The 72,089-nt window shown below is 36.5% G+C and overlaps 2 protein-coding genes and 1 long non-coding RNA gene across 3 annotated transcripts; 1 reads left to right on the top strand and 2 right to left on the bottom strand.

Annotated features, from left to right (window-relative positions):
• Positions 1–43,457: 43,457 nt before the first annotated feature.
• Positions 43,458–50,393, top strand: LOC134795079 (hemicentin-1-like). The gene is made up of 6 exons (XM_063766914.1): positions 43,458–43,880; positions 44,781–45,007; positions 45,586–45,708; positions 47,356–47,445; positions 48,322–48,447; positions 49,275–50,393. Exons 1-6 carry the CDS (start codon positions 43,676–43,678, stop codon positions 49,440–49,442), a joined length of 939 nt encoding a protein of 312 aa, XP_063622984.1. The 5' UTR covers positions 43,458–43,675; the 3' UTR covers positions 49,443–50,393.
• Positions 50,394–50,722: 329 nt separating this feature from the next.
• Positions 50,723–51,381, bottom strand: LOC134795078 (uncharacterized). The gene is made up of 3 exons (XR_010144784.1): positions 51,347–51,381; positions 50,884–51,022; positions 50,723–50,750 (listed from the first exon to the last, which is right to left on the bottom strand). It is a non-coding gene; the product is annotated as an uncharacterized LOC134795078 (long non-coding RNA).
• A 280-nt stretch (positions 51,382–51,661) lies between these two features.
• On the bottom strand, positions 51,662–71,592 carry LOC134795174 (hemicentin-1-like). Its single transcript, XM_063767004.1, has 15 exons — positions 71,460–71,592; positions 70,236–70,367; positions 69,196–69,282; positions 68,791–68,919; positions 64,373–64,538; positions 58,516–58,697; positions 55,860–55,932; positions 55,542–55,702; positions 55,086–55,257; positions 54,626–54,916; positions 54,423–54,495; positions 53,855–54,063; positions 52,897–53,068; positions 52,595–52,689; positions 51,662–51,822 (listed from the first exon to the last, which is right to left on the bottom strand). The coding sequence occupies exons 2-15, from the start codon at positions 70,353–70,355 to the stop codon at positions 51,662–51,664; spliced, it is 2,091 nt and encodes a 696-aa protein (XP_063623074.1). The 5' UTR covers positions 70,356–70,367; positions 71,460–71,592.
• Positions 71,593–72,089: the final 497 nt, after the last annotated feature.

The raw sequence follows: 72,089 nt of genomic DNA, 5'->3' as shown, positions 1-72,089 counted from the left end.
GAAGTCTTAGTAATAGGGTCCCGTTTTACCCTTTGGGTACGGAACCCTAAAAATATATGTAAATAAATCTCAATTCCCGATATAAAATGGGAAGTAAATATTATGTAACGCTAAAAATAGGGTAAAATGCATTATAAAAGCAAATAAAATAAGTAATGGGTAAAGGTAACAATAATGCCGCCTGACGACCCGTTGATGTCTATTTGATGCGCGCCATTATTGCGGCCCGAGTTTCACACGCACCGTTTTGTGTTTGAACGAATTTTCCTACTTTGAATAGGTTGTTTCGTAAATATAACAATAATATCTGTTGACTCTGCGGTAGACAGTAAGTAAGATATATATTTATAAATATTTTGGAACAATATTATTACTTAAAGACTATTATTTTTAATTTGTGTAATGGAAAAATAGAAAATTTACTCCTCCAGAAGGACTTGAACCTGCGATCATTGGAACACCGGTCCAATCGCTTAAGAAAAATTGCCAAAATTAGTTTATTAAGTACCTACATATTTATAATTCATAAAAATATTTCTTAAGTGAAAAACAAAACATACTTTATGAAGATGTTTTTTAATTAATTCTAATACTTTATTTTTTAACAAGCTTTGATCGAAAAAAAAACCTTTCTATTTTGATTCATTATTTAACTAATATATTTTTATTTTATTACAAATATTAATTGTATTTATAAAAATATTTCATTTATTATTTCAAATAATACTTTTATTTACTTACGATCTTCATATACATATTATAATGTCAACTAAATATGTTAAAATTCCAAACTCCCAAATTAAGCTTAAAAAACACCTTTTTATTTTTACATAACTCATCCCAAATCATCCTCATACAAAACTCACCTTAATCACAAAAAAAAATATCACTGCACTGCACTTAAGATCCGCGCGGTCTCGCGGCGCGCTCACATGGGCCTCGACGCGCAACTCACGCGGCCAATCAGTGAAAGTGCTTATATAGCTTCGCTGAGATGTTTCGGGTGCTCGCTGATATAGATGAGCTAAGGATGAGTCCTTTGACTAACCCTAGCAACAATACTGTTCCTATTACCCCACACTACTTAATTTAGGTAAATTTGGGTCATACACATGTTATAGTACCTACCTATTCGCATAGCTCGTTGACATCGGAAAGTTGAGGGAACCTAAAGCTATTTTTACGCGCCTACAGGCGAGATACATTTTTTCAGTACCTGAGACTCAAATAATAAAAACGGGATATATAATGTACCAGAGTCGTTAACTTTTGTTGTATCCACAGATAAAATTAATGGGTCAAACACATTAGAAAATGACATTTTCTAATGTGTTTGACCCATTAATTTTATCACAATGCAATACACGTCTGACGGCCCGATTCGAAGTTTAAGATACTTACGTCAATTAATAGATCTAGAAATGATATAGATTAAAAGTGTCCGTGTCAAAAGAGACGTTTTTGTTTGAAGAAACGTCACATTTGACACTGACATATCTAATCCATATCCTTTCTATCTTAAAGTTCCAATCGGGCCGTGAAACAGTAAAAGTGCATAGTTTCGCTGAGATGTTTCGGTTGTTCGCTGATGTAGATGAGCTAAGGATGAGTTTTGGCAAAAAAACTACTTACCCCAGCTGACCCATTATTTTGTAACTTTTTTATATTAACGATATTTTGTTTCATTGGAATGAATACAAAGGATTTTCTTAGGATGAGTCCTGGCTAAAGAAAACTTCATCTTATCCCACCCTGCCTTATAATTTGTGTAAGAATGTCCTATAATATAATATATAGATATTTCTATCGAAAATCTATATTTTATAGGGTTAAAACACATCAGATTGCATAAATGCAAGTGAGATGCACTAAGACTGATATCAAATCATGATCATAGTCATAAAATTGGATTGGGCCTCCTGATAACGTGACAGCCAATAAGATGTTATCTTTGCCCAAAAAATTACGATGTACCATCTAAGAGATTCACAGAAATCATAACCATTCTTATCTGTGTATAAATCTATGTTACTAACAACAAGGTAGGTTTTATAACAGCTAGGTTTATTAACAGCTAGATAGGTTTTATAGGTATCCTAAAACGACTAAAACGAAGTAAGTAAATAAGTATGTTTTTACCAATATTGTACCTCCTATTGATGATAATATATTCTAACGAATTTTAGTATGTATGGAAATAAACATAGTAAGTAACATAGTCTAATAAAACATGGTCTTCCATTCCCAGAGTGACACGGGCCTACGTCACAACAACATGGCCGCTATATATAGCGCTATCGCATATTATCATATAGCGCTGTCGCATGATGACGTAGGCCCGTGTCAGTTAGGTGACCTAGAAAAGACGGGAATGGAGTACCAGGCGGAGTATATTATTATACCATGGTAAGTAATTTTATGCTGCAATAGTGCAGCAGTAAAGGATGACTCACGTTAGACCGGGCCGTGGCCGGGCCGGAGCTTCCGGAGCTTCCTATGGAAAGCACAACGTGGTCACCGATCAACCGCCTTAGAAAATGACATGTCGGACGCCTCGGCCCGGGTACGGCCCGGTCTAGCGTGAGTCAATAATGCTGGTGTAGTTTAAATCTGAAAGGTAAAGATTCTGCAAATTTTTTTACCTGGAGGTGAATTCGAACTCTGTCTATGTCGTGGCTAGATCAACAATTTTGATAATTTCATGAAATGCCATTTTAGAATTGAACACTTCATGTTAGGTTTGACTTTTTCATGATGTGGCCAACCGATCATTTTATGAAATGATTATTGCCACTAATATCTAAATGATGTCATTCGCGCGTGCTTTTCGCGCGTATATGTTCGTACATGTATTAAGTAGCGCGAGCGAGACACACGGGCGAATAACAAAGTGACATCATTTATTGACAAAATTTATTTTTCGCGATTTCGGGTTTGGTCCCATAGTAAAAGTTGCTCAGTATAATAAAATTCCAAAATAATCCTGGCAACGGGAATGCAGTTATTTTTTAGCCACCGTGTATATTGTTGAGAGAAGTTACAGCTGAAATTCGGGCTACAAAACCGTTGCATACACGGAAACTATTTCCCCAGTCTAACAATAACTGAAGATTTGTACATCGCACGATTGCAGATGAGAATAGGCACCCACTGCGTTTGATTTTGCTGCAATACATCCGAAAACACATTCAAATTTATACCTTGTTCAGTTACAATACAGTTCAGAATTATACAAGTTGGAGGAATAGACAGTAGACACTTGTTGATTAAGTAGAAGACAAAAGATTGCCGTATTTGCCGTCAAATGAGAGAATTGGTCATTTGTTTAGGTTCGCAGGTAGGATTTTAAATGTTACATGTTTTTTCATTATGAGATGGGACTTTTAATTAAAATATAGATTGGTTTTTGTGACAAATGGAAATGTAATATGAGTTGATATTTTTGCACAGTACTTAAAAGCCAACTAAAAAAAATGGTGTCTGTTTTTGCGCTCAGTGACTAAGTAGGTATTAATTTTGAAATCATCAAAATCAGTTGGTTGTTATCGTAGTGTTGTCAACATCAATAGTATTTTATACAATCGTGATATAATATATAATACTGAACTTTTCAGATGAGTACCGTGGTTAGGCCACGAAGCTTGCTGAGTGGCCTAAGTAAGGTACGAGATTGAAAGTTTGATTATATTACTATTAATTTGTAAATAATACTTTTTCTACTATTAAAACCTAAATAATTAAACAAAATTAGGTAAGTTTCTCAGTAGATAGATAAAAGGATAGTACAAAAGACATCAACGCATTTCTATACAATAAATAGTAGCGCGTTGATGTCTTTTATTTTATCCTTTGGCGACACGTGATTGTTCGAATATTGTTAGTTGACTAACGGCCCTATTCAAACAATGCTTCTAAGAAGTCACAGCGATACGATACCGATCTGTCAGTGTCAAAAGTGAAGATTTGTGTTTGAAAAAAATGACAGTTTTGACATTGACAGATCGATATCGTATCGCTGTGACTTCTTAACTCTCTCGGGCCTTAAATAGTAGATTGTACAACAAGGGCATAAAGTGGCCCATTTTCACCCGAGGCAATTTTTTGTACCAAAATAGTAGACGAGGGTAAAAATGGACATTTATGCCCTTGTTGTACACTCTGCTTTTCACTTCGATTGCGAGGAAAATATACCTACAAAAAATCAAATATTTTAGGTTATTTTAACGTATTTATTCAAGACTAAAGAAAATTGTTCTTGGGCCGGTCGGAGGCGCGGGGCACGCCGATCGGGAGAGCGCCGGTCGGGGGCGCGCCGGCAGGGCTGGCAGTTTGTATGGCAGAATTTGGACTTTATTGCTAAGTCAATAAGGGTCGTAATAGATGATTTTACTTTATGCTCTAGAGCATAAAATGCGATTTTATGTCGTCTACGCACGACATAAAGGTGCACTTTTTGAGCATGAGAAGTGAAAACACATTTTCACGGCAATTTACACCACGAAATTGTCGTAAAGCGAAAGAACATAATCTCGGAGTAATTAACAATGGAGCCGCCATTAACAGGCGTTCCCCTCTGTCGAAAATAGGCGGCCAATGGTCAACCACATGTCAACCATATGTATGGACTGACGTTTATCTGACATGACGTACCTATACATTTGATGTGCCCCTCCCCCGCCATAAATAGCAGACTATTTTGTACCGAAAATTTTAGACATGGCGTCTCCGTTGGTTATATCCTCTAAGAACATAATACATAACCAATTCCCGCCAACTAACTTTTTAACTTTTTTTTTTAAATTTTCAACATGTGATCAGAGTTTCAGACGCTTGGTTTTCTGCCAAGTCAAACATTTCGGAGCATTTTTGAACGATAATCGACTCCTATTTTATGTGATTTACTCAATTTTATGACAGAAAATACGGATTTCTAATAAATTGTAGCAAAAATAAAATAATATAACAAGTTTTGTCATCTACACAATTTTATTGCTCAGTAAAATTGTGCAATATGTATTAACTGTTTGGCTGTTGAGACCGATTACCTTAGTCTTAGAAGAAAATTTTACTTTTATGCTCTAGAGCATAAAATGCGATTTTATGTCGTCTACGCACGACATAAAGGTGCACTTTTTGAGCATGAGAAGTGAAAAAGAATTTCGTAAGAAGTCATTTCATTATAGTTGAGTTGGGAGCTCATAATGAAAAGTATAGGTAGGTAGTGTAAAGAAATCTTATTCAACCATTAAAGTGGACGAGTAGAAAATAGTACATTCCGATACAAGTGCGAAGACGAGTGGCGATAAATTGAAACATGACCGAAGGGAGTATTTTAAATGAACACGAGTTGCGAATCATTCTTTCGCACGTGTATTGTACAGTCACCGCACGGGAATGTTAAGCCATGTTGGGTTCTAGCTAAATTGGAAATTCCATAGCGCAAGTATTGAATAACCAATTTAGCAAGGACCCCAAATGGCATAACAATCGCGGAGTGTGATGGTACAAGGTTTTACTGTACATATGGCTCTTTAAATTGTCGACATACGCACTTATAGTGCTAGTTACCGCACTAGGGCGGTAAAGTAGCACCATTTGTACTGAAAGAGCAATTTTATGATGATAAAAATCCAACTACCCAAAAAATACTCAATCAATACCCAATTGCATACAATAGACAGGTGGAACTAACCGGCCACATAACAATCGTCAAACTTTAACAGAACGTGAGGCAATAGGGCATCGGACATTGTAGCGTTATGTAAACACGTGGGTGTAAACAAACTTACCGTTTCAATATTCGGACAGACAGCAGCAGAAGTTGCTAAGCGGGCGAGGTGTTCAAAATTACCTTAACACGCTTTTATTCTCTTAACAATAAAGTCGCGTCAAGATCATTTGAACACCTGGCCCGCTTAGCAACTTCTGCTGCTGACTGGACTTCGCATAAGGATTATAATTAAAATTAAAATGTGATTATTCAAACATTTTAAGACATATTTATAACCTAGCTTCTACCATTAAATATGTCTTATAATTTTTAAATGATAACTATATGTAGAAGAGAGGAAGCAAACGAGCAGACTAATCGCCTGATGGTAAGCAGTTACTGTAGCCTATGGACACCTTCAACACCAGAGGGGTTGCAAGTGCGTTCCGTGTTGCGTGTGAAGTAAAATTATATTCTTTTAATGTAAAGAAACTATTAATAAGGTAAGGTGGGATAAGACTAACATAGTTTGTTTTGCTCGGGGCAAGACCAACAGTATGAAGATTCTATTCAAGTGATAGTGTTATCCCGGTGATAGTCTTACCCCACCTTACCTTAAAACGTCTATTTTTCCTCATGTTTCTCTACTGTTAATTAATTAGGCACAACAAGTTGGGATGGAACGAGCAAGGTCAACATGTTTCAGGTTAATCCGCCTTGCACCACTTGAATTGTTCCTTTTAATACAATTTTTGGAATACAATCTTTGGAAGCATTGGTGCTAGCAGTAAGAGCGTGCGGCTTTCAATCAGGAGGTCGCAGGTTCAAATCCCAGCTAATACCAATGATTTTTTTAGAACTTATGCACGATATGTCATTTGATATTTACCAGTCGCTTTTCGGCGAAGGAAATCATCGTGAAGAAAGCCAACTAACCCCATTATGGCACTAACCTAACCACATTGCCTTATGGCGCAAATAGTATAAACATACTACATTTTAAAATGGACTATTATCTCTTTAAAACTCACGGGTAAATACATCCCGGTCATTTGATAGGCGTGCGTGGGGATACAGATCCAACACGTAGAGGCCCTTTGGAGAAGTTTGCTGTTATGTAATACACCTGCTAGAACCCATTCACGGGTACAAATAGATACCCGTAAATCGGTCCCAACAGGTGTAGGGGCTATTGTAAATATAATGGAGAAAAGTGCCGGTTATGGTGTTGAATCTTGGCTGGTCAAAAGATTGGGCTATTGCTGAGAGGACTATTATTCTCTTTATTTATTTTTCGTCTTAAGTTAGGTTATTTATAATATGAATATAAAAGTAAAATATAAAAACACTTACAAAACGATAAAAAATACATATAAACACATTATAAAAAACCTAACCTAGGGTGCCGCCAGCAGCGGGGCAAGGCCCAAGCTATCGGTGGTCAGGGCTGCAGAGAGAGGAACCGGCGGACTATCCGCGCCGTGTCCAAGATCATCGCCTTCTGCATCTGACCCTCGATCCAACCACCTAGCGAGAGTCTCTCAAGATGTTGGTCGAGACTCTTCGCTATTAGACCGTTCACCGACTATCGGGACAATGATCGTCGAATCAACATCCCACATGGCGGTAATCTCGTGAGCCAATTCTAGGTACTTACTGGACTTGTCCTTCTCGGCCTTCACGAGATTCTCATCATGGGGGATGGTGATGTCAACGAGCACGGCCCGACGTTGCGATCGATCTATTATCACAATGTCAGGCTTATTGGCTACAATAGAGGACTATTATTATTATTATATTCTCAATTAATCAGAACTGTTTGTAATAACTATCATGAGTATCATGTATTGTAGTAAATCACTAGGTACTACTACTAATTATTTATTAATGACGTATAAATTGGTTTTAAAAAAAAATAATTATGATTATGGCTTACTTTTCCCTCTGGATTGGAAGGTCAGATGGCAGTCGCTTTTGTACAAACTAGTGTATACGTTCTTGGGATTATTTCTCAAGCCCAGAATATGATAAAACTCGTGGGAGTCCAAGTGTCCAATCGAAGTTGACTAAGGAACAAACTTTCGACCGTTTGCGAAACGAAATGTTAATGCGAATCCGTCAACTAGTGGGTCAGACGTCAGTGACTCACTTCACCCATCAATGAGGACCACTTGACTACAATGTCCACTGTATTTCAATAAAGTTTTCGAAGCAGAAGGTTTTCACCAATGCTCGTACCAATAAGTTTTTCGGAACTTATGTACGAAATATCATTTGATATTTACCAGTCGCTTTTCGGTGAAGGAAAACATCGTGAAACTGGACTAATCCCAATAAAGCCTAGTATCCCCTCTGGGTTGGAAGGTCAGATTGCAGTCGCTTTCGTAAAAACTAGTGCCTACGTCAATTCTTGGGATTAGTTGTCAAGCGGACCCAAGGCTCTCATGAGCCGTGGCAAAATGCCGGAACAACGCGAGGAAAAAGAAGGAGAGAAGAAGAAGTTTTTCAAATGATCGGGATTTTTTTATGTATCTATGTTTTCCGATCAATTTTTTTACAAGCAGATAAATACGTCGGCTTGCGATACTATTTTTTTGGAAAATTTCACCGCTTCAAGTAAGATTCAAACTTGCGACCTTACGGAACACCGGCCTGATCGCTCTTAACCAATTAAGCTACTGAAGCTTACTAAAAATCAAAATACGGCCTTTGCAATTATCAGAATAAAAATTTCTTAACCAACCGTGCTAATTAGAGGCGACGGTTGGTAAGGGTATCGCAAGTTTTTTTAACCAAATTAGAAAAGACAGGACAAAATCCCGTAGTTGCACCAGTTGATGGCCACTTGCACCATTACTGACCCGGGGTTAACTGGTTAAACCTGGGGTTGCCATGGGTACCAGTATGATTTAACCAGTTAACCCCAGGTTAGTGGGATGGTGGCGCTTATAGTTTTACCAAACGTTTTACGTGTCCATATAAAACATATGAATTTGCACAATGTACAATTTTAACAGAAACTTATTATACCTTGATCTTTGCTATCACCAGTTAACTTTTTGGCATACTGTTGTGTAATGTCATAAAATTTATAGCAAATCAATATTTTGGTGTTAGAATAAATGAAACACACTTAATGTCGTTCAAATTGATCTTCAAAACTGCAGTAGCTATAATATTTTAGTAATTTGCAGATTCAAAACTGTTTCATGATGCAATATTTGCACTGACATTTAAAAAATATGAATTTTAGGATTGGGGAGGTCAAAATAACAATATAACGTCTAATTTTAGATTTTTACGTAGGTATCGTAGAATGTATTGTAGGTGCAGGACTTTAATAAATAATTTAATTTGGTTTGGTGACCAATGAAGACTAAACGAAGAGCGGAAAAACACGACTTAGAGCAATAAAAAAAAGAGAATAAAGAAAAATGGTTTATGGTTTAAGATATTTATTCTCATAAGAATATACATTATTCACTTAAAATGAGAATATAGATTTAACTTAATGCTATACAATAACTTGGTGTAGGTATTATTATGGTTTTGCATCTCAAGGAAACACAAGTACCTAAATTCGCATACCTAGTTATTTATGTGATATAGGATTAAGGTTGCTATTCGTAGCGCACCCGCGCCCGTGCGATGCAAAAACTATACAATATTAAGAGCCCATCAACGTGCACACTAGCGCCACTGGCTCATGGGCTCAACTAATAGCAAAAAGAATAGATAGTATAGAGGGGTCCTGTCATTGTAAATTTTGTAGTCACTGTAAATTTACTGCCATCTATTGACACACGACTAAAACTCAAAATGAAAACGTATAAAGTTATCAAAAAATGTATATATATGGATAAATGATTTTATTATTTTTATATCATTTTGATCCATGTTCATTCACTGATATCTATGTGTTAAAATTTTTAAATATGAAACGGTGTCGTCACGCCATCTAGCCGAGGATAGGCTAAAGGTGTGTGCGCCGGTGTACTGCCATCTCGCCGAAATATTTTTCGCCTAATTTCACTTCCCAACCAACTTATTGCAGTACTTTTAGTTGGCAAATCAATACTTAGCATATTATTATTTAGCATAATTTTTATTTGAACACAATTTTATTTAGCAGATATTCATTTAGAAAAATAGTTACTAAGCAAATGTTTTATTATACCTAACTATTTATTGTTAAATATAGTTGTGATCCAATAAAAAGTATGCGAAATTTCAATTTGGGCAACAAATTGAAATTTCGCATACTTTTTATTGGATCACAACTATATTTAGCATTTTTTTTATGACCCGTAAAACGAAACTGCTCCCAGAGACAGGTAGGTTATGGTTATTTTTTTTAACACCCTAAAAACGAAATTGCTCCCAGAGATAGGTACGTTATGGTTATTTTTTTTATGACCCGTAAAACGAAACTGCTCCCAGAGATAGGTAGGTTAGGGTTATTTTTTTTTGATGACCCTAAATACGAAACTGCTCCCAGAGATAGGTCGGTTAGGGTATTTTTTTTTGGTGACCCCAAAAACGAATCTGCTCCCAGAGATAGGTAGGTTAGGGTTTTTTTTTTTTTGATGACCCTAAAAACGAATCTGCTCCCAGAGATAGGTAGGTTTGGGTTATTTTTTTTTTGGTGATCCTAAAAACGAATCTGCTCCCAGAGATAGGTAGGTTAGGGTAATTTTTTTTATGACCCGTAAAACGAGACTGCTCCCAGAGATAGGTAGGTTAGGGTTATTTTTTTTTGGTGACCCTAAAAACGAATCTGCTCCCAGAGATAGGTAGGTTATTCACAATATTAGGCGAAAAATAATTTATGCCTATCAATACATTCGACATAACAATAAAAGACATTTTGAAACATGACCAACTAAATATTTTGCTATACGATAATATTGTAAATAATCATTTGCGACATGTTATATATGCGAAACATTGGTCTGCCATCTAATAGTTTTGCCAAATTATACTATGGGAAAAATAGTTTGGGTAGTGATAATTTGCCATACAATTTTCGGCCACATATTAGTAAACCGTGTGCGCCATCTATTCGAGAATGACTTTTGCTTCAAATCCGAGGCACGTTTTTTCCTTAGACTTTATTCGTCTTGCTAATAGGTACTAAGAGTGGGTAGCGTAACAACAACATGCATAACTCTGCGAGTGCAGTAACTAATAATTAATAATTGTAGGTATAGATTAAATATCATGCTTCTAATCTAAAAGTATTTTATAAGAAATTACAAGTTATTTTTTTTTTTATGTTAGATATGGTACGGTTATGTATTTGAAAATATTCGCTAAGCTTATAAGCTGTGTTTATTTACATACATATTTGCAACTATCGTATTAAACTACCTATTTAAGCGAAATATTTTCAACTACATACCGTTTAAGTTTATTTTTGAATATGATGAACGAAGGACTATTTTCAATTCCCGCCGTCAAAAATGCTATGCTTTCATGATGATCATGGTAATCACTGTAGACAACAAATTATGTACCTACTACAGACCTTTTTTGTAAAAAAAAACCCTGGACCCATAAATTCTAGGTCAATCAATTCATTGAAACTTTTTCCATAACCTTCATCATTTTGTGGCAGATATGCGGTAAACGAACCTATCCTATTAATAGGTCAATTCGAGTTTTAGTTATTCGATCTGTTTCCGATATGATACTGATCTGTCAGTGTCAAAACTGACGTGTTTTTGGTTGAAGAAATGTCACTTAACACTGACGGATCGGAAACAAATTGAATAACTAAAAGTCGAATTGGCCCGTAAGCAATTTGTACCGGTGATTGCTACCCAGTAATTATAATTAACTAGAAATAATAAATACCGTGCATAATTGAATTAATGTAAATGCTTATTCCCTTTTAATTGTCCAAATACAAATACATTTTAATTAACATTTTAAAAACCCTTGACACGGGGTTTGGCAATACAAATTTATAAAACGCAGTTTTTAATTAAACAAATATTCACGAATAACCGCAAAGCATTAATAATATAAATATATAAAGATGCATAATGACTTTACGTAAACTTGATCACTAAAAATATAACTTTAATTACCTAACTGACGTTAACTTTGATTTTAAATAATTTATTCACTTGGCCGACAAATAATTTATTCACTTGTCCGACAAATAATTTATTCACTTGTCCGACAATATATTGATATCAATAGCAGGCGCATTTGTGAGACGTACTGGCGTACTGTCAGAAAGTTTCCATTTCCAAAATGAAATTTTCTTTGTATAAGTTTCCTCTCCGATAACATTTCCAACTTTTTCGAAAGTTTCCTCTACTTGCACATCTATACTGAGAAGCGTCTGCATCGGATAGTAATATAGGTAACAATAATACTTATTTCGAAATAAGTATTTTACTTGTATTGTGAATATTTTTCTTGCGCATGTACTTATTTGTGAATATTTTTCTTGATTAATAAATGCATGATCAGTAAGACATTGAAACGCGGATGTAGTTTAACCTTAGTTTAGCACAAAACGCATCAAAAAGTCTCCTTTACATATTTATACCAATAAGCGTCATTTAAGCCTCATTATTTGTGATTTGATGATAGATCGTTCATTATCTATTAATGATTTAATGATCCCGACTGACATTTAAATAGCTACAGTTTTATTTAAATCGTGACATGTCAAATGTCATTTGAATCCTCATACAAAAATAGACTTAAGGCAAACGGGAACGTTCGCCACGCTGTCGAATGAAATTTACTTGGAAACCAAAGTTATTATGAAGTGTCGTCGCAACTTACTGAATCAATATTTACCTACTGAGCTTATATCCTTAATCAGGGTATCAATCAAAGACCAAAAACGTGATATTTTGATAAGTTTTTTATATAATCTTACGCGATCCAATATTTTATCACGAGTTTATCTAACGAGCAGTTAATCAGATATACACATAAAAAGTGTAAGTTAAAGATATATTAAACACGATGCAATGAGATCATTATCTGTATTGGGCGTCATGTGTCCGTCATGTGACTAAAAAAATATTGTTTTCAATAAAATCTTGTATGCCACGACTACTTTTAGTTACTTAGGACTAGTGACCCGCCCCGGCTTCGCACGGGTTAACAAATTATACACCTAAACCTTCCTCAAGAATCACTATAATGATAGGTGAAAACCTCATGAAAACCCGTTCATAAATACCTACATACATAATTACATACATACATAGAGAGTGATGACTACGATACCTACGCTTTAGAGCGTTAACGATTGGCACGTTGCATTCGCACTTTCGTACGAATTTACAAGTGCGACTGAGAGGCAACACGTCGAACGTGGCTCGCGGTAGACCCTCTGGTAGCAACAAATGCAAATCACCAACATGCTTCGATCCAAACAAACCAATGATATCCACAACAAGCTTCGTTACTTTTAAATAATAACTTACGTTGAATTTAATGAAATAACCGTCACGAATCGTACCTGGCTCAATCAATCTTTCGTTTATTTACTAATTACCCAAGTGATTACATACAATAAAAATTAAAACTTACGGAAACCTCTGTGATCTGTCACTTTTTTGGCCCAGTTTTTTGCACGTCCGGATTAGCGAGGTTCTACTGAACAAGATTCTTAATGAAGCGATTTAATATAAATCAAAGTCTCATACACTGTATACAAAGATGGTTTATAGTTGTATCGAGCACAATGAGCCCATTAAGGCATGCCACCCTTCATACATACACATATTGTAACGCATACTTAGCGGTGCACACGTAAACTATGGATACTGAGGGGCTACCGCGAACACCGAAATTCACAACTTGTGGGGATCTTTCTCTTTTACTCCAATGAAGGCGTAATTAGAGTGACAGAGAAATCTTTCTCTTTTTGGCCCGCAATTTACACGTAAACCACGGATACAGGGTGCGAGCGGAGACGTGACCAGAAGCACTGCAGCTTTTTCTGAATTATAAATCATAGTAGGTAAATTGAATATGAGGATATTTTAATTTTACACATTATAAATAAATTGTTACTAATATGCTAGTCACATACTAACTTCAAAGCTATGAAGGCTTTGAAAGTTAGTACGTTGAAGTGGCAATGGGCTGGCCACATATGTCGCAGAACCGGTAATCGCTGGAGTAAGCATGTTCTGGAGTGGAGACCGTGGAGACGCGTCTGGGCAAACGTAGCGTGGGACGCCTTCTGACCAGATGGCGGGATGACTTGCACAGGAGGGCCGGCAGCGACTGGATGCATAAAGTAGCAGACCGGGCAACGTGGCGTACCTTGGGAGAAGCCTATGTCCAGCAGTGGACTGAAACGGGCTGATGATGATGATACTAGTCACATAAATAAGTATCCTTACTATGATTCAAAACCGAGATTCGAGCTTTCGGTTCAAGTCAGATAGCCCATGCGAACTGTTGTAGGTAAAGCTCTTTGTCGTTGACGAAAACACATATTTAGCAATTTCTCCATTTACTTACATAAGTTTGAAATTATTTAAGAAATCAAAACTCTGAATGTATTATTTTCTAGGCACTTCTATTCTACATCTTCTTCTCACTTAGAGATATTTTTTAACTGAAATCGTAGTGTAAATTTCATTCTATAGGGTGACGGACGTACCTACGCGTTTGTCTAAGTCTAATTTTGTATGGGATTTTGAATAGCGCGCCTTGGGACGTTTTGGAAATTCAAAACTGGGTACTGGGGTAGGTACTGTTTAAAAAATATTTTGTTTATGTTTTTATGAGATAAAGTACCATGTTCACAGCTTTTGTACTCACACTGCAGTCGGTGGAATCCACCTTTGTTTTGCTCACAAAAGGACATTAGATGCGTATCGAAGGAATTCCATTTTTCCAAGCGCAACATGCTTCGGCGCTCGATTGGAACCACTTTTTACTGTCTTGTGAGTAACGAGTAACTAGGCTAGTAAACGTATGAATGTGTAAAAATTATGATCGTTCAAAATTATTTTCACACAATTTAAATATGTCGCTATTACATCTCAACATCCACAAATGCTGTAAAGGGTTCGAAAAGGTAGACACGCATTTTTAAATTTAATTTTTAATTTTGATGTGACATTGCTGTTTTATGTTTTTATATATCTATGGGTTTTATGCCTGAAATAAATATTTTGATTGATTGATTGATTGAAACATCTAGATTTATTTGAAATTAATTATTCACGATATAAAATCCATTCAAATACTTTCATTTCATAAATCATTTTCCGTGCCATCATGCGATACGACACACCTTTGACGAGCGGTGATAAAACAATTATTTATGACCATATTAAATTTATATGACTTAATATATATACATAATACGAATAAGGGGATCGTTTGAAATGCCGACACTCATTATACAACCACAATGATTCTATAACATGTCAATTATAATAACACCTACACAATATATAAATTTGTGAAAATAATTTGTCGTTGGTACATTTATTATCAGTGGAAATTTTGAATTGACTTAACTCGCATTTTTTCTAAAACCATATTTTTTGGTCTAATATTTTAGCACCTACAGAAATAACTGTCATTTAAAAAAAAAAATAACAATTTTATTTTTTTAACAAAAAAAGTCTAATTAAACATTTGACAATCAACAGTAAACTTTAAAATATACTTTTACACGATAGACTTATACATATACAGTCGACACTTATGACGACGACAGAGAAGTGAAAAATACTTTATAAAAAGTATTTAAATACAAAATACAAATTCTTCCTTAATATACTATTTAAAATGCAAAATACAAAATAGTTTTTGAATTTGTATTTCAAATACAAAATACAAAATAGGTATTTTCAAAATACTTTTTAAGAATACAAATACTTTGCGATAAAAGGTACTCTGAACAGTGAATACCTTGTCTTAATTAAAAAGTTTACTCGGAATTTCCGACTTGATAAGACTCTTTATTCTTTGAAAACAGTGTGTCAATCAGTCTTCTATCTAAAGTGCAAATTTCTAATTGTTTGCTCATATTAACCGGTAGGATGGATGGATGATGGTTTTTAACAGCCAATTTTTAAAAGCATTAATTTAGATTTGTAATCTTTTACAGCTAGTATAATGCCTCTCGTTAGTGTGATGAAATCGTCTCGTTTGTGTTTCACCAGGGCAGAAAAGTTTGTTCTCCTCTCCTCTGGTACCTTGAAACCCTCGCAACACTCAAGATTCCACTTTTTTAACCACTCGCTACGCTTGTGGTCATGTGCGACGTTACTAAACAGATCCAATGAGAGAGTTGCCAGGACGGTAACATCAGAAGAGATGTAACTCTCCTACCTACATTAGCTACTATAAAGTATTTTGTATTTTGAAAATAGAAAATAGGTCCCAAAAACTATTTCAAATAAAATACAAAATAGTTTTCTTCAAAAGGTATTTAAATACAAAATAGGTATTTTGCATTTTGTATTTGTATTTTAAATACAAGTATTTCAAATAAGTCACATCTCTGACAGTCAACAAATGATAGTGATGGCGAAAGTGGCTAAATACATCTTTGGACACATCTTTATTTCTATGGGAACAAAGGTGGGTTACGATATTTGGCCACTGAGGCCCTCACTATTTGATGCTCTGTACGTTTACAACATATAGAGTAATAATACATATAGGTAGTATAAGAACTCCAAGGATAAGAATATAACATTCCCAAGAACTTCAGCGCATCCTCAACTTGACATTTAATTTTATCACTTCATTATTTAAACTGCTATAATAATGTTATGTCAATACAACCTTCATTGACATTTTAACCCTTTACCGCCTCAGTTTACCGCATACGAAGCCGTATACGGCGGATATGATATTCAACTCTATTGACAGCTATATTAGAGTTCAAATTTAAACAAATATTTTTGAATATTTTCAATAAATGCAGTAAGGGGTTAAGTACTAAGGTACGCAGAACATATTTCAATCATACAATGTTACAGCAACACTTTGGTCACATGTGGGCCTTATCTCCTCGCAATAAGGATTACATATTGTCAGTTAACTGTGCAGAAGGTGCCATGACATTAAACCATAAGCTTACGTTTTTAAACGGAAATGATTTGTTCTTTAGCTATGTGATGAGAAGCTTGTTGAGTAAGTTATGCAGCTTATTCGACTATAAGTTCCAAAGGAAAATCAGCTTTGTTCCATGGGATTAGGTTTCAATTTCCAACTCTGATATTGCTAGCGGTATGGTGGACACGTATTACATGTTAACTTATGGCAGCCATATCTGCCTGTTGAGTGTTTTTATAATTTGAATTTTATTTCAAAAGCCATAACGTTACTTTTCGAAGCGAATAATGGAATCTTATAAGATTTGTATGAAGTAACTCGTCTAAATTGAGTAAGCGAAGTCATAGTTCATCATTATTTTGTAATCCGATGTTATAATTGTGTATTATACCCAACAATCTTAATTATAAATCTGTCTTTTGTTATGTCATGTGTGTTGTTATACTTTGTTTCGCGCATATGTAGATAAAGTTCTACATAAATACTTCTCCATCCATATTTAGCCATATTACCATTGAGGTATATAACATAATACCTCAGTGCATATTACCTATTTTGTAGGGAGACGGCCGCTATACGGCACCGGTATCCTAGGAAAACAGAGCTTTAGAGTAAACCAGGGTGCGGGCGCCGAAAGAAAATTCATCCCATACCACGAATGTAGAGGACGCTGGTTCGATTCCAGCCCTGGGCACTGTACGCCTTAGTGGCTTTTCCTTTCATATATGACATCTATTTCATTAAACATGTTTCATCTATTTCAGTAAACTCGTCTATTCGAGTTAATTTTTAGTTGAAATTTGGTACACATATGTAAATTAGTGACCCAAAGACGGACATGTAACGTAAAGAAATGAATTTTAAACATGGAAGCCACTTTTGGGAGGTAAATGAGAAAATAAAAAACAAAGTTTTTTAAACTATATCGTGTTATATGTCAAAAGAAAAAATTACCATCCCCCCCCCCCCTTTATCTCCGGAACTATTGGGTCAAAAATATTGAAAAAAATACAAAAAATTGTTCTTTACCTATAGATAACAGGAAAAACCTATTAGAAATGTGCAGTCAAGCGTGAGTCGGACTTAATGAACGGAACCCTTGGAACGTGAGTGCGACTCGCACTTGGCCGGTTTTAAATACTTAGACTGGGATAGGTACTTCTTAACTTAACACTAAATCAATCGATGTAGAATTAAAAACAGATAACCTAGATAAAACAGTAGCATAGTAAAGGCTACTAAAATGTAAACGTAGGTGTTATTCAAGAGTCGTCTCCGTATTTCGAAAGCAAGTCTGTTTTCGCTGGCATTGTTTAGAAACATCGCAGTTAACGTTTGGACGTTAATTGAAAACGCATTGGCTGTCCAAGATGTTATCTTTGCCATAGAGTAAAACAGAGTGTTCACTCTTAGAGTGATTCTCAAAATAGTGGCATCTTAACTTGTCATCGAGTTTTTGAATTGAATGTATCTTTATTTGCTCTTTTTCATATGAGACAAAATGTATCTAGATAAACTAAAACAATGTTTATCGAGGCCAAGTTATTATTTTTATTAAAATTTAATACTTATATTTATAAAAAATAAAGAGTAGCACTTTTCACTGTAACCTGTCTTGTCCAAAAGCATCGCTCTTCCAGTTTTAGTTCTTTAGATTTTATAAGCATCAATTTATGTAAATAAAATATCATGCTATAATAATAACATAAACAATACCTTCTAAAATGTACTTTGCACAGGCCTTATATATATATTTTTTTACAGCAATATTCACGCACGAAGTTTGTCCGAGGATATTTTCACTGTTAACCTGTACCAACCTGTACATGCGCGGTATTGCATCTGACTCATACACACAAAAAAATATTTAGATCATAACTATGGCGAAATATTAGGTAAGTATCAAGGTAACCACCGTAGGGTACCATCATGACCCATGTGTCGTAGTTTCGTAGAGACAAGACAAGTGGTTAAAGGCAGACATCTGGGGTTTTGTAACGGAATGTTAACTTTAACTTGTCTCGATTATTTTAAGAATTTGGCATGGGGCCTAATGTAATAATATCATTTTAATTCATCTAGCTAAAAGTGAGGACATTTGTATTATTATCCGTTCAAGGGGAAAAATAAAAATGAATGTATTTTTCACTGTAACCTGCTTAACTTTAACCTGTGTTCAATGTATAGGTTATTGTAAGTCTTCAAAATAACTTCTTCATTTTCCGTTCCCTTTTGAAAATTTGGGGTAGGTACTTGAAGTAGTAAAACATATTTTTCATTCTTAAAAGTAAAAAAAAATACAAAAAAAAATTTTCATTAACTTTAACCTATCGATGCCACTTTCTTGAGAATCATTCCTTTACGAGTACAATGCACGTAAACACGAACGAAACGGGACCGCGCCATTCTGTCGCCCAAATAATGTTTTGTTGTCATTTTATAAAAGAGGGCGATTCAGAATAAGCAAGACTGCTATCTACGGATGTACCGTGCCAGTAAAACATACACATTTATAATAATTTTGATGTATAGGTACATTTTATCAGATGTATGTCTGTTTGTCTGCAATATATTTTTAATACGGGCCTTATTGCATATTGCAAACTTTCGGAATAAACAAAACTAAGCCTGTCTGTTTGATAATACTGTAAAGTAGGTACCTAACTCAGAACGTTACCGTCATTGAAATCTTTAAAATACATTTCTAAGCATCCTAAGGGCCACTTGCACCACCCCACTAACCCGGAGTTAACCGGTTACACCGTTAACCCAGTGTCAAATTGTACTGGGAACCATGGTAACTCCAGGTTTAACCTGTTAACCCCGGGTTAGTGAATGGTGCAAGTGGTCCTAAGACGATAATACTTTGTTTGTAATTACAACATGTGTGAGGAAACCTGCATACATCTGCGCAGAAATTCAAAGGTGTATGTGAAGTCCCCAATCCGCATTGGGCTAGCGTGGGGACTATAGCACGTATGAGAGGAGGCCTGTGCCCAGCAGTGGGACGTATATAGGCTGAATTATTATTATTTTATTTTTTACAACATGTTGTTGCACCGCCTACAAGTTATCTGCTTTGCCCGAAGGTTGACTGGTAGAGAATGCCTTGTAGCATTAAGTCCGCCTTTTCGTTTGTATTTTCCTTGTGCAATAAAGATTAAATAAATAATTTCTTTTTCGCTGGAGGAAGGACATTATTTATCCGTACAGGTGTCAGTCACATCTGTACGGATATTCTTAGCTGAAAAAAAAAATGAAAAATGAAAAAATATTTATTCGCTAACAAGCAATCTTTAACAAAATACAGGTTGGTGCACCTTTTTAAGTATAAAAATACCTGTGTTAAGGAACACCGCTCTTCCTTAGTGATTAACTACAAGCTAAAAGAAAAACTATGATAATAAGTGTAATAACAATAAAGTAAATTAAATTAAACTAAACAATTTAATAAGTTAACTATGTAACAATAAAACTAACATGTGAGTAGCAGAGCAACTAATGCTTAGCTAACGACTATAATGAACAATCTTTTCTTTACTAAGCTGTGCCCCCAAATCTTACTCAATTGCGGTATCTATTATGTGTTACTAATTTTATTGTTTTCTTCAGTTACGGAGCCCGGTAAACGCGTAATTGTTGCAATCATTTACGGATTAAAGTTCAATGTTTATTTATATTGGTATTCTTCCGATTTTACCGCATCTATAGGATGTGTGTCGATACGGTAGTATTTATTACGAAGGTTATAAGTGAAACTTTACTGGATTAAATATACAAAAGTTATTATTGTTCATACATATACAAAGTCAAAATGACAGATAAATACAAACGTTTTTTAATAACGCCAATAGTGTAGGTACAACAATATTATTATAGAATAAATATCGCTCTTCCACCTTGCTCATAATAAACAAATTTTTATTTAAGTGCGTCTAAGTATATGTGAATAAAACAGCGCGCCAAGCGGGACGTTTTGGTAACTCAAAATTACATTCAAAATGTCACTTATCGCAAACGCGTACGTGACGTCACGTACAATACGGGTACTGTCATTTAAATACACGCACTTTAAAATCACCAACTACCTATAGTTCGTAAGCTCCCAACTATCTATGGTCTAAAATTAACTCAAATAGATTTAGACCAAGAAAAGTCTGCAGCGATTTTGACAGCCCTCGCAGTGCCAGTGTTATTTTAACCGTCAAACTTCTATGAAATTATGACGTATAAACAACACCTTGCACTGCGTGGGCTATCAAAGTCGCTGCAGACTTTTCTTGGTCTAACTTTATCTTCGTTGGTGAGGCTATTATTTATGTCGTAGTTCTAAAGAAACATTATATATGTTGATAGAAATGACAGAAAAAACTCAGACAAAACTAAAAACGAACATTTATGAAATTTGGAATAAATATAGGCTACTTTGATATTCCTAAGAGATGACACATCGTTCCCACGCATAAGGAGTTGCGGTCACACCTAGAATTAGGTACTTACCTACTATAATTACTTACCTTAGTGTTTTTTAGGGTTCCGTACCCAAAGGGTAAAACGGGACCCTATTACTAAGACTCCGCTGTCCGTCCGTCCGTCCGTCTGTCACCAGGCTGTATCTCACGAACCGTGATAGCTAGACAGTTGAAATTTTCACAGACGTATTTCTGTTGCCGCTATAACAACAAATACTAAAAAAGTACGGAACCCTCGGTGGGCGAGTCCGACTCGCACTTGTCCGGTTTTTTTTTATCAATACACATACATATCTAATTACCACACAACCAATCATACTGCTGTACATCATATTAGTAATGTCATTAATTATTATACTTGTTATTGCCTAACAACTAAGGTAACCGCTAGTTAAATCGGATGTGTTCTTCAAAGCAGGTGCGTATAGGATGCGCGTGCGACTGTTTTTTCCCAGCGAGTTGAAAGGGCACGAGTGAAGGCCGTCTGACCGCATCCGTCATATAGTGATGCTACTACATCGATGTTATACTATAGTTATAACTGACTTATTATTAATGCGTAAGTAAACTCTGTCTGTCTGTTACCTCTTCATACTTAAACCGCTGAACTCTGCTCATTCAAATCTGTCAAATATAAAATGCGGTTGAATTTCGTCTCTCTTTTTCCGACAGTTTCCCTTTTTTGTTGAAAAAAACCGGGCAAGTGCGAGTCAGACTCGCGCACGAAGGGTTCCGTACCATAATGCAAAAAACGGCAAAAAAAAAACGGTCACCCATCCAAGTTGCCCGACGTTGCTTAACTTCGGTCAAAATCACGTTTGTTGTATGGGAGCCCCACTTAAATCTTTATTTTATTCTGTTTTTAGTATTTGTTGTTATAGCGGCAACAGAAATACATCATCTGTGAAATTTTCAACTGTCACGCTATCACGGTTCGTGAGATACAGCCTGGTGACAGACGGACGGACGGACGGACAGACGGACGGACAGCGGAGTCTTAGTAATAGGGTTCCGTTTTACCCTTTGGGTACGGAACCCTAATAAGATTTTTTGGAAAAACCAGTGTAGATTATTGTGACCTAAATGTAATTAATTATTGTGCCTTTATTGTACCTTGTATATAATTTTTATTGACAAAACTAACCTGCTAAGGACTAAGGACAAGGTGAAACAATAGGTATTGTTTACTACGAAAACTTTCTACAAAACATATGCAGTTATAAATTAAAATGTACGAAGTTATGATAACAGCTAAGCTACAAACAAATTAAACATTTTAATAAACATAAATTCTTCCCAGCGACAATCACAATTAACATATTTTATGTAACAGTGTCAACGTCGACATCGTAATCACGTCACTATTACCGAAACAAAATGTGTTAATAACATAATAACCCATTGATGCGCAACTCTCGTGTCACAACATGAGATTGAAGGATAATGCTTCAGTTCAATAAAGACACACTAAGATTTACTTTAACAATCACCAGTTAAACTTGAAACAAAAGATACTCTGACTTAATTGTCGCTTACACTTTGTTTAACGTTAAGCCAATAGCAGTATACATTTTTTAACGTAAGCGCCTTTTACCAAACGGTTACATTTTGTTAACAAAAGGTGTTCACACTTTTAGTTCATTAATTTCATTATCAATGAACTTTAAGATGTTAATTATTATATGAAGAAAATTAATCACTCATTCATAAGATTGGCTACGGGATATGCTACAGCTATCTATAATTGTCTTTTTATTTATGTCACATGGTGTTCATTTTAATTATCATTTTGTGTCATCTGACTAATAAATTTGGCTGCATATCGAACAATATATCTAATGCGCGGGATGTTTATAAAGGTGAGATGTAATCGATGACTTTATTTATTTATTTTAAAAGGTTTCTGATTGTTTTGAATAAAGTTATATAATCCTAATAGAATTGGGTCAAAATAAGGTACCTAAACGTACTGGTGCTCGACGCGGTCCCAGTACATGTCTTCTTGAAACTTAAGTCATTGTCAATAGAGGTGACATCAAAGTGTCATCTATTGGGCATGTCGAGCACTAGTACGTTTACCTTAATGTATTTATTACTTTGTTCCGCTCTTAATTTTTAGTAAAATATAATATGTAACATCCACATTAAATATTTATATAGATATTATAGATACTGATAAGTTTAGAATTCGGAATTGTTGTGTCTACAAATAGTGTGATTTACTTACTTATAAATTATAGGATAAAAATTAAGTGCCGGAAATAGATTTAAGTACGTACTTATGAAACTGCTGCACGTGTAAATACAAACAAGGCCGAAACGTGGGTTTCAAATGCATAGATTTATCATCATTTACCTTTAAAAAATATAGTTACATATTTATTTGTTTTAGCCTTAGGAAAACTTACAGCTATAGACCGACCGTTTAAATGAGTCCTCGCCTGCGCGGTACGGGGGCGACGGGGTGGGACGACTAAGGGTGGCGGGGAAGCTGCGGGCAGCAGGCGTACGGCGCCCGCACCTTCCCCGCCGCCCTTAGTCGTCAGTCCCCGTCGCCCCCGTACCGCACAGGCGAGGACTCATTTAAGCGGTCGGTCTATAGAGGAACGAGAGAGGTAAACGACATAGAAACAGTGAGCCAATTACAAGTTTCCACAGATATATCACTGTAGATTACAATAATCATTAATGAAGAACTAATTTTATTCACCTAATAAAACACTGAATTAGAGTAATAATTAAAATATTAAATGTAACCTTTCGACGTGATTTATAAGGATGAATCTAGAATTTAAATAACTGCACTCACATAAATGTCAAATGAAATTAGTGCTACGTGCGAGACCAACATATACTTATTTTATTTTGTTAAAACATTTATTCTTCTAATTATTATTATTTATTATACCTATATACTTGGTTGGCACGATGATTAAAACTTTTACCCGGTACTTAGGATGACCTACATACAGGACCCAATATACCTATGCTCTTTTGACTGCCCGATCTCGGACTCTTTCGAGGTGCAATGTGTTTTAGTCTCACCTATTATTGTTTATTTATATCGCTTTATGAAATAGGAATATGGCTTTCTGAGGTTACGTCACAAAGCGTATATATCATTAGTATTGGAGCATCGTCAATTTTAACGTAAGCGCCATGGTTTCTATTCTGTACATATTTCATCATTGCCAAAGTTCATACTCGCGAAATGTTTTGCGAGCGATATATTTGGCAACGAACCGCCCGATCCATGTTGTCCATATAGAGACAGTATCGACAGGGTCGAAGGTTGAGTCTGGGCAATTTGTCGTGATCTCTAACACGACTTGTACACGACCATTATTGGACGTGTGATGGTTAGGTCGAAGTATGAATTACGTATTATATTGTACGAATTAAGTGATATTTATTGTTTTTTTTTTATATTATTGCAACTCGACTTTATTGAGGTTATTATAATCTTATACCTTTAAACAAGCAATTCTTGTATATTTATTTATTTACCTATATAGGTATATATTTCGGGGATCTCGGAAACGGCTCTAACGATTTCGATGAAATTTGCTATATGGGGGTTTTCGGGGGCGAAAAATCTATCGAGCTAGGTCTTAACTATGAGACAACGCGCGTTTTTGAGCTTTTATATGTTTTTTTCCGAGCAAATATTATCCCAGATATTATTTATTAAAACCGAAAACATACTTAATTTATAACAAAATTAGAATCAAATTTAACCTATAATTAACCTACAAAACTAAAACAAATATCTAAAAAAATACGTATCGATGTGTTTTTCTTATTCTGTATTTAGAATTCCGAAAGTTTACGACTAAATTTAAATAAGTAGGTACATAATTATTTTATTTTCAAGATTTAAATATAGCAAATCAATCTGAGCCGTACAATCGGTATGAGTTAAGTGATGGATGTTACAAGTTAGTGTAAACTATATAAAATATTAAAATTTAATTATTTAATTAAAACTAGTTAAATCCTACCTAAAATAATTTGTAGCAAACGAAGAATATAAAAATAATACTTAATGTAATGTTGGTCAGCTAAACATCTTGTAGGATGAATCCACTCTACCGGGTACTTCTTTACCAAGCTGTACCAATGCCTACTCTAAAGGATGCCTCACGCTAGACCGGGCCGGGCCCGGGCCGAGACGTCCGACACGTCATTTTCTATGACGGCTGATCGGTGATCAGGTGGTGCTTTCTATAGAAAACGAATCGCCGGAAGCGCCGGAAGCGCCGACCCGGCCCCGGCCCAGTCTAGTCTAGTCGTGAGTCATCCTTAAAGCGTCCTTTTCAATATTCATACTAAAGCCATTTAGACGTGTTGTTAGTCAATGTATCATCGTATTGTTACCACACAAATCTAACATTCCATAAAGGTTATGTCTCAAATGTGTCTATGTAATCGTATATATCGGGTGGAACAGAACGAGGGATTTTTATGCAAACGGGGTATTGTCACAGAATAAATAATAGTACTAGGTACAGAAGACTCACTCTCTAACAAAACGTCTGTTACGATCAGGACAGATATGGGTCAAACAGATCACTGTGTTATGTCTTTCCTGTAGACATACACAAGAGTTAAGGTCTATAAAGGTTAATTTTCTTATTTAACCCTTATCCACGTGAAAAGGTCCTCCTTTTATTTAAAGAACTATGATAAAATCATTACTTACATGCCCACAAGCTGTTAACTATTGCCCACAGGAGAGAAAACTAGCGTGTTATCGCGAACAGCACATTTTTCTCTCCTGTGGGCAATAGTTAACAGCTTGTGGGCATGTAAGCAATGATTTTATCATAGTTCTCTAAATAAAAGGAGGACCTTTTCACGTGGATAAGGGTTAAATAAGAAAATTAACCTTTATAGCCCTTAACTCTTGTGTATGTCTACAGGAAAGACATAACACAGTGATCTGTTTGACCCATATGGCCGCTAGGTGGCGACAGCGCCACGCGCGGCTTATGGCTAGCCACCAAAATTGGTGTGGAACGGATTAGGTACATCCTTATTTTAGCTACCTGTAGCAAAGCGACGAAATCGCGGAGTGAGCCACGCCTGGTATTTTTTAGGCTACGTACTTTATTTTTCACTTATTAATCACCTTAATATTTCTAACCATTTTTGAGATACAGTTTGTTAAACTATAGTGCAAAAATCTGTATGTTTCAACTTTAGCAAGAAGATCCTATTAATGACATGACATGTATTGTGTCAATTTGAAATGTAAATAACTTTGTAGGGTTATAAACTGAAATAAATGTCATATACTAAGAAACTTTACTTTGTAGGGTTGTCACTGATATTTAAATTATTTCATTTAAATGTTTTTGTTTCACTTTTTAATCTAAGCTTTACGATTATAATAACTCGTATGTAGATCAGTTAGCTGATAACACTAGCCTTTCAGCTCAGTCTGTAGAAATGTTCTACCCTGTATATACAATGTGGTATTTACGCCTTTTTTAGCGGAGTAGTAAAAATCTAGCTTTAGTCCGCTCTCGCTATATGACCTTTAAGGTCAGACGTGCGTCTTTGTTTAAATCTAAATTGCACTTTATTAGTACTCATCTCATTGTAGAGATGAGTACTAATAAAGACTGATAAAAATACGTATAATTAACCGCGTCAGCATTAGTCAATCAACAAAGCCAGAAGTTGCTAAGCGGGCGAGGTGCTCAAAATTTCCTTGACACGCTCTTATTCTCTTAACAATAAAGTCGCGTCAAGATCATTTTGAACACCTCGCCCGCTTAGCAAATTCTGCTGCTGACTGTACCTTACAAACATTGAGATATTATTAATTATAGAGAAGCCATACCAAACAATGAAATTGCCGCAATCGCAACCTCCACCACGCGAACAAAACTTCGTAAGCGCCGTAAAATTCATGGCGCTTACGCGTTTAGGTCGCGAGACTCACCCGTTTCTATGGTTGGTAGTCAAAACAAAATTACACATAGCGCAAAATACTGGTTATGTGTGCCGGTTCTATACGTTAGTCATAATAGTTCAATGCTTATAAACGATACAATAATTATGATCTTTAAAACTAAAAATCATTTTGGCGACACAACTGTTTTTGCTGCGTTATGGCTCCTCTTCACGTTGGGCCAACGCCAACGCCAACGAGGGACGCAGCCATGCGGTAGAATGAGATAGCAATATCACTTGCTCCCTCTAACGCATAAATGCGTCCCTCGTTGGCGTTGGCGTTGGCCCAACCTATTGGTCCAATATGTTGGGACAACGTGTAGAGGGGGTATTGGTGTCGGTTGGCTTTTGGCGCGCGGGTTGGCGATGAGTTGGCCGCGGTGTCGGTTTTTCGGCCGCACATCAAAGGGATTGGCCAAGCGATTGCGGTACGCATCTACACGTGGCCCAATCCACAGTGCGTGCTCGAACGCGGTCGAGTGCGGACGTTTGTGCTCAGTATCAATTTTAGTTTTTTTTTAATTAAAATGACGAGTATGTGGCCTCGTTATGGAAGTAATGAAGGAATAGGAAATTTACGCAGACAGTACATTTACAATTTAATTAAATAAATATAACGATACATACTTATAGTTAAATAAATGAATATTATATACATATCTAACTATATATAGTAAGTACCTACATTGCACAATTTGCACAGCTATGTTGGTAAGCTAGTAACAAAATTAAATAAAATTATAATATGCTCTAAAATAATTTGAGCAAAATATTATAAGGTAACATGAAATTAATAAAGATATTTAATTAATTTAATTCTTTAAACAAATCTAACATTCATTTATTTTCGGGAAGTAGGTATGTATCATCAAAAAACTCTTGCAGCTTCTACGACATTTTTTAAAATTACTTGATGATAATAATGGTATACGTGGCGTATCTTAGATAAATTGCTGCAACGGCTAATGCTTCCACGTCCATCTTGGAAATCGGTCAGATCACAACTGAAATTCGCCATCGTGTAGTAGCGTTCCGACCAAGGCACGGCCAACTCATGGGCCAAGCGTTGGCGGAGCGTTTGGCCAACGTGTAGAGGAGCCATTACCTGTTTGTGTAGGATTCGGTAGATTCCTACGGTACCGCCGAAATACACCTTTCGGCCAGAAGTCCGCGCTCGCAATGGTTTCCAGAGGGCCTAGCGCGAACCACGTTCGACGTGTTGCCTCCCTGTCACACTTACGTTCGAATTTACAAGTGCAACAGAGAGGCAAAACGTTGAACGTGATTAGCGGTGGCCGCGGCACGCGCACCACGGACAAGCTTTTTGTGGCGGTTGATAGTTTGTAATCTTCACATGTCTCTGTTCAGAGATAATAATGCAATTATCGATTATTGACAAATGTATTTATTTATCTAAATAATAACAAATTTGTTTACAATATTAATAACAAACTTAGAATAAAAAGTAACCTAAAATTAAAACTACCTACAAAACTAAAACTAATACCTAAAAAAAATATAGAACTACCTACAAAACTAAAACTAAACCTAAAAAAAAAAAAACCTAAAAATCTATATCTTGATTATAAAATACCGATTATTGACAATGTATAGATGACACGTAAGACGATAATGATAATTTTTTTAAAGTGCATGATAATAACTCATTACTTATACCCGAATTAAATAATAGATAATGTTTGTGATATTTTAATAAGATTTGTTCCAAATGCATCATTGTGACGTAGGTTGAGGTTACGGAAATGTAAATTTTTGTTCTTCCTTAGTTTTTTTCTCCGTTTATGCTAAATGTAATATATAAATTAGTTTTTAAACGAAACATAGTTTTTGATTTCCTTTTAGGCCATTAAAATCGCCATGGCCTATTTGGTAAGTATAAAAAAATATAGAAGTATAAGTTTTTTAATAAAACAATGCTTATAAAATCAGTTTATATTATGAAATAAATAAATATCATCATCATCATATCCTGTCATTGCCGGTTATTTTATGAAAAAACATAATAACATAAAAGATCAAGCATAAGAGTAACTTATTTATTTATATTTTATATTTAAACTTTTTTGCACGATATAAAATTGCACAAATGGCGGACTCAATGCTGCCTTAAGGCATTCTCTACCAGTCAACCATTTTGTCAAACAGAAACTTATAGTGATATAACAATGTGGTGTAGTAATATAAAAAACCGGACAAGTGCGGATCGGACTCGCCCACCGAGAGTTCCGTACTTTTTAGTATATCGGCAACAGAAATACATCATCTGTGAAAATTTCAACCGTCTAGCTATCATGGTTCATGAGATACAACCTGGTGACAGACGGACAGTGGAGTCTTAGTAATAGGGTCCTGTTTTTGCCCTTTGGGTACGGAACCCTAAAAACGTTAAATAGTCGTATTGTCTAAGCTTTATATATTGTCCAATGTTTGTTCATAAATATAAAGATCAATTTATAGAAGCACAACAGATGAGCTCTCGTAATGTTAGACAACAGTACAGGCATAAATTACACAAACCAGCTACAAAACTAGAATTAGCGTCTAAAAATTCATACAGCATGTGCATTACAATTTATAATAAGTTACCAGATGAATTTAAAGGGGAAAAAAATACAACATTTAAGAAAATGATGAAAGCTTGGCTGTGTGAGAAATGTTTCTACAGTGTGGGCGAGTTCCTTAATAGATAAGTTAATAGCTATAATATATTTGCATGGAATTAGGCTAGTTTAATTAAATTTGTATGCTAGTTTGTAGGCACAATGTGGAGATCCTATATACTTACATATTGTAAATAGTTTTAAGACCTTTTTGTACTATTGACAAATAAATGATCATTAATTCATTCATTCATCCAAGGAAACATCAAACAATGTCTTCTACTCATTATAATCCTTTAGTTAATTACCGCACAAACTTGAACTTTACTTTTGACAGGCCTGCGCTGTTTCCATCTAACAATGTTAAAGTTTATCGGGTTTGACTGTGATGTCATTGCTAATCAAGTTTTACATTGTTTATGTTTAGGCTGTCTGTCAAATTTATGATGCATAGCGCATAAAACATACATTGTGGTCCATGGCAGTCTAGAACTCTATGGTAGGGGAGCCCAAGAGGGGATTTTTGTGTTTACTCGAGCGCGTCAGATTAAGATATGTATGAGTGATATCTTGCTACCCCGTGTAGTCTACCTTTACCCCTTTTAGCCATCTATGTTGAGCCCTTGGTTGGTGGGGGGTTCAACAAATTCCTAAGCAGATTGTGGATTTGATCATATTACTCCAAATTAACGCTATAATTGCGCTATTACTAAATCTGGTAATTATTTGCACGCATTTCCTTAATCTGACGGTTACAATGTAAAAATTCGGCGGGTAAACTTGTGTTCTTCAGATAAGAAAATGCCTACAAATAAGTGTTATAATAAATAAATAATAAATTGTAGACGCTTTCCGGCTCGCTGGAAAAAAATCTTTATATAACTTTTTTTTCTAATATTTCGATTCCAATAGGTCTGTACGACGCTCGAGTAAACACACATTTAGCATCGTCGGCTCCCCAACTACTAGAAGATGTTTGTTATTTTAAACATTTGACATACCCTAAAACTAATTTAGAGGTCCACTAGGTCCCGCGTTCGAATCCTGGTAAGGGCATTATTTGTGTTTATAAACTTTATAACAAATATTTGTTCCTGAGTTACGGATTCTTTTCTACGAATTTAAATATTTATTAAATTTATAATATACCTATAATATAGTCGTCTACTTAGTACCCACAAAACAAGACAGGTTGAGCTTACTGTATGACTAGGGACTGTGGGACCGTTACGATCTTCAAACCTTCAAGAAAAGTGTGCACTCCCATCTTAAATGCTGGCAGCGTACTTGCAACCCCTCTGGTGTTGCAGGTGTATTAACACCTGCTCGACGACGCCCTGCTGCTGGGCGACGGTTTTTGCTTACCATCAAGTGATCAGTCTGCTCGTTTACCTCCAATAATATATAATAAAAAATATAATTTGTGAGAAATTTTCCCGTAATATGGCCAAAAAATAAGTGCATTGCCGTTGCCAGGGAGGTTTTGGGATTATACTGAGCAACTTTTACTATGAGATCAAACCCGAAATCGCCAAAAAAAAAATTTCCATCCCATAGAAAATGGACCAAACAAAATGTATGAAACAGCAATATATTTTTTCGCGATTTCGGGGTTGGTCTCATAGTAAAAGTTGCTCAGTATAATCCCAAAACTTCCCTGGCAACGGGAATGCACTTATGTTTTGGCCACCCGGTATATTCATTCATTTATTATCCGATTGTACAATTGTGTTGTAGCGTGTAAGTGGTTTAATTGTGAATCTAATGAAGCCTGTTTATGGCACAATTCATTTTAAAATATTCTGATGACAAATAGATGAATGGATGATGTATTGTGGGAAAAATTCTAAACATTTCTAACGATGTAGTACATAGTCTAATAATACATATAGGTAATGTGCTATTCAACACCGTTAATATGTACCTATGTAAGTACTTGGGTGACCGAGCTTTGCTCGGAAAACATGTAAAAACTCAAAAATGCGCGTTTTCCCAGAGATAAGACCTAGCTAGATCGATTTATCGCCCCCGAAAACCCCTAAATAGCAAATTTCAACGAAATCGTTAGAGCCGTTTCCAAAATCCCCGAAATACCTATGTAATTTAAGTATATAATTTTTCAATTTAATTGAAAAATATCCAAATATTAATACAATCATAATACGCTTAAATAGTTAGGTACTTATAGTAATAATAATAAATCAGCATATATACGTCCCACTAGGGCACAGGCTTCCTCTCATGCGCATAGTTACTTAAATATTATAAATGTACAATCATGGTTTAGAAAAGTGAACATAAAATAAAAGTTCTTGTAAGAAAAAATTCTTACATGAATAAGGATACATTTTAAGCACACCAAAATACTTACAATCACCTACATTAACAAGTACCAAAACAATTACATCGAATTACCAACCCGTTCTCAATCTTCATCGAAATTAGCGTATTCTTTTATCTTCCTCGTAAACTTTAAATCAATCAAAATGGCCGTGACCCGCGAGCCGGATGGGCCGTAAAAATGTGAACATCAGCGTTCATTTGTTAGACTATAAAGATTTCAACCTGTTTAGCGGCAATGGAAATTTTCGACAGATTTTAGGTAAACATATCTAGTAGGTACCAAAAGTTTCAAAAATTAAAACTTATAACCGGCTATGGATTTTTTCAAACAGAGGTACCTACCTACTTTTTCGTAAGTCGATAAAACAGATACCTATAAGTAGTTCGTTTTTTTAGCATTAGATAAAGACTACGCGATTTTGAAAATCGCTTTTTTTTAATCAGTAACTATTACCTATTAATAGATAGATAGATAAAGCATTTACTTATGAAAGCAAAAGAATGTAAATAATCGTATCTGATTCATAATTTGTTACATATTTGCCGTGACTTATTTTACAAAAGAGTTTTTCAATAAAAATACACCGTCAAGATTATTTACCTTTTTTCTAATGCTAAAAAAACGAACTATAGCCTTTGTCTCTCCGACAATAAGGATAAATTGATTAAATCATCAATATGTGCAAGTTGTTTTGCTAATATGTCGCAGCACTGGCACGTTTACTTATTTCCTTTTACCAAAGACATATGTAACTTCGTATAAGACGAATAAAGTCTAAGGAAAAAACGTGCCTCGGAATTCAAGCAAAGTCATTCTCGAATAGATGGCGCACACACCTTTAGCCTATCCTCGGCTAGATGGCGTGACGACACCGTTTCATATTTAACAATTTTAACACATAGATATCAGTGAATGAACATGGATCAAAATGATATAAAAATAATAAAATCATTTATCCATATATGTACATGTTTTAATAACTTTATACGTTTTCATTTTGAGTTTTAGTCGTGTGTCGATAGATGGCAGTAAATTTACAGTGACTACAAAATTTACAATGACAGGACCCCTCTATACTATCTATTCTTTTAGCTTTTACTTAATTACTATAATAGTGAAGTTAAAGGAAACAGTATTACCTACCATAACCAGGCGTGGCTCACTCCGCGATTTCGTCGCTTATTTGCTACAGGTAGGTACATCCAATTTTGGTGGCTAGCCATAAACCACGCGTAGCGCTGCGCTGTCGCCACCTAGCGGCCATACCTATCTGTCCTGATCGTAACAGACGCGTTTTGTTAGAGAGTGAGTCTTCTGTACCTACTATTTATTTATTCTGTGCCATAACTTAAGTCGAAAATCTCTCGTATCTACCAAAAACTTTCTTATTTGGGGTAAATAAGGTATACTTATAGGTACATTATTTTTCCGATTTTTGAAACTCAAAGAAACTGCCGCCTAAATATGCTACAAAAGCACTAATCATTTGTAGTCAGAACCATGCATATTGACGGGTTAAACTTACCATTGCCAATAAAATAGAATTAAGTATACATCCACATAACGTAGTAAGTAAGTGTAATAGTGAAGACATTATTTTGCTATTTTTATAAGTGGTAACATTTCAGCGGTCAGAGTTCAATTTACGAAATCGCTCGATAATTTTCGCACCTGCATTTGCTATACATTCGCGCATCTGATATTTGCGTATATTCTGCAACATCTTACCTTTTTCTTAAATTTCGAAATGGTGGCATTGGGTAGTACCTAATTGTTTTGACATTATGTGCTAAAGTAGCTACAGAGTGGGTGCCATAACGTAAACTATAGAGTGGTTGGCCAACGAGGAGATGGTGAGACGGTCTGGACGCATTTCTCAACAAACTGGACACTTATTTAATTACACTTATTTAAAACTGGACACTGCATGTACTTCATCGGGCAGAAAATCTAAAAATCTGGGGGAGGCCTTTGCCCAACAGCGGGACACTTAGGTTTAAAAAAAATCCGCCATTTTGAAAAAAATCCGAATTCTGAATCGACAAAAAAATTCTGAGAAAAATTTCGAGAATCGGTTGAGAAATGCGACATGCAGATAAGAATATTAGGACATAAGTACGTAAGCATTTTTGTCCAAGATGAAACGGAGACCCTTGCTAACGCTCGGTCAGCCAATATCTTTCCTAAAACCAGAAAAAACAATATGCCGAGTTTTTTACTTAGAGTCAGACCGTGAATAGTCTGCAGCGATTTTGATAGCCCACGCAGTGCAAGTGTAATTTTAAACGTCAAACTTCTATGAAATTATGACGTATAAATAACACTTACACTGCGTGGGCTATCAAATCCGCTGCAGAATTTTCTTGGTGCGACTCTATATGCAAATGTTTGCATGTAAAGGTGAACTGCAGCTTCATTACTATGGCGGCATTACTGCTTCAGGGTAACTGTAACTGCAAATTTCCTTCTGTAAGGTTACCATCAGTTTGTCACTGACATAAACGCCGTCGAGAACGTAATTTACTTTCTATACATCCCGTTTCCACTAATATGCGAGTGCGAGCGAGATGTATAGAAAGTAAATTACGTTCTCGACGGCGTTTATGTCAGTGACAAACTGATGGTAACTGTACTGATAATGAGTGACGTTCGCCGCCGCATCACTGTCACGATTCGAACGTTCCATTCGTCACTCATTTTACGGTCAAGAAATTTGACGAATCTGCCAGTTGGCACCTTAACGGACCGGCCACGACAATGCGCGACTGGCGGCGGCTACCATAGCTTGGAGCGAGACACATCGGTCGGACCTTTTCGTTCCCACCTATGGTTGCCGCCGCCGGTCGCGCAATGTCGTGGCCGCACCGTAAGATGAGCTTGGCAGCTTTCATAATGATAATCATTGTGACAAGGTATGAAGTGGCCAGAAATAAATATAGTATTTACTGTAAGATACCTGACTAATGGTTTTCTGAATGCCTATCAATAGACAAGGTCCCTAGTCTGCGGTCACGATTCGAACTGAAATTCTAAACCCATCATGAATATGAATGGTTAAGTTATCATTACCTATGGCCTTAAGATCTTCGATATGCATAGATTACCACCTATAGAATGTACATCGATTAAATACTAGAGTTACACCATGAAAAATACTGCAACGATTTTGATAGCATACGCAGTGAAAGTGTTATTTGTACGTCATAATTTCATTGAAGTTTGCCGTTTAAAATAACACTTCCACTGAATATGCTATCAAAATCGTTGCAGAGTTTTCTTGGTCTGATTCTACAGATTCAGCATTATGGCGGATATGTCATATTTTTTTATTGTTCTATAGACTTTATTTAAAGTTATTTAAAGATTTACCTATTTAGGTAAATCTCACCACTATATATGCCAGCAGCCCCTGCTTATGACTGCTCCGATCAGTAGTGAAAAGTGAAGCAAAATCAGGAACCAAAACAAGGGTAAACCGATACAATTTAAAATGGTGCAACTACAGCTCTTACGAAAAAGTGATTTACTGTGCCCCACTCTCCCCTAATGTAGGCACAGTCTAACAGCCGTATTCGAACAATGAGATACGTCAACTGCTAGATACTGAAACGATATGGATCGGATACGTCAGTGTCAAACAAGTGTCAAAAGTGACGTTTGTGTTTGAAGAAACGTATTCTCTAAATCTAGTATTTGACGTATCTCATTGTTCGAATACGGCTGTAATCCCAGGGAATTGGGCTGAATAACAACAAACAATCGACTGTCCGCCTGTTTCCGGCCGGGCGTTTTTCTACACTACATCTACAAATCAGAATAAAAGATAAGAGTGCCTGTGCGATTTGCAATACAGGCAGTGGGGAGACTCCTGACTTCGGGCACACTCGGCTCCGTTCGACTCAGCATTGCTCCGAGCAATTATTAGGGTTGAAACAACTTGACGTCCCTTTGCGTGCACGACCACAGATAAGATAATTACTTGAATTTTGACAACCCTAATTTTATTAGCCGAAAGGGATTGTGCCATAAGTTAGAAAGGGATACCATGATTCGACCCCGAATCGCTGTCAAACTTCGGTTTTTTAGGAAGTGTCCTTTCTGTACGGGAGTACTATTACTTATTCTGTGATACAGGGTTCATGAGCATATATCGCCGTGTACGCTCCATCTAGAGTGAGTGATCTGTATCGATACGATAATCACCCATTTTGAGAAACAATGTGTTAAAACCTTGGCCATGTTTAGGTTCCTTTGTTTGGCATCAAATGTCTTAATAATCACACGTTAGAACTCAATGGCAGCAAAGAAGCGCATGGCCCGTTGCTATAGTTCGTTTTTTTAGCATTAGAAAGAAAATAAGCGATCTTGACATGTCTTTTAATTGAAAAACGCTTTTGAAAAATCAGTAACTATTACTTATGAAAGCAGAAGAATATAAATGATCGTATTAGATTCATAATTGTTACATATTTGCCGTGACTTATTTTTAAAACGTGTTTTTCAATTAAAAGGCACATGAAGATTGTTTAGCTTTTTTCTAATGTTAAAAAAAAAACGAACTATAGGGCCGATACAGACGGACCGCAACCCGACTGCAACTTGTATGGGAACTGCACGCCGACGTTGCAGTTGGCGTGCAGTCGGCGTGCAGTTCCCATACAAGTTGCAGATTGCAGTCCGTCTGTACCGGCCCTATGAAACACCTTCGCTCACAAGTATAGCAAAAGCGATAGCTGAGCTCGCTGTCTTTATCGAAAGCGCAGGCGCTTGGGAGTAACGACGGCGCGATTCGGGAAATGAATTAGAGATTCACTAGATATAAGTATGAAATAGTAAAGATATGTGACGTTCCACGGAAAAAGGTACCTTATGGCGGCTGGTGCTTACGCTATTATTAACGCCGCTCCAATATTCAGCCGGGGCAATGGTACCTTTTGCCGTGGTACGTCACATATCTTTACTATTTCATATCTAATGAATCTCTAATTCAGTTCCCGAATCGTATCGTCACTCACAAACCAAGCCGCCGTCATACAATAGAAGTTATGCTCCCATTTTAAATCGACAGTATGAAATTTGACATGAAATCTGACAGGAACATTCATGTAATATACATATCTACGTCAGGTACTGGTTTTCGTTGCTAGAAATTGCTATACAATGAAATTAGAGCGAGTAGAAGTTTTACATACTAAACTTCTACTGGCTCTATTTTACTTACTTTGTACTTATGTATTATAATTTTTAGCAACGAAAACTAGTACCAGACCTACGTACAGTAGGTACATTAGTATAGGTATATCATGTTACGTAAATGTTCATTCAAAGTTTCATGTACCTAACTTAAATAAACATGTAATTTTAAAATGAGACTAACTTTGATTGTATGGTAGCGACTTTTTGGCGGCGGTTTCATGTGCCTATAATAATTTAAGTAGATTTTTAGTACGTACTTACTTCCGTTGGCGCTACAACCCTGTTGGTCTTGGCCTCCTCCACAATCTTCCTCCAGTTGTCGCGGTGCCTGGCGACCTTCTTCCAGTTGGTAAACTTTCCCATCTTCCTAAGATCTTCTTCTACACAATCTATCCAACGCTTCTTAGGCCTGCCTTTCGGTCTTTTTTGTTGCGGCGTCCACCTTGTCATGACTTTTGCTGCCCTCTTGTCCGGCATCCTTTCAATGTGACCCGCATCTCAGTCGCTGTGACTTACAGAACCTGACGATGTTCTCGTGCTCTATGAGTACATTTTTAGTAGGTAAGTAAGGTCACTGTGGGTAAGTCCGTCTACAAGGCAAGTCCGTCAACACGTTATAACTTTTGAATTTGAAGGCGTATGCGACTTTGGAGTCCAGTCGATTAACCAGTTTTTCGCGCTAGTTCCGTCTCTGTAAAACAGATGGCGCTGTGACAACTAACTTCAGAGCAATCCGCCTCAATAAGTCATTTCGTGTTTTGAACTCGAAGTCATAGTGCGACAGCCGGTCGAAAAAACATTGTTAAAAATAGTTTTTGAAAAGATTGTGCATCAGAAAGTAACTACGTAGGTAGCATAAGAACCAGCTGTCTTTATTCTAGTTTTAAAATATCAGAAATTAGCTTAGTTTTGTAATTATACGTTCCACAATTTATCATATTAAAATTTGACTAAGTTGGAAAGTCCGTCTATTATGTTCAAGGCAAGTCCGTCACTTTCGTTAAATCAGAGATTACCAACTATTTTTACGATTTTAATATTATAACGATTTGATAAGGTATCAAAAAATCCTCCAGACTTTGCGCATGATGTTACTTTATTAAATTTTGATCTCAGTATATTAAAAGAAACGATTAAAATTGTTTTTAAAATTACTATTGATCTTTTATTTCGGAAATAAAAAAAATAATTATGTTTAATTATTTGCAAAAAAGGTTTACCACCCCATTTTGGTAGTATATGGACTTGCCTTTGTTTTAGAAAAATGGTGTTTATTTCGAATCTGAACCGTATATTAACAAGTTTAAAATACACTTTTCATTGTCTTGATCCATTCTTTTTAGGAATTTGACTACGATCATATACGCACCCATATATTGGCTGATATCATAACTAGACGGACTTCCCTTAAACTGCACGGGAAGTCCGTCTACTCGCCGAATTTTAAAAAATGCCATTGTTTTTGCTTAATTTGTGCTTGAAATGATCTGTCACTAAGGCTAAACTATTAATTATTAAATTCTTCATCGTATGCGATTACAAGCAGTAACATAGGTGAATAATTAACGGAACTAGATCACTCTAAAGTCAAAAAAAAATAAAGACTTCGCCACATTGACCTTATTGAAAATATTGGTCATATCTATTCAAGGTTGGCCTGACATTACACTATACGAGCAGATCAGCCGCGAAGCTTGACCCTAAGATAACACCTTATCTACGGCAATATTTCTCAGAATTATTAGAAACAGGATTTTTACTCACACTCAATGTACGTGGCAGTGTTGGGCATTCAAGAATAAAATCATTATTTGAATAAGAATTCGTAGGAATAAAATCATCTCGATTTTATTCCCGTCAAAAATATTCAAATAATTTTGGTCGGGAATAATTCGTATGAGAAAAAATTGAATGAGAATAACTTATTCTTAATCAAATAAATATAATCATGATTTTTATTCGAAATAATATTCCACGCATAAAAATTTAGTCCGGGTACGGTATAGGTACTAATTACGTATAGTTAGGTAGATGTAAAAGTAGTTAGTCTCTTGCCTAATTTATACCTATTTTATGGAATAAAATCTTACAAATTGACAGTCGCATATCGCATAGTTTCAGTAACCGTATTATTTTTAATTTACTAACCAAATCATTAGGTTCAATTTAGCTGGTCTAAGGGCCTAGCCATGATGCCAATCATTTGCGCTCCGACAACGAAGCGCTTGTCTCTATCACTCTTACATATTAGTGCGATAGAGAGACAAAGATAGCGTTTCGTTGTCGTAGCGCAAACAATTGGCATGTTGGCTATGCACCCAACGTGGCTAGCCAAGATGTCAATTTTTATTTTTAATTTAATAACGAAATCTTTGGGTACAATTTAGCTGTTCTGGGGGCTTAGCCATTATGCCAATCGTTTGCGCTCCGACAACGAAGCTCTCTCTCTGTCTCTCTATCGCACTAATATGTAAGAGTGATAGAGACAGAAAGCGATTGGCATGTTGGCTAGGCCCCCAGAACAGCTTAATTTACCTAATGATTTGGTTATTAAATTAAAAACTAAAATTTGCATCTTGCCTAGGCACATTGGGAGTGTAGCCAACATGCCAAACGTTTGCGCCACGACAACAAAACGCTATTTCTGTCACTATCGCACTAATATGTAGGAGTGATAGAGACAGAAAGTGCTTTGTTGTCGGAGCACAAGCGATTGGCATCTTGGCTAGGACCCCAGAACAGCTAAATTTACCTAATGATTTGGTTATTAAATTAAAAACAAAAATTGTCATCTTGGCTAGGCACTTTGGGTGCGTAGCCAACATGCCAATCGATTGCGCTACGACAACGAAACGCTATCTCTGTCTCTCTATAGCACTAATATGTAAGAGTGATATAGACAGAAAGCGCTTCGTTGTTGGAGCGCAAGCGATTGGCATGTTGGCTAGGCCCCAGAACAGGTAAATTTACATAATGATTTGGTTATTAAAATAAAAACAAAAATTGGCATCTTGGCTAGGCACCTTGGGAGCGTAGCCAACATGCCAAACGTTTGCACCACGACAACAAAACGCTATTTCTGTCTCTATATCGCACTAATATGTAAGAGTGATAGAGACAGAAAGCGCTTCGTTGTCGGAGCGCAAGCGATTGGCATGTTGGCTAGGCCCCCAGAACAGCTTAATTTACCTAATGATTTGGTTATTAAATTAAAAACTAAAATTTGCATATTGGCTAGGCACATTGGGAGTGTAGCCAACATGCCAAACGTTTGCCCCACGACAACAAAACGCTATTTCTGTCACTATCGCACTAATATGTAAGAGTGAGAGTCAGAAAGCGCTAAAAGCAGCTAAATTAAACCTAATGATTTGGTTATTAAATTAAAAACAAAAATTGGCATCTTAGCTAGGCACCCAATCGTTTGCGCTACGACACGCTATCTGTCTCTCTATCGCACTAATATGTAAGAGTGATAGAGAGAGACTATGCGCAACTCTACGGAGCATCAACGTTTGGCATATTGGCTAAGCACCCTGATCGGATGATAGAACTAGATAGTGTATAGCGGAACTCTTCAATGTGTACTATACCTAAACTAAAGTAACAAATATCAAATCAATCCGACTTTTAAATAGAAGGTTGAAAATCAACTTACAAAATATAACCAATTGTACTACAAAAATTAACTTAATTCTAAATAACATTTTAATTGAATAAAACCTTAGTTAGAATAGTCCCACTTCTAGAATAATTATTCTGTTTTTTATTCCGCATTTAAAATAAAAGTCGCATGATTTATTCACCTTAATTTTATTCTAAAATAACTAGTGTAAGAATTATTCTAATTCAAATCGATTTGAATAAGAATAAAATTTCTGTTTTTATTCTTATTCTTATTCAAGTTAATTTTTGCCCAACTCTGGTACGTGGTAATCCCACATACGTGTGTGTGTTTTCAGTGAAGGAAAACATCGTGGGGAAACCCGAGTAATCCCAATAATCCCAGCACAATCGGGCGCCAACCACACAAAAATGATTCCGAAATTTTGAAGAAAATGTACATATTTGAAAATTGTATTTTAATGTATAACGGAATAGATGAATTTAAAGTAGGTACCTACATCCCGACGTTTCGATTTCGAATGCTTTCATTGAAATAGTTTCATTTCGTGATTGGTAGGCATGTAGGTAACTATCGCGGTACCGTAAACCGGGGTTACTTTGATCAATTTTAGAGTTTGGCACCATTTTTTGACTTTCCTAATATAGGTAAAAATATGAAATAAAAATATAATAATCGGTTTTTTCTCTTCTTTCCGCCTGCCAAATAAAAAAAAATTAGGACTTATATTTTTTTCGGAAAAAAATAATAACAACGCGATCAAAGTTATATTGAGAATGGGGTTACTTTGAAACCACTATTTTTTTGCTGACAATCTAAAGTAGACCCGCTAAAAAGCCCATAAAAAATAAAAAAATAAAAATCGGTTAAGTACTTTTTAAGTTATTTATATTTTTAAGGTGTGGGGTTACTTTGATAACATACCAAATGATACAAATTGATAACTTTAAGCGCTTATTATATTATCTACTATAAATAACGTAGGATTATAACTTATTATCTCACTTAGCAACTGATTTTTGAATTGCAAGCTTTACGGTTTCAGTAAATTTGGTCTGTGCACCCGGGTTTTTGATATGTTGCCTTTATACTTATTGTGTAAAGTTGTATAAAAAAAATTGTATGCTTTCGATGCGGCACAAATAGATTTTGTGCCCGCCACTATGTGTGCGAGTGCATCATTGAGTTGTTCTTCTTGGTATTTTTTGTAGTCTCGTTACCCGATATTTTTTTTGTAATCTCTGGCATTGTTTTTATAAAAAAAAATGCATATTTAATAATAGTAGAATTAATTAATACCCTGGTGGTGGTGGGCTGGTGGCCTTACGCATGTATAATAAAACACCTAAAGCAAAGACGCAGGATGAAATATAGCCAATTTCCACCCAGAAAGTTAATTCCATACAATAGAAACGGGTAAAAGAATGCTTAAAATCAGATAAGCAGTTCCGGAGATCAACATTTACATACAAACTTATAATTCTACAACCTCTACCTCTTCCACTGATTCAAACGATACCTATTTATTATTGAAAAAGATACATAAAAAAATCATAAGTTGCCAAAATAATTCATGGTGTTACTTTAATATTTTGATCAATTTCACCACGTATAAGTGATCAAAGACACCCCGACCCATGGATTCCCCGGCTATGTGCTCATGTGTAGGTTGTTGAATACAGGTATTTTTTTATAAACTCACGAATAAACACTGATTAACCTAAGACACTATAAAATTACATGTATTTAATTATTGACACAAATACTGTTTAAGTTTTTCAAGCAATAAAACCAGGAAGAAATGCGTACCCGCCATTAATATTTTTTTTCAAGACGAAATAATAATATTACACTCGCGTCCGGTTACTGGGCGGTGAAGCAACTATCAGTGTTGCCAATAAAGAAAAAATAACTGCGAAGGTATTTTCCAACTCGTCAAAACAAGCACTTTAGTAGCGGAGGGAAGTCGTTATCAAAGTCGACCCGCAAATCAAAGTAACCCCGGTTTACGGTAATCAAAGACAATATTACAACTTAAATAGTTTGTTACGTATCCACATACGAACATTGCAAGTTATTTAAGTAATAAAAGCTTACAAATATGCAAAATAAAATTTAGCAAAGTATAATTTTATAATGACTAGTTGCTTTGTGAGCTGTAAAACTCTCGAACCGCCATGACTCCGCCATTTTGAAAAAAATTCGAAAACTGATTTGACAAAAATAACGTACATATTTAATTGTCAAACGTTCTCTCAAAATTTCACAAGAATCGGTTGACAAATACGAAAAGTGGAGGAGAACATGCGGTTAATACGGAAGCATTTTTGCTCAAGCTGAAAGATGGACTCACTCATTCAATTATTTAATTGTTAAATAAAGTAGGTAGCCCAGCCATATTTATGTTTATTTGTCTTGAGGTTTTGACCATGGGGCCCTATCGGTTCCACGATTCCGTTATCAGTTGAGCAACTATTCAAAACAACTTATATTTAATCTAATAAACTACTAAATTAGACTCTGCTGCTATACAATTAAGGTTAATTATCGGAGACACTTGCGCTGGTAAGTCCAAGAACGTCAGCGATTCAGTCGGGTTAGCCATTTAGGTATGTTACATTTATATAAATCTACATAGCTTAATCAGACATTGCCGAGTTGACCGACAAATCGTTAAAAATGTCGCTAAAATTGTTTTTGTTCACGTTTTTAACTATTCAAATATCATGCGAGCAAAAGGCAAATTTAGCGTTTGTGATAGACAATTCAGTGGTTTCAGCGGGTGACATGTTAAAAGTGAAATCTTACGCGAAAGATATGGTGAATATGATTCTAAACGAAGTTTTAATTGATGACATATTAGTGATCACCTTTAATGAACCAGGTATGTTTATTTTTGTTTAACACGAGCATAATTAAAATGGTATACGCCCAAGGAAAAGCACACATTTAAGACAATGTCGGATAGTTTTTCTTTACCTTAATATTGAGTATAAAATATAAAATGTCGTTGATATACTTAATAATTTTTTGTGTGGATTGGGATTAGAAATAGGTTAACTTAGAAAAAATAAAGAAAGGCACTTGTTCGCCAAATCGAGCTTTTTGCACGCCAAACAACTACCGTAAAGTACCTTTTTTTGAGAAACTGGGTACAAAAGTACAATTGCCATTTGATACTTACTGAAGCGGCCAGGATGCTCACTAATATCTAAACATTTGGCGACTTTTAAAGGATTAAAGTGAATATCCAGAATATTGTCAACACATTGAGCGCTCGGATATAATATAACCTATAGCGTCTTCAAATGTCATTATAAAACGAGTTCATTGTATATTATTCATGTAAACAAAAGATTGTAAGGTCTGCTAGGGAAATTGCGTCTTGCGACTATGAGGCAAATGCAACTACTCTAGAAATACAAGAGCCACTCCACTCCTTTATGATTCTCGAAAGTGTGCCATCAATAAAAGTGGCTAGAGATTTAGACTCACTGTATTTTTAGAGCATATGTCCCATAGGAGCCGTCGATTTTTGGCGCGAGGCGTAAATGTGTCGTTTATGATGTAGCCCACTAGATGGCGGAACCTACTATGCACAAGGAAACGTACCGACGAGAACGGTAGATGATAGCACTTGCTTTGGCAATGTACATGTGCACATATGTTTCCGATTCAGGCCACAATATGGCAGACCCTCCAACGTACACGGTCTCTATAATTGCAATTGCTCTGGCTGACCTTATCTACATCAATGTTTTGACACAACCTCATTCAATTTCAGAGATCACTAGAACAATGACTCAAGACATTCGACTAGTCAGGAAGGCATTCGACTTGATAGACGTTAAAAGCGACAACGTTGGCCCAGAGATGGCGTTGTCAGGCATCGTAAAAGGTCTGCAAGAGAGCCAGGATGGCTCGTACCTGTACCTTTTTACACACTCTTCTGCCAAAGACTACGACAGGTTTGAGGAAGTCAAAACACTGTGTCAGAGTAAGAAAAGCAAGGTGAGTATTAGAAAATTGACTTTAGACCAATCTCAAAATGAGTGCCACTTCACTGTAAAGGGCTTAGGTACCTACATACAATATAGGTACCTACGAGTAGAACTGGCTAGCTGAGCGCCCGTTCTACAATCACAAATTATGAGCATTAATTATTATTACCCACTGTAATGTTGACTTTTAACCGTAATAATTACCTTATTTTGTTTTAACCATAGGTACTAATATTATTTACTGATTATTCTTAATGTTACTATTATATTTTTCTTCCTTGACGTGTAAAATGACTTTAAAAATAAAAGAGTATGAGTATGATCTAACTAGACATTTCAGTGAATTTGATCTGGATGATTTTTGCATTGCAGACGTTGCAGTAGGTCCACTTCACCATACAAACTTGTCCCAATTTTTCTCCCTGATGGATGCTGACATTATAAATCCCGTGGTCCTTTAGTTTTCACGGAAGCGTCTATCATCTTAATTTTACTTATACAACAAAAAATACAATTTTATATACCTACCTACCTACATTTTTCTTTAAGCTTAAAAAGTAACCGTAACGTTTAATAACAAATTTTCAGATCTTTTTCATCCTAACCGAGGATAGCCAAGCGAACAATTCACAAATGGATGATATTTATAACGCCATAACAGTGGAGTGTGGCGGGGAACTTATTCGGATAAACAAAAGTGGACTGGACAAGGTATTTATTGGATAATAACCGGCCAATTGCGAGTCGGACTCGCGCACTCGCGCAGTCGGACTCGTGCCGTGCCATTACGCAAAAAAGAAGCAAAAGCGTTTCAGAAGAAGAAACGCTTGGCAAAAAAGAACACTATTGTTGTATGAGAACGCCAACTTAAATATTTATTACATACTGTTTTTAGTATTTGTTGTTATACCGGCAACAGAATAGCCAATTCAATTTTTATATCACGGTTCATAGGATACGTACAGCCTGATGACAGAGAGACACACAGACAGACGGAACGCGGAGTCTTAGTAATAGAGGGTCCCGTTTTTACCCTTTGGGTACGGAACTCTAATAAAACACTTTCAACGTTTTTTTCCTGTTTATTGAATTTCAAAATATGTCCTGGTCTGACCCTGGTAAAACATATCCTTCGCATTATGCCGATTGCCTTAGGGTTTAGATCATTTTGGAAAGAGCTGATACTCATCAAACTGCTGGATCGATTTTTATCAAACATAGCTAGAGTTAGGCCAAGAAAAGACTGCAGCGATTTTGATAGCATACGCAGTGCAAGTGTTATTTATACGTCATGATTTCATAGAAGGTTGACGTTTAAAATAACACTTCCACTGTGTGGGCTATATAAATCGCTGCAGACTTTTCTTGGTCTAACTCTAAGAACCACAGCAAGGAAAATCAGTTTCACTTAAAAAACCGCATCGATATCGGTCCATCCGTTTGAGAGCTACGATGACCACCACAGACAGACAGACAGACAGACATTGGCGTCAAACAAATAACACAGCTAAAGGGTAAAAACGGGACCCTATTACTAAGACTCTGCTGTCCGTCTGTACGTCCGTCTGTCTGACACCAGGCTGTATCTCATGAACCGTGATAGCTAGACAGTTAAAATTTTCACTGATGATGTTTTTTCTGTTGCCGCTACAACAAATACTAAAAACAGAATATATTAAATATTTAAGTGGGGCTCCCATCATACAACCACAGACAAAACATCCTCCAGACTGAGCATAGTCTAATTTAATTTAATTAATTTATTTATTGCATCCATGGTTGTTACATAAGTAATAGTGAGTTTCACAGCAATAGCAATAGTCTTAAAACTAGATTATGCTAGGTATTCGACAGTATTTATATAATAATTATAAAATTAGGTCTTTTAACAATGGTTAAGAGATTGTAATTTAAAATTTTATAGCAATGAATGTCTAGGAAATATTATTATATCTGCCACGTATACGGTAAATTTACTCCATGTTCGAGTCGAAAGTGTCTTTGTGTGACGTCCGTGTCTTTGAACGGACCAATTACGGCACGGGACTTCGCTCACTTCGTCCCGCGCACCCCCGTATTTTTGGCATCATCGGTTTCATGAAATAATTGCTCTAAACTCGGTCTAGAGGATTCCTAGTCTATGCATACAACAAACGTGATTTTTTTGCCGTTTTTTACGTAATGGTACGGGACCCTTCGTGCGCGAGTCCAACTCGCACTTGGCCGGTTTTTGGTAGTTTACGTGAATTAAAATTCCTATTTTACCTTACTCTAAATTACATGGAACAATAAAGTCAATAACCTGTGAAACAGCATAGATACGTGTAAGTACAATTTTTTCTGGACTGTGTTTTTCAGACCTTCCAGTTCATAAGGGAGAGCATAAAGGTCGCCAAGAATGTTATAAAGTCTACACTACTGCCTTCATCACGAAGAATGGAGATTAAAGTAAGTAGACTTCAAAGGGGTTGTGCACAAATCACGCGAGGTGTTTTCGGTTACTTTTTGAATCCCCCCTCCCACTTGGTGATATTTGGTGAGGTTTTTGGCTACTCCCCCACATAACCTCGTATGTATTTTTTTGAAATTTCTCCATCCAACCGGTCAAGGCCAGGTGCTCCAAAATTTCGTAAAACGGACTCGCTATTTTGAAGTGCGGAGTGAAGATTTATGTTTAACGAAACCAAGAAAAATAAGTATCATGTGGTAGGTATTTTTTCTTAGTTTACCGTAGAAAAATACACGTGAGGTCTCATTATACCCCCCCTCTTCCAACGTGATCTGTCGTGATTTTTTCGTGACCCCCTCCACCCCTATCGAACCTCGCGTGATTTGTGGACAAGCCCAAAGTTATATTTCATACGAAATATCAACACCTCAAAAAGTTTTTTCAACTTTTTGGGTCTCGTTTAATAAAAAGCTTATAACGTGTAGCCGCTACTTTGTAACAAGTATATTTTGCTCGAAAAGTCTCTCTTGATTGTTCAAAAACTGATGAGAGTTGCATTTTATCCACATGTGAGGCAAAGTAATCAAATGCAAATGTTGAGTTGTTTTCTTATGTTTGCTGGTAGAATTGACTTTTAAATTATGATTTTGAATGATTAATATTTGTTAATATTCATTTTGAATCGATTTGCTTTGATTATGTTTGATATTTTACGGTTAGTATTTTCCTTGTGTTGGTGAGGTGAAAAATTGTGTGTTTCTCTCGGCGGCAAAACTTGTTTAACCATCGTGCCTTGAAACCCTCGCAACGCTCAAGTTTCCATTTTTCGAACCCGGGTTCCCCTATACCTAACATGATTTGATTTTCGTTTTCAGTTCAACAAACGCGAATCCAACGATTACGTGTTAGTTTCGGCGTCAGGAAAAGACGTTGAACTGAGGGTATTCGACGAAAAAGGCAATAGTATCGGAAATTACGTGGCCTGGTTGGATAATCTCAAGGTATTTTATTTTAACTTTTTACTTTTGAAAGCGAAATATATAAATTTTATATTAAACGAAAATATGGAAAAATTTACGCTTCCGGCAGGACTTGAACCCGCAACCTCCGCAATCCGTGCGTTTGCTCCAATCAATTGAGCTACGGAAGCCTACCAGAACTTCGCAAACCTTTCCATTCCTTCCCTTATGTAAACACGCCTTTGGGAGGCGAAATAAAAAAATAAAAAAATATTTCTCGCAAATTTCATGTCCACGTTCTTTTATTATGTTTTTCCTAACCTAGTTACTTATTTGCTCGTGACAAGTAAATAAATAGCACGTTTAAATTGTTCAATTAACAACTTAAACCGGTCATGATAAGTCAAAAATGTATCTTTACCAATATATTGATTTTGTCTAATTCCTAATAATGGGAAAAATTTAACAAGTATCTACTTAAGTAGTGTCATAATACTCATAATAATTAATAAGCAATATAGTGCATAATTGTTTACCTTTGTATTTTCTCGGAAACGTTCGTGTTCGTCATGCTACTTTAATCATCCTCAGTACTTTTTGTACTGAAATAGCAAGACACGTTCGTACATTTCCTTGAAAATACGAAGGAAAGTAATTATGCACTACATCTGTTAATTATAATATATGACATATCGATATTCTTTGTCTGGTCTCCCGTGATACAGGCCTGGCCTAGTGCCGCGACCTCTGCAATTTCCGTATACGCACTGCTATGCACATGATTATTAATACCTACTATTAATATACCTGTGTAACTTTTCTTTTTATACGTGCAATAAACTTTTATCTTTATCTTTTATCTTTTACAGGCACTGAAACTGGAACATTTGCCAAACGGCGAAATCACTGTCAAGGCGAAAAGCATGACCAACGGTCACTTGGCGGTCTTCGGGCACATCCCAGTGCAGCCAGTTAAGGACGATGTAGACAATACAAGCCGCAAGCCACGACGTTATGGATATCATTATTTAAGATAGGCTCCATACAAATGAAAAATCCCAAATTTGCCACTGAAATTTGAACCTATAGTGTATAAAAGAGAGTTGATTTTGCGTTGGAAAATTGAACGAATCAAAGCAAACGCGAGTTTGTTCCAATTGAATAGGATTAAAATTTCACCGAAATGAGGAGGTACTATAGGTAGTACCTTGGGTAACCTTGGGAAGATGAGAATATTGTCGGCGAGACAGAAGCCCACCGCCTTCGCTGGCTCGGTAACGTTGTAAGAATGGGTGGTGATCGTGGCGCTAAGGGCATACTTGGGACGCTCAGTAGGGCGGAGCGGAGGCCGAACGGACACCTCAGTTGTCGCTGGGGCGATGCTGTAGACGCGGACTTGCGCGATCTCCAAGCCAATTGGGCGAAAGATTGAGGATCGAGACAACTGGCGTGTTCTCGTGTCGGAGGCTAAGACTCATTTTGGGTCACTGCGTCATTAGCAAGTAGTAGGTAGTTGTATTACAAACTATTTGCGTCAGGATATTTCGAGATTGGTTTATTTTGCTCATGTTCATCCGCTAATGGCGTATGGCACGCTGCTGTGTGGAAACTAGACAGATGCTTTTTACCTTATTTCATAGAGAATACAGAAACACAGTATAACAGTCAGACAGTGTGTCAGTACAGTTTTTTCCTACAGAATAGCTAGTTATTACAAGGTTTATTTATTTATCGTGTGGCATGACATTACACTGTTCATTCATCAAAGGCTTATTAAAATTTCGTTATAAAGCCCTTTATAACGCACTACAAAAATGCGATTGTATGAATCAAAGGCCAGTCATTGAGCAAATTAATTTAAACAATCCACTTGAATAAGCAAGTATTATAAATATTATAATATTTATAACTAGTTTTGTTAGACATGTACATTATTATTTTTATTAAGTTACTATTTTATTTGTGATATTATTGTAAATTACTTAATTATAAGTTTTATTGAAAGGGTATAGTAAACGAGTGTATGAGGTTTTTATTACTTTTATTACTTAAACTTAATTAAAAATAAAATTATAGTATACTGATAAGAGTGATAAGTAGGTACCTACCTTATGTTAATTGTAATTTTTGATAATTGAAGAACATTTTTATTTCAAAATGTGCGTTAAATAAAAAAAAACATTCATAATTATTACAATGTATGTATTTTATTTATGTCTTAATTCTAAAGAAGACCTAAGATTCAATGCTTTTATAGCACGTCATTGTGGTGTTACTTTATAAAAAGTATATAATTAAGTGTAAGAATGACGCGAGAATTGACGTTAAAAGTGTAATCATCATATCTGTATAGTAGGGTTAAGATGGTCGCCTCTTTATCATTTGTCACCATGCCTGTCACGTTCTAACAAATAGGTATGTAGTTAAGTGCTAAAGTGACGCATGGCATGACAGGTTATAAAAATGCGACCATGATACCGCTTCTGGTTATTTTACATTGACAACTATTTCGACTACGTCCCAACCCACGGTATTATTGACGTAGCAAAGGTACTTCCCGGATGTCGCTCTCGATGCTCTGCTTATAACGTACTCCGACAAAAATACGGATTCTTTTCTGGAAAAGCAAAATACATGGTGTTATTTTCTTACTGAATCTTATCAAAAAATAATGACAACAGAGGAATAAATCGTCCATGCTTGCCGTCTACTTTTAACTCCCTCAAAATTATCGCTAATTTATTTTATCGACCGAGCAGAAGTGAGGTCTTAGGATGAACTAATTAACTGACCGAGCGTTGGCGAAGGTGTCTATTTCAGTTTGGGCAAAAATGGATGGAAGAATATATTTTGTTTCGAATTCGAATGAAACAAAAGTAATGAAGCTCTGTTCCAAATTAAAATGATTTAAATTACTTAGAGGTAATTAGCTAATTAGTACCTACTACGGGTAAGATCGTGGGCCTTACTAGGATAGCTATACCACAGTGTAAAGAGTAATAGTGGACCGACGCCTATGATGTTTGCGTAAATGCCGACACCGCACAAGAAAACAGTATAGTTGTCACAGACTTTTAAACAACTTCCCAAGACTTACACTTCACTCACTATAAGACACGCTAGCCCTGTAAGTAGTACCGAGCTACTAACAATGGCGATGTATGCAGCTCGGGTGCGCGCGACCCACCCCTCGCACCCCGCACGATTCCCTGTCTAGACGGCTTCGTCGAATGGCTGTATTTTTTATAGGCTGTAGCTATACCCACGTATATAATATATTCATCCGGTTATCCGGTCCTATGAACTTCCAAGTGATGTTGGGCGGTGGATTCGCTTCTTCCACGCGACAGGACAGCGTTACGGGGTTCCCGGTCCTTACGGTGACGGACTTTATCACTGGAGTGATGTATGGACGAACTGGAATGAAAATTGACGTGAAAAAAGAAACCAGTACAAATAATTCAATATACGCGATATAATCCGTTTAAATAGTTTTATTTCATGAGTAACTATCGCGGTAACCGAAGACAATATTAAGTACTTACAAAGAGTTTTATAGTAGTATTTTTTTTTCGTTGGGGCGGAAAGGTTCTCGAGTGGCGACCATGTACCGGAAAGCGCAACGTGGGTAGACCCCCCACAAGGTGGACTGACGACCTGGTAAAGGTCGCGGGAGTCCGCTGGATGCGGGTGGCACAAGACCGGTCATTGTGGCACTCTTTGGGGGAGGCCTAGTCCTCTGGCTGATATGATGATGATGGTGATTTTTTTTTTCAAATATTGCTAAGATATCATCGCCACTCTTCTCGTTTCTCGTTTATTTCTTATTTCGTATCATTCTATAATCGCCACTAGTTCTTTATTTGTCTTGTTCGCTTTTATTACCTGTATTGGTCAAAATGACTCTCCCTTATGTTTTATTAATTTTTCGTTACGGTCTTCCTTAGTCTCATTTGGCAAATAGGCTAGCAAAGCATTCCAGCAAAACTAACATTAACCACCACACCACACTAGCGTCTCTCGAGCGTCAGCGTCTAGTCAACTCTATGGCCGCTGCTCGACGCAACGTCGACGCAACGTCGACGCAACTGCGCAGCGACGTCATTTTCCATAGCGCTCATTAGACGCCGACACTCAAAAGACGCTAGTGTGGGGTGGCACTAAGTATTTATTTCAGTAACTTTCTTACCAAGAACATTAACCGTAACCGTTTTCTCGGCAGTGCCAGCCTCATTTTCTGCAATACATCGATAGGATCCCGAGTCATTGTAACGCGCCTCAAACCTTCAAATAAAACAAATATTAGATACATAATATATCCATTTTACACAAGCGTTCTGTTCATAATCTTCTTACCACCTCATGACTTCATTTGATTGTTTAACCCTTAAACCATTTCAGTCATTCGATTTCAAACCGTAATTCTTGTTGTAGACATGTGTTTTTGCTTTAAGTATGTTGCCTTATATGAGTTTAGATTATATTGCTTACTTGAGGTTAGTTCCTTCCACAATATGGTTCTCATCAGGAAAGTATGTGCCGTCAGCACGCTCCCACCTTACTGTGGCTTTCGGCTCTGCATCCACGGAACACTCAAGTGTGACTATTTTATCTAGTAACACGTCATGTGTAGTCATCTCTGCGTTTTCTATTTTAGGGGCATCTAAAAATTTAGAAGTTTAAATTCAAACACAATATATGTACCTTCGTCATTGTTAAGATGTTAAAGGTCTTAAAACTTTCATGCTTGTAACTATCCGTAATATTACCTCAATTTCCATTGACTAATCTCTGTATCACAGAACATAACGTCGGGTGACAAGCAAAAGTCACTAAGTACTATCAAAAAATTAAAGTAACAATGCACTTTATTACACTTGTAACACGGTTTATTTTCCAATAATTTCAATGGTGTTAGTGACAATTGCTTGTCACCCGACGATAAGCAAATGAAAAAACCGGCCAGCGACTCGCACGAAGGGTACCATAACGCAAAAACGGGCAAAAAAATGACGTTTGTTGTAAGGGAGCCCCACTTAAATATTTATTTTATTCTTTTTTTAGTAATTGTTGTTATAGCGGATACAGAAATACATCATCTGTGAAAATTTCAACTCTCTAGCTATCACGTTTCATGAGATACAGCCTGGTGACAGACAAACAAACGAAGTGGAGACTTATAGGGTCCCCTTTTTACCCTTTGAGTACGTAACCGTAAAAATCAAATATATCGCAACAGCAACAGTAGGTATTGTGATATGCTAATAGTTATATAGAGAATGCTGCATGCACTGTTAACTATTGAGCTTTAAATATTTAATTTTAATTTTATGATGTATGAATTCAATGTAATAATAACCTTTACCTTTCAAAGCCTCCCGGAGCCTTAAGCTCCATTTGTTTACCTAAACAAATTAAAAAAAAGAACCCCACGAAAATTGCAACTTACAAATAACTTTCAATTTTATTTCTCGGGAATCTTGCCCTTGCTCATTGACGGCGTCACATTTATAAATTCCATTGTGTTCCGATTTTGCTTCACCAATGACTATTTTTCCTTCTTCAATTTCAATATCTTTAGGTAAATCAGTGAAATCATAGGTGTTCGCGGGTTTGTATTTCCATGTTACGGTTGGGTGCGGCCTTCCTTTTGATAGTCTGAAAATTGTTTGGTTATTAGAGCTTGAATAATTGGGTGTACTTACACAAATTAAAAAAGTAAATTAAACAATTCCATAAACAAGCTAAATAAAAATTATGCATCATAAATCATAAGTCATAACATAACAAATTTTACTAACTCTACAGAAGTAACAAGTCTTTGAGTATATTAATTCAAAAGGCTATATGTGATGCATAACTAGGCTAGGGTAGGCTTTCAAGTCTATTGCAGACTATAGAAACAGTGTCAGGTCAGGCGACAACGTTTTTAGTAGAAAAGCAGTAATCAGTATTATTGTTTTCTTATCGATGTAAAATTGTCGTTATGTAATAAAATTTAATTGATAAATTCAAACCTGCAAGCGATTTCAACCTCGTCGCCAAGATGTGTAGTCAATTCTGTCTCTGACATTTCTAACACAGGCACTTCTAAAAAGTAAAGACAACCATTAATATTTATTTTATTAATCAGAACCGCAAGACATATTTTTTCAAATACCTAATAATCATAATTTTAACAAAATAATGATTGACTGAATATCGGAAAAATAAAACGTACCAAGTCCAGATATTCCGACTTCAACGGGATATGACACAGCATTTGCACCGTTTCTTACATCACATGTATATGTACCAACATATTTTGATGTCATGTTCCTAATAACCAGTGCATTATCCTCTTGAAAATATTCTACTTCATCATAACGATTAAAAGTAGAATCATCATCTCCAGCCTCGTTTGTAGTAAATACTACAGTCTTGTCATTGTGATACCACTTTATAACTGCTTCCGGATAAGCATTTACTTCGCAATATAGTTTTCCTTCTGCCTCATATTCTATAGTGATATCTAAAAATGACACAATATTTTAGTCATAATTTCTATTACTATTTCTAAAGTTCGGTAAATATATTGCGTGTTTTTATGAGTAAAGTAAATCAGTACTATCATTAGGTATAGGTAATTAGGTAACAGTTCAAATGTGAAATATGACTTTAGACTTGTCACGATACTGTACCTTCAGGCGTTTTGATCATTTGGAAAACATATGGTCTATATACATAAAGATCTGTACTTTTAGAATCACTCCCGGTATCAGTACTAGCTTTGCAAGTTAGTGTTTGATTTTCCTTTATATTCGGTACTGAAACATAACTTATGTATGTAGCTGGATACTGCAACAGACTATCCTGAAATAAAAGAAAACCATTATTTACATCAATTAAATTGAAAGGAAAGTCTAATTGATAGACTTCTATAGTAGGCTCTGGTAAGTTACTTGTTTCGCGAGTCCATTTTGTATCTATCGTTGCTATATTGACAGGTATCGACAGCTATGGTTAGTAATTGACCTAATCAAATACTGCTTTGACAATTGCCTTTATATCCGGTGACGTTTTGTTTTTATGATTCAGTTGGTTTAATTGTATATTATTTACTGCACTAATAGGTAAGAAGAAAAGCCATTTTATACCTCAGCCGTCATCTTCTGTCCATCTTTGTCTTCCCACCAGATTGTTGGTTGAGGATATCCTGTGACCTTGCATGCCACTGTTGCGTTTTTCTTATAGTCCGTTAAAGAGGTCTCCGGGATTATAGAATCAATGACGGCTGCAGACCAAGATGCTCTTGTCACTGTAAAAGAACATCAGAATTAATATAAAATCTGAAAGTATTGACGAGGAAAGCCAAATAGAAAAAAATCAGTGTGTATAACAGAAATTTTCAAATTGAATTATAGAATTTTCACAAAGAAAGTTCATAAATAAGTGACTTGATTTTGAGTTATTACCGTCTTTTTGCGATTCTAATGTTTTGCTGATAATCCGCACTGGTTCTGAAGAAATTTTGTCGATTCCACTTACCTAATAAAAATAAAAATATGGCAAAAATTAATCAGAAAATAATGAGAGGAAAACATTGGACTGATATTAAAGTGATAGTTTTAAAAGCACTCTTATAGTAAAACAAGCATTGCGTTTAACCAGATTTCACACCTAAACAGATAGGTAAGTACATAGATAACTCGGAGTAAATATCTATGGAGTAGAGACGCGCACTAATTTCTATCTGAAAAATTCTGTCATTTTTGGCGCGGGGGACGAGGTAACGCACACAAATAATGTTAATACTAATGCATTTTTAGCATGCGTCGCTACACACGCACACTACAAAATTATCAAACACTAGCAAAAACTATATTCACACAAGTACAAGAACAAACACAGACAACCCTGTCCGTGAACGAGATGACGTCAGTTCTAAGTAAACCTAGATAGTGCGAGGGACGCGCCGATAATATTGTCGATATTTTATTGACAATGAAGTTTAATTTCTGCTTTTATCAGTTATAATAATATTACAATATCAAGTCTTTACCAGCATTTTACTAACTTTCAATTTTTGTATTGTTTTTAGATGTTGTTCTAATAGTTTGTCAATTTGTTTAGGGCGAATCTTGCAAGCTGATATAGAATGATTTTTTATTATCAGTTCATTAGTTAATATTTTACATGTTGGTTTACTTCTGGAAGCAATGCAATATACTATCGAGCATGCAGATCTGATGACAGAGATGGAACGCGGCCATAGGATGTCATTTAAGGGATATTGAGTAGGGGATAATTAGTATATATATCGGCGGTAGATCGTAAAATCGGGCATATGAGATATTCCTAGGCATATCATGAAACTCCGCCATTTAATAATCTGCCTTTTGCATTTTTTGCCACTGCTAGTGCTGCATTCTATGTGACATTTGGAGCAGAATGCGTAGGTGCTAGGTAGGTACTAAAATCATACGCTACCCAAACACGTACTATAAGTAGGCTGTCAAGCCATTTCAATGGTTATCATTTGCTAAAATATAGGCCATCCTACTTATTCGATATGCCTAAATGTTGAGGTTTGCACGGTATGGCTGGTGATCACTAGTCAGAACATGACATGCCGGCGTTTCATGATCTGCTTAGGAATATCACACCTTGAAGTTAGCATGATATGGCTGGTGGTCACTAGGCAGATCATAATCTGCCTAGGAATATCACTCCTTGAGGTTTGTACGATATGGCTGGTGTTCGCTAGGCATCATGACCATCTGTATATTATTCATTATGTTTATATCGATTTTACCGATATTGGTTTTTATGGTGTCCCATCACTAATATTGGTACGGTTATACCAGAGTAATAAATTAAAAGTGCCTATTTATGGAAAGTGACAGCCGTAAATACCTTAAATTAATAAAATATTTGACATGTTAAATAAAAATATATAGCTGGTCAAGCAAATCTCGTCAGTAAAAAAGGCGCGAAATTCAAATTTTCTATGGGACGATATCCCTTCCAGCCTACATTTTTCAAATTTGCCGCCTTTTTCTACTGACAAGATCTGCTTGACCAGCTATATGTAGAAACTAAAGGAAAAATTAATTTTCAAAAAATAGTATACGTTATTTAAGGGTTGTGCACAAATCACGCGAGATGTTTTCGACTACTTTTTGATCCCCCGTTCCCCTTTTCTTTATTCTTATAGATCTATTTATTTGATTAAATAGATTAGGTTGATATGAAACTAAGGTGTTATATAAAAATAATGTGTTACATAAATTATATAACAAAAAGCAACGCAAATAGGGCGTATTACTGCAATGTTCTGCCGCCAGAGTGTAGCACTAAGCTAGCTAGTAAATTTTCTCTTTAATATCAATAGTGATAGAGAGGTTAGATAACGAAATTTAATATTTCTTGTTCCGCGGCGGACCCCCAGATTGTGATGGATTGTGGTAGTCGCGCCCCCTACGCAGAGTTTCGCATAAAATATCCTATTAGAAATTCTACTCGTACCTAAATAATATTTAGAAAGTCTTCTTTAGAATTACCCTAAATTAGACCTAATACCATATCACTGGTATCACTGTCAGATTGACAATGTTTTTTAGTTATTTGCAAAGTTAATGCACTATTTGATAATATTTAGATGTAATAGTACCTACATATGATAAGAAACGTGTTATTTTTGTAGACTAGACGTTTTCGATCTCATTTTGAACGAGAAAACGCTGCAATTCGGCATTTTCGGCTCCTATCATTCCGCTTAGACTGACGTTTGCTGAATGGCGTATGACGTGTGGCAACTAGTTTTATATAACCTCCTTGACCGACGGCCGCGGACTTTTTGCAGAGGGGAACGCCTGTTAATGGCCGCTCCATAGATATTTACTCCGAGATAGATAGATAATGATATAATTTGATTTCTCACTAGAAGAAGAAAAGAAGAAGATAAATCATTGTGACAAATTAACCCCACATCAAGTGATCAAGACTGAGTGACAAGCTTATCCATGCCTACGTAGTAAAAGGAAGTCCTTTTACTATGTAGGCATGGATAAGCTTGTCTGATTTTAATTTAACACAAATTATACAGAACGTATTGAAAGAAATACTCACAGTCATCCTAAATATACATCCAGGCTCGAAATAGGCCTTGGTGATGTAGACTCGGGCGCTTACTTCACTTTCCATTAAATTAACGGTTCTCTGGCTATCTTTGTTTAACATATGGATTGTTAAACTACCTAGCTTGTACTCATAGGACATTGGTACAAGGACGAAAATGAAACTTTCTCGCGCTGAAATAGTACATTACTACAGAGGCCGGGACGAAAGGGGTTGCCAGCCGAAGACATATAGACCGGATAGGTCTGAGCGCGGGCAATCCCATTTCCCGCCGAGGTATGTATAAATAATGCTTTTCTCAAACATGCAATGAGATAAATAAAATAAAAAATCCACGAAACCCAAGTTTTATTTATAGAAAAAACTAAAAGTAAAGTACACCCAAAATATAACCAACACGTACCTATATCATTATCACGCGTATGTTTTACACGAGTCGTGTATTTTTACTACCCGTATATTTTCATGTATCTTTGATTTTTTCGCCTTGTATCCATAATTCATAATTCTTTATTGCAACCATGGTACAGTATAGATGTCAAATATAATATAATATATGTACAATGTCTCACATGGACCCTGTAAGGGCACAGCATAACTTACTTATAACTATTATAATTTTATTGTATTGTATGTACTTAACAAAATTGTATTGTATGTATTACATTTTCTTAAAATCAGGTTCAGATCTGTAATAAATGTATTAAAATAAATTAATTAATGTACAATAACATATCATAAAATTAATTTTAGTTATAATTTAGGTAAGTATTTGTAAATGTCATTGTTTTAATTATAATAAATTATTTAGAAGGTGTCTGTAACATTATCATCGAAGAAGTCCTTTAGGTTGTAATAACATTTATTTATTAGAAAGTCTTTCAACATTTTATTAAATTTTTTGTAATTTGTTTGAGCTTTGATGTCGTTTTTAAGGTGATTATATATTTTAACTGCCATGACGTTTGGACTTGTACTATGAAGTTTTAGTTTAGAAGTTGACGGCAATGCTAAATCATGCTTAAACCTTGTTTCGAAGCGTCGGGGCTGGTCTACTAACTTTGTAAGTAGGTCCGAATGTTTTCTTACGAATTTACAAATTTCGAAAATATACATCGAAGTTAGGGTAAGAATTTCGTACTTGATGAAGTATGGTCTACAGCTCTCTGGGATCCTAATATTCGCGAGGATGCGTATGCATTTCTTCTGGAGTAAAAATAAATCGTTTACGTCTGTGCTATGTCCCCATTCGTCTGACTGTCGTTATCGTCACATAAGTTTACATTGTCTTTCATGTTGATATCATGTTTCACATACATCGTTGCTTTATGCACGGAGTAAATAAGTATAATTTCCACAGTGTTGACGAATTTGTAGTTACATCCATTTAAAATATGCCACAAAACTGTTTCTAATAAACTGTAAGCCATTTTTCTTAGTTTCTCAAATAATAAAATTGCCATAAGCAACCATATACATACTTCGTCTTTGACTTGGCGGCAGAAGCAGCAAGTTATTAAAATCAATTCTGCTTACGCTGCCAATTCCAACGCCTACGATTACAATTAATATTAATGTCATTATTTCGTCGGAACTCATATTAAAGTCAAAAAATTAACAACGCACCATAAATCCAATAAAACAAAATGAATATTTTTCAACTTTACCTCCATAACAATTTAAAAAATATAACTACGCGTGTTTGAGTAGACCTTTTTACCGCTAACGTTTAGATGAAATATTTTAATTGTTTTTATTTGTGCAGTTAAATTTATAATTTAAAATTATAAAATTATAGAATGTATTATTTACTAGCAAAAAGCAGAGCTTTGTAAGGGCTCGCGGAGTTTTTCTACCTAAACGTATGTACCGGACCGCGACTTTGATCCAATCCGAGGTTTATTTCATGTTCGATCGAGTGGGTGGGTATGTAATAAGTCAGTTAAGGCCGTAACACACTATCGCACCGCACCAAGGTCGCGGTACGGTGCGATAGTGTGTTACGGCCTTAAAGAACGCAATTATAAGTGAGAGCAAGAAAGACAAATACTAACCGGACCCCGGTTGCTGTCAAGTACGCCTGTTTGTTACAGCTTTTACTTTGTCCATAAAAAACCTCTCCAGACGACAAAATCAAATTGCCAATGTCATCCACACGTAATATACAATTTCATAAGCGCTTATTAGATCCTACACGGTCGCCCAGTACTTTTTGTAAGGATGCCAACTGGCTTTCCTACATAATGTTGGGTCAGCGAGCCAATGTCCTTGAATTTATTTTTGCGTCCACACCACACAATTCAGCGAAAATCTAGCCCGTCTGGACACCTACTGGCGGTAATCACACTGCTCCGCACATAAACACACACACACAGTTCCACTAGGTACAGCCAAGGTTCAGCATTAGCTCTATCTTGGGTCCTGCTCTTCTAAGTGCTCGTTAAGACGTGTCAGATGACCAAAACAGCGTGTGCCTATGTTGCACCAAACCTGAGTTCCACTAGGTACTGCCAGGGTTCAGCATCAGCTTTATCTTGGGTACTACACCTAAGTGCTCATCAAGACGAGTCGGATGACCAAAACAGCGTGAGCCTATGTTGCAACAAACCTGAGTTCCACTACGTACTGCCAGGGTTCAGCATCAGCTCTATCTTGGGTACTGCTCTCCCAAGTGCTCATCGTGACGAGTCGGATGTCCAAAACAATGGTGTCTATGTTGCATCAAACCTGAGTTCCATTATACCTAATGGAACAATGGCAGTACCCTGCCAGGGTTCAGATCCGCTCTATTTTGGTTACTGCTTTCCCAAATGCTCATCAAGACGAGTCAGATTACCAAAACAGCGTGCGCCTATGCTACACACCACCTGAGTTCCACTATGTACTGCCAGGGTTCAGCATCCGCTTTATCCTGGGTACTGCTCTCCCAATTGCTCATCAAAACGAGTCGGATGACCAACAGCGTGTGTCTATGTTGCACCAAACCCGAGCTCCACTAGGTACTGCCAGGGTTCAGCATCACCTCTATCTTGGGAACTAACTCTCCTAAGTGCTCATCAAGATGAGTCGGATGACCAAAACATAATGTGCCTTAGTTGCACCAAACCTGAGTTCCACTAGGAACTGCCAGGGTTCTGGGTCATTTTGTTGAACTGCACGCCGTCGTTGCAATTGGCGTGCAGTCGGCGTGTAGTTCCCATACAAGTTGCAGTCGTGTGTCGGCCCTAAGTCACTGAAGTTTGTATTAATATGCTTATCTTTATTTATAATTTTAGCTGTTCCAAGCAATAGTAACACTAAAGGCGCCATTCATTAATTACGTAAGACAATTTTTGCCAGTTTTTGACCCCCTCCCTCCACTATGTAAGAAATAATAAGAATAGGCTGACCCCCTCCTTCTCCCATTCCCCTATATTACCATATATTACGTAAGAATCTAAAGGAAAAATTGAGTACCTACACGTTTGGTTTTGTATTAGTGCTTATTAAAAAAAAAATTTTTTTTGAATGTGATATATGTACCTGTACAAAGGTACTTCAGCTCGTTTAAGCTAACTCTGCACCGTGTTTGATAGCATAGTGTGGAAGTATTATTATTATGTATTTTAAACGTCATAATTTCATAGAAATTAAATAAAACGTCGCATCTTTGTGATCTTACGTAAGAACTATGAAAACCCCCTCCCTCCCCCATGTAAGAAAAAATAAGATATGTTCGACCCCCCCTCCACCCCAAAATCGTCTTACGTAATAAATTAATGGCGCCAAAACTGTTTCTCGAACTGAAAATACCCTGATTTAAGTTTGCTAACACAACACGATTGATCAGTTCATCAGCGTCACAAAACCAAAATTGACCTCCGCAGTGAATAGGTAATACAGCAAGATTGATTGTTCTAGTAGGTATTCACAGAAGCTTAATTGCTAAATTGGGAGTCAAACCAAGCGAAGCGAGGTGGGTCTGAATCCAAAATTTTAACCCACTTTTGTATTCATCGTTGTTAATGGCGTAAGCGCCATCGACATTATTGAAATTGGAAACACCACATAGGTATCGTTGTCTGAGTACCCACAACACAAGCCGCCTTGAGATTACTTTGGGGCTTAGTCAATTTGTATGTCCAATATTTATTTACTTTTTTACTAGTAACGCCATCTGTTAGAGAAGTAGATAATTCATTATTTTGCCAACAGATGGCGCTAGTAGTAATACAAAGTGTTATTACTTTATTTTATTTTTTTAGGTTTATAAAATTATATTTTTATGTTTGATAACACATCTAGACATGAATTTACATTACTATGTCAAATTTCAAACCTAACAGTGCAGTAGTTTTTCCGTAAAGTGTACCACAAGAATGCATAGTTCGTCGAATAGTGATAGGGCTCGCTTCGCTCGCCCTAATTAAGTTCATGTTGATTTTATACAAATAAAACTGCAAATTATAGCAAACATTGTTTTTTGTTTTTTTTTATAGGCGTAGTGGCAGAGTTTCATTACGAACCATAAAGCAAATACTGCCTCTAATTTTTTTAAATGGATGAATGCCACGATGCTGTGTCACAAATATCTGTGAAATGAAAATTAAAAAAGAGGACTTTGCCGGCCTAGGCCTGCAAGATGTGTATGAAATTCATTAACGACCTTTTGTCCTAGCCGCACCTGAAACGTCATACTTCGCAGCCTATTATAAGGAACATAACATCAATATTTCATTGCATGTTTGAGAAAATAATATTATAATTGAAACAACAATGTAATAAGACATGCTATAATAACTTGGACTCTTTAAGAAGAAATCTGAGTTTGAATAGATCCTTAACTAATTCTAAGTTTTAAGTAAAGTACGTAATAGGGTTATTTTTGTTATATTGTTATAAGCAGATTTATGTAGCCTCGGTTAGTATGTATCAATGGTAGAGGATGAGATTACGTGTTAAACGAATCTACCATTTTCTAATAGCTTTATAAAAAAGAGATGTTTGTAGAATAATAACAGTGAACAGTGAAGTATTTTCAAACGCAGGCTAATAATATTTTTGAAGTGAAAATTTCTTTAGCGGCGCTGAGCAGTTTTTGAGGTGGGGAAAAAATTATAAACTCGAGACAGCGTTAGGCGATCACGTGACCGTAACGTTTAGATGGCCACTCATTTAGATGTCATTTAAATTAATTAAGGAAAACTCAATGACATTACATGAAAAAGGTTCTAATCTTGTACGGGTTGAAATACGAGGATCTCACAGTTACATTCTAACTTTATATCACTCAAATATAATTCAATAAAGTTACATCTTGATGAAATCGCTTCTAAAAGTGAACTCTAGTACTGGTGAATAAAACTCAAAATATCATGACCAAATATATTTAGATGCGAGGTCTGCAAGGTAGCTTTACAATTCCTATTCGAATTTTAAACAATTAACGCTACAAATTTGAATTTCGAATTTTAAACAAGCTCACTGACCAGCAATTTCGGAACTAAAGTTTTTCAATAGAAAGGAGGATGGGTCAATTATACATAGTGCTGCAGACATTTTGTATTGGACTAGTCATTGAGTTTTCACTTCTTTCGGCACTCCCGGAGTGCAACCCGTTGTTTTTTTTTGTTCTGCTCACTACTATTGACGCCAACTATTCATATTAGGTAGTATTGCAATTCCTGCTTTACAATTTTGGTGCCAAGGCTTAGAATAATAAAACTCAGTAGATTAATCCAGGCAACCACAGTGAAGTAATTTTAACTGTGCCATCATAATAAATAAAAGCGAGAAGCCAGAGTTTAGATGAAAGATAAAAGCGAGAAGCGAGAGTTTAGATGAAAAATAAAAGCGAGAAGCAGAATACCTGGTAGTGGTGATGATGTTGTTTCCTCGATACTTCTTGGGTACAATGGAGAGAACCCAATAACCAAAGGACATTCCGATCTCTTATAAATAGTCACAGATATCACTCCCTGACATCTTACTGAGGCTTGATATTCACCTCGGTGGGGCCCGACAATTCTGACAACCTGCAAAACGAGGATTTTCAACTGATTGAATAAATATAAATATTCTAATAATATGCTATAATATCAGATCTCTAAAGTTTCATAGACGTAAATAAATCTAGAGTAGTTGAAAAAGCAATGCTGGACACAGTGTTATTAATTCAAGCCACCAGATGGCAAATCTGTTTACAAATTATGCCTATTTATGATCAAGCTGTTCCTGGGCGATAACTCCTAAAGCTGTTAAGAGCGCTATTACATTTCGGCGTTGAGCGAGTTTAGGTATTTTACGCGCTGCGGCAGGCCGTGCGAGCTCAGTATGCCGATCCCTTCTACCACACTCGCACTACAATGATGGATTAAACATTCTTGATCCTTCGCCAAGCATATTGAAATCAACCATAACAACACTAACTGTACTTAACGTTTAAAGTTCTAAAACTGTTATTTGGTAAGTACGAAAATACTAAATGCAGTGCAAATGTACATAGGGGCTGTTCATAAATTACGTCATCTATTTTTGACGATTTTTGACCCCCCCCCCCCCTCAAATCATCCAAAAATCAAGCTTCGGATGAATCTGTTTCCTCCTACGTCATGTTACCATCATCCGATGTCCAGACCCCCCCCCCCCCCCCACTCCTCCCATTTGAAACGACGTAATTTATGAATAGCCCCATACTCGTACTTATGAAGGTATATTACTCGAAAGAAATTATAGGTACCTACTCGCTTATTTACATGTTTCGTCATTGCATTTGGTACCTATAGGTTGTAAAGTTTGTATCAACGAGGGTTTAAAAACGAACTGGTACTGAGGATCTGATGATGATTAAGGTGGTCACGGATACCAATCAACCATGTAGTAACATGATTAGGCTCGTTTGATTCGTCTCAACAAGATCTTTGACACTGAAGATACACAGGGTCTGATGATGGAGCTGGAAGGTGGCCACGGGTACCAGTCTATCATGTAACTAAACAACTTCGTGTTTGGGCTCGTTTGATTCGTCTCAACAAGATCTTTGACACAAGACAGTACTCAGGGTCTGATGATGGAGCTGGAAGGTACCATTACCAATCAACCATGCAACTAAACCACATCGTGTTTAGGATCGTTTGATTCGTCTCAACAAGATCTTTGACACTAGGTGATACTCAGAGTCTGATGATGGAGCTGGAAGGTGGTCACCGGTACCAATCAACCATGCAACTAAACCACTTCGTGTTTAGGCTCGTTTTATTCGTTTCAACAAGATCTTTGACACAAGATAGTACTCAGGGTCTGATGTTGGAGCCGGAAGGTGGTCACCGGTACCAATCAACCATTCAACTAAACCACATCGTGTTTAGGCACGTTTTATTCATCTCAACAAGATCTTTGACACAAGGTAGTACTCAGGGTCTGACAATGGAGCGCGAAGGTGGCGACGGGTACCTGTCTATCATCATCAGCTCCATCATCAGACCCTGAGTAGTATCTTATGTCAAACATCTTATTGCGACGAATCAAACGAGCCCAAACACGAAGTGGTTCAGTTACATGGTAGACTGGTACCCGTGGCCACAGTCCAGCTCCATCATCAGACCCTGAGTACTAACTTGTGTCAAAGATCTTGTTGCGACGAATCGAACGAAGCCAAACACGAAGTGGTTTAGTTGCATGGTTGATTGGTACCGGTGACCACCTTCCGGATCCATTATCAGACCCTCAGTACTACCTTGTGTCAAAGATCTTGTTGCGACAAATCAAACGAGCCCAAACACGAAGTGGTTCAGTTACATGGTAGACTGGTACCCGTGGCCACAGTCCAGCTCCATCATCAGACCCTGAGTACTAACTTGTGTCAAAGATCTTGTTGCGACGAATCGAACGAAGCCAAACACGAATTGGTTTAGTTGCATGGTTGATTGGTACCGGTCACCACCTTCCGGATCCATCATCAGACCCTCAGTACTACCTTGTGTCAAAGATCTTGTTGCGACAAATCAAACGAGCCCAAACACGAAGTGGTTCAGTTACATGGTAGACTGGTACCCGTGGCCACCTTCCAGCTCCATCATCAGATCCTGAGTACTATCTTGTGTCCAAGGTCTTGTTGAGACGAATCAAACGAGCCTAAACACGAAGTGGTTTAGTGGCATGGTTGATTGGTACCGGTGACCACCTGCCGGCTCCATCATCAGACCCTGAGTACTATCTTGTGTCAAAGATCTTATAGAAACGAATAAAACGAGCCTAAACACGAAGTGGTTTAGTGGCATGGTTGATTGGTACCGGTGACCACCTGCCGGCTCCATCATCAGACCCTGAGTACTATCTTGTGTCAAAGATCTTGTTGAGACGAATCAAACGAGCCTAAACACGAAGTGGTTTAGTTGCATGGTTGATTGGTACCGGTGACCACCTTCCGGCTCCATCATCAGACCCTGAGTATTATCTTGTGCCAAAAATCTTGTTGAGACGAATCAAACGAGCCCAAACACGAAGTGGTTTAGTTGCATGGTTGATTGGTACCGGTGACCACCTTCCGGCTCCATCATCAGACCCTGAGTACTATCTTAAGTCAAAGATCTTGTTGAGACGAATAAAACGAGCCTAAACACGAAGTGGTTTAGTTGCATTGTTGATTGGTACTGGTGACCACCTTCCGGCTCCATCATCAGACCCTGAGTACTATCTTAAGTCAAAGATCTTGTTGAGCCGAATCAAACGAGCCCAAACACGAAGTGGTTTAGTTGCATGGTTGATTGGTACCGGTGACCACCTTCCGGCTCCATCATCAGACTCTGAGTATTATCTTGTGCCAAAGATCTTGTTGAGACGAATCAAACGAGCCCAAACACGAAGTGGTTTAGTTGCATGGTTGATTAGTACCGGTGACCACCTTCCGGCTCCATCATCAGACCCTGAGTACTATCTTAAGTCAAAGATCTTGTTGAGACGAATAAAACGAGCCTAAACACGAAGTGGTTTAGTTGCATTGTTGATTGGTACTGGTGACCACCTTCCGGCTCCATCATCAGACCCTGAGTACAATCTTAAGTCAAAGATCTTGTTGAGCCGAATCAAACGAGCCCAAACACGAAGTGGTTTAGTTGCATGGTTGATTGGTACCGGTGACCACCTTCCGGCTCCATCATCAGACCCTGAGTACTATCTTGTGTCAAAGATCTTGTTGAGATGAATAAAACGAGCCTAAACACGAAGTGGTTTAGTTGCATGGTTGATTGGTACCGGTGACCACCTTCCGGCTCCATCATCAGACCCTGAGTACTATCTTGAGTCAAATAAATACATATAGAATGTCAGGTCGTTTCAAATATTTTTAATCCTGTCCGGTAGTTTATTAAACTGTACCATTATAAATTATAATACTATAAAAACAGTGCTAGGATCAAAGTCTCTCGTTGCGGTTTACACGCACACAGTATAGCGTTTTACACGGCGCCCGCCGCACACAATGATAAAAAACCTCGTCGTCGCCGTTGAAAATGTGCGGAGCCGACCGACACACGTCCTGCCTCTACAAGCTCTGCCGCGGCACTGAGCTGGCGCAGCGCGCGTCATCGGTAATATAGAGTAGTTTTCAAAAAATTGCCAAAAAATTATAGTAGAATTTCATAAACACTAATGTATACCAACAGTATAAGCAAACGTTGCAGATTGCTTGAGTATGAAAATGACTTCGATATTAAGTAGATTTTCGTAGGAATTGACACTTGTTTCGGAGAGAAAATCGAGTTCGTTTTACTTTGATTTTCTCTTTCTCAAAGGTATGTAGGAAAAATATAGTTTGATATGCCTAAAGTACAGGGTATTAGTAATACAAAATAGCCAGGTTTAGCAGAGTAAAATTCTCAACATTTTCAAATAAGAGCTCGCCATTCAGTGCTTCACGGGGTTTTTCGGAAACGACCATCAGAAAAAAAATCATTACTAATTTAATAAGTCCTTTTTCTAATATTTACAACGATATTTATAAAGATAAGAAGACGCTTTTACTGGAACAAGCACTCATTGTTTCTAATAATGAGCGCAAAGTCCTGAATTTCGTCGACTAGTATCATCAATTTTGCATTATTTCGACTTTTCTTGTAAGAGCGCTCTTAAAATATTAGAATAATGAAATCTCGTGAACGGCAGCTGCCATTCTGTTGGTAGTTTGGGGAACGTTAGCCACCAAAACAAGTAGAAAAAAATATAAGAAACTATTTTGAAAAATAAAATAGTCGGCTGACTATAAAGAGGAGATTCTTCAATTGTGTATACCTGCAGTTGTCTAGTTTCGATCAGCATCTCAGTTCGAGGGCTGTGTCCACTCTCGTCGAAGAGCTGCAGAGAAGGCAACTCTCCAGACACGGAGACGATAACGTCTCTAGTCAAACTGTCCACTGAAACCTAAACAATAATTATGTGGATTTTAGCAGCAGCCACATGGAGCTTTTCGAAAGTAAATAAGTTACTTAAAAATACCAAAAGTGTGCTTGTAATATTTGAAGACATCCTTCAATTTCTCTAGGATCCTGTCATCAGCCCTTAGCGAGATGACGCTGGATCCAACTATGAAGAAAAAACCAAAGTAATAAGTATCTCATATAAATTCCTGTGTTCTCCAGAAATGTAGGAACGTAACAACCAGACTTTGACTAGGTAATTGAAAAAGAAGGAACTCACTGGTAGCTGTCGGTAGTCAGTAACTGACTCGAAAGGTTTTACATCGTTATATCCATCTCTTACGATTTCTTTCATAAACCGGAAAGCCTGAAAAAAAAAAATTAAATAATTGTAGAATAAAACTAAAGGAGGTAGGCACTCACTGAGTACAATTGCATGAATTCTATAGTAATTTAAATTGTATTTTTCTTAATTACTCGTAATGCATGTTAATTATAAGATGTAATAATGTTTTGAAAAGATGTGTCCCGCCGAGTTTGTTGCCGGTCCCATATTGGGATACCCTCCTCCAATTGAGGGGGGATTTAAATCTTCTCGGGGCAGAGGTGTACGGTTGGAGCCGGTAAAGGTTTATTTGACGTTCATAAGCGCATTGTAATATGCCTACTTGAATAAACTATTTTTTATCTTTATCTTATCTTATCACCAAAAACATGTTCAAGTGCCCACAGTTCGTCATTATCTTGAGCCAATAAATATTACAATCTAAAATTAGTTTCCTTTCCGCTACCCAAAGGCTATCTAAAAGATATTGCTTAAAAATACCGATTTTTTAAAGATACCGGTCTCTTCGGCCTTGCGGCTTGCGGGCTAGTTTTACCTCTACCTCCAAGATTTGTAATTCGTATGTTATGAACACTATTAGCATGACGCCATAGCGTTTATTAGGGAGGTGGGGCATAGGATTAGGGAGAGGACCTCTGATGCTCGCGCGGGTTCGTACCTGGTGCAAAGATTGGCCATCGCTATCCAACGCGGTAACGCGGCAAGTGTGATAGGCACCTTTGCACCCGGTACAGCTCGCGGAGGTCTTTTTAAAAATATTTATTTTTGTTATTTTACCATTATAGTTTGTGCGGAAAGAGAAGAGTCGTGGAATGTATGGGGCCCAATACATTTCACGACTCTTCTCTTTCCGCACAAACTATAACTGCTTTATTTGCTGAATAATAATTATTTCTCCAATTATATTTAGATTTTTTTTAAATATCATGACGGAACAGTAATTAGTAGTATTTGTACGTAGTAAGGAAACTTACTTGTCCATAATTGTTAAGATCCAATTGGAAGACGTTTCCGAAACACACTTTCGTTACTGTATTGTACGTTTCTAGACTCCCTACCCTGTGTCTTTCGGAAACGGGGCAAGTGCCACTCATAAAAACGATGACCTGAAACAGATTTTGATCATTCAATAATAGTACAATGGTTGATCGTTATGTTAATAGAAGAGCAATTCTTAAAAAAGTTTGTACATTTCGATCACATCTTAGATTTCTATAAAAATTGGTATGCTGGTAAAGTACGTGAAGCTGAACAATTTCCACCACATTTCCCAAAATGTCCCAGAAAGTTTCTAAGAAACATTTCTTTTTTGTTACCTACCAAATGTGTAAGGAAATCTCAGAAACTGACCTTTTGCCTGATAACGTCTCTTCTCTCTAGAAATTTTTAAGCAAGAGTGTATGGAACTGAACCTGAACTGTCTCTGAGCAGAATCTGCTGAACATCAAATAAAATATTCTAAGTAGGTCTGATTTCGGGGTCGTGGAGCAAGAGAGCCAGACATCATACAGAATCCAAAGATGAGTCTAATGATGTTGTTAATTATTGTTTATCACCAATAATGATGATTATTTTCCAGATGACAAGTAGGAAAAAACATTTTTGCATACAATTTGGTGACCCTACTCAATGTGACGTCTTGTCGCTTTCCATACAGCGTATGTTAAAAGTCATAGGGTGACCATAATTACTTAGTATAACATTAATTTTACTTGAAAAATAAGAATAATTCAAGTAATTATCTTTTAATCAAATACTACCATATGATAATGTGGATCATTTACAGAGTCAGAAAAAGTGGTTCTGGATCACGACCCCGAAATCACCCTGTAGATGAGTTGCAACTTAGTTGAAATAATACGCTAAAATGCTGTATATTCCTTGCTGTATAACTCTTTCCGATTCAAAAAACAGGGGTTCTATTTGAAATCGTTTGACATGGCAAATCTTGAAATAGGTACGGTATTCATGCCACGTAGGTAGTTATCATTAGCACAAGTCTATTTCTACGCATATTCACTTTTTATCATTTCCGTACAGTTTGCGCAATATGTAAAAGTGAAAATTTTAATTTAAAATGTGTTAAAATTATAAGTCAAAATGACGGGTGCCAATAATTTACCTTCAGGCTGAAGTCGCCTAAGTATAAGTACAAGAAATTAACAAAAAAAATGTATAATTATTATACTCGTAGGTACCTTGCTCCGTGTTATGCGACATAATCTTTCAATATCATCAAACTTGGCCTCATCTTTCGCACAAGCATCAGTGAACAAGAAAATGTCCGACTCAGGTCTGCTTTCTTGTAAAGCCTTTTGTAAGCCAGATAGAGAATTTTCCGGAATATCATGGCCACCGGAAACGGATAGAGAATCTATGGATTTCAAGAATGAATCTCCTGAAGTAAATATTTGTGCTGGGCCGACGTCTGAAAATAACCAGATTATAATTCAATTTTAATGCATGTATAAAAAGAGCTTTCCTCCTTGCTTGTAACTCCGGGGGGTGTTATATAAAGCGTCCCTTTAATATTTTCATAGCAATAATTTTTTAGCACATATAAACGCTTCCACCGAAATAAAAAAAGGGAGATATTTAAGTACCTAAAATATTGTGTAGGAGAGATTGGGAACCGGGATACTATGTCATACAGAATTAAGGCGCAGTCATACAATTTAAAAGTTGATTGAAAAGTAAATTTGAAAAAATATGGTTGTCTGTAAAGTCGGTTTACGGACGATAATTTTGCGTGATAACGATAACGTCATAAGAAAACATTGATGAAAAATTGCATACTTTGGCCGTAGCGTTACGATGGAGATCTGTCC

This window comes from Cydia splendana, chromosome 11 (assembly GCF_910591565.1).
Source record: "Cydia splendana chromosome 11, ilCydSple1.2, whole genome shotgun sequence".
Lineage (NCBI taxonomy): Eukaryota > Metazoa > Arthropoda > Insecta > Lepidoptera > Tortricidae > Cydia > Cydia splendana.
This window is presented reverse-complemented; position numbering and strand designations above follow the sequence as displayed.

Coding starts and splice junctions, on each gene's coding strand:
- LOC134795079 (XM_063766914.1), top strand. CDS start 43,676: ATGTCGCTAAAATTGTTTTTGTTCACGTTTTTAACTATTCAAATATCA. Junction 43,881..44,780: donor GATCACCTTTAATGAACCAG/GTATGTTTATTT, acceptor ATTCAATTTCAG/AGATCACTAGAACAATGACT. Junction 47,446..48,321: donor CACGAAGAATGGAGATTAAA/GTAAGTAGACTT, acceptor TTTCGTTTTCAG/TTCAACAAACGCGAATCCAA.
- LOC134795174 (XM_063767004.1), bottom strand. CDS start 70,355: ATGAGTGGCACTTGCCCCGTTTCCGAAAGACACAGGGTAGGGAGTCTA. Junction 64,539..68,790: donor TCGAAACTAGACAACTGCAG/GTATACACAATT, acceptor CTCGTTTTGCAG/GTTGTCAGAATTGTCGGGCC. Junction 55,933..58,515: donor GATGTATATTTAGGATGACT/GTGAGTATTTCT, acceptor TATTTTTATTAG/GTAAGTGGAATCGACAAAAT.